This window comes from Bufo bufo, chromosome 6, assembly GCF_905171765.1.
Source record: "Bufo bufo chromosome 6, aBufBuf1.1, whole genome shotgun sequence".
NCBI classification, from domain to species: Eukaryota; Metazoa; Chordata; class Amphibia; order Anura; family Bufonidae; genus Bufo; species Bufo bufo.
In genome coordinates this window covers 164519607-164580554 of record NC_053394.1, presented here as the reverse complement: position 1 = coordinate 164580554, position 60948 = coordinate 164519607, and the positions used below count along the sequence as shown (strand labels likewise).

The window sequence follows — 60948 nt, the reverse complement described above, 5'->3', positions numbered from 1 at the left end:
CTTACATTTCAATGACAGGGCCAGGCAGTGTGAATGTGATCACACCTAGCCCTGTCAAAGTGCAGAGGGTGCGGTAGTTGCAGAGAGCGGAGCCTCTAGGTGTAATGCTCTTAGAGGCTCATTGGCATGTATTAACATCATTGGCATACTTATTGCCCGTAAATAAGTCTCTGTGCACCACAAGGATCTCCTCAATGAGAAGGAGCACCCAGAGCTGCATCAAAAGCATCTCATCCGGCCCACTAGTACCCGGCTCTGTACAGGTAAGACCCCCCCAAAACAGATGGGCCTCTCTTCTATTTAAAGGAGTCTGGTTTGACTGATGAGATATTAACTCTCCTCCAGAAAGAAGAAACATTTTAAATTATGCAAAGAAAGCAATTTCTCATCATATGGGTATGGTGCAGCTATTAGCCGCAGCACGATACAAGCATTGTGAACAAAGATCCTCCCACTGATTGACAGCTTCCTCACCATGCACAATAATAGGGAGAAAGCTGTCAATCAGTGGCAGGAGGACAGGGAGAGACGTCTCCTGACTATATCAGACTCCTGCCTCCCAGCGCTGGCATCGGACTGTACACGACACCACTGAAATCAGCATGTCTGCCTCGGACAGGTTCTCAGAAGACAGACAGAACGTGAATGTGCAGGAAGGTTTGTAAACTGCAGAGGAGAACGAATAGGTACACAAAGAGTTAAGGGGACAGGGGGAGCTTTATTAAAAAGAACACATTCTATAAAAGTGACAGAAGACCGTATGTACAAAGAAAGGTGAATTCTCAGCGTAATCCACTCTGTGAGCTTCCTGCTCCGGGGTGCTCCGGGCTGTGGCGATTCTGGAAGGAAACAAAAGTCCAGTTAGTCAAGAACTTCAAGGAAAGAGCGGTAAAGAACTTCTCCTAGAAGACGTCACAGTATATTGCTAAGATGTGCCATTACTTCCTGATCCCAAGTGCCAGGACCCTCAGAATAAAGGCATTAAGCGAAGCTGCTGCACCTTCTAACTACAGAATAGTCCCATTTACTGGAGCACATCAGGGGCGCCATTATGGGGGAGAACTGCCAAATGTGGGATTATCCCATGAATCCAGTTCTTATAGAGAATCCTCAAAGACTATTAAATGCCGTTTTAATTTACTTTGAAACCTTCAAACACCCCAAAAATAAAAAGAAACAGCCTATTCATATGTTTTTCCTTCTCTGTGCCCCTCAGCACCACGGCTAATCTTTGCTATTGTAGGTGGGCTACCGGGCAGCGTCACATGACCCATTTGTGTTTTCTGCCCACAACTCTCAAAGCCCCTTGCATGCACACAATATGTCTTGCAACCCTCTGCTCCACGATACCACCAGTCAGTCTCCTCCCCACCCTGGCAGCTGTAAATACTGTCCTCAGTAAGTTCCTAGTCAGACTCCTCCTCCTCTGGCAACTGCCAGTCTTCTCAGCTTCTCTGTATGTTGCTGTGCCCAGACTCTGCTCCATCCACAGCAAGCAGGGTAGAAGCATTTGTGTAGAATCCAGAAGAGAGAGTGACTGAGCATGCGTGTCCACCAGCACACGGCTCATTATACGGACATGCACATTTTGAACATCAGGTGGAGCCATGTATATAAGTAAATATATTCACTTTAAAAGAGGGAACCGAACAACTCAGGGGAATCGACCTGTCATAACTAGATGACTAATTATCTAACACAGACAAGTACAGGACATGTTCTATCTTTGTTGTGTGGCCGCAGAGAGGACATTGAAATGAATGGGTCCACATTGATCCACCAAAAACACGGATCGGATATGGACCAAACATATGAGCAAATGCATGAGGCCTAAATGGAAATACGGTAAATTTTTTCATGATTCCTACAATAATATTTACTGGCGTCTCTGCGGCCCCATCGATCAGAATGTAATGTCATATCGCTAGGACACAGCCAGATCTGTGACCGTTAAACCCCATTCCCTTGAATTACACGGCACCTCCTTGTGGAAATTCATCAAGTACATGATGTGTGAACTCTGCATACTATTAAAGGGGCTTTCTCGCAAAAAAAAACTTATCTAGAGGACAAGTATCTGACTGGTATGGGGCCCTGTGGGTGGATCCCCACCAATCATGAGAACAGGACTCTGGGGTCCCCCATACAAACGGAGCACCAGGTCGACCATGCAGCTGCCGCTTCATTAACGCTCTAAGAGACTGCGGAAGATAGAGTACAGGACTCAGCTACCTCTGTAAGTCCCACAGAACGGAGTGGCAGCAACATATGCTCAACCTGCCACTCCATTTATATAGGGGACCGATACCACGGGCCGATACCTCATGGCCGTGCGGTCTCAGCACCGATCAGGTACTTATCCCCTATCCTTTGCATAAGATATAAGTTTGTATTGTGGGAAAACTGTTGCAACACAGAAGACAAGTGCAACTAAGAGGGGGTAGACTAACAAGAAACCAGAGGAGAAGAAAGCAAACCACAAGGACTACGGCCATGAGCAAGTCCCAACCCCTCTAGGACAGTAATGTTGTTGTTTTTTTTTGTGTATTTTTTTTTTTAAAATCAGATAATTTTTATTGATTCCATAAGAGAGTACAACACAAATGTACAGAATACATTATATAATAAAATTGATTTGCAACAATAATTGAGATTCCACATATGTCTTATTGTATCTTAGTTGTTAACTGGCATGTATACTTATTATTTTAACTCTTAACTACCCCCTTTCTCCCACCTCCCTACCGCCCAACCCTCCATTCTGGCATCAGCTGCTTCTTCTACCCGAGTTAGCACCCATGCACATTTGTGCCTGCCAAGGGTTCCCATAGTTTTCTCAAATTTGCTGGGACAGCTCCTGTGACGAATACCACGCCTCGTGCCCGCTTGACGTCACCTACGTCGAGCTCACGAGACGCAGTATGGTCACTTGTCACCAAAGCGTGATGTTACGCCCTCCAGAGGAGCAGGTAAGGTCAAGCTTCGTACAGTTTACACAGACACCTGCTGTCCACGCGGGCACAGAGAGGCAACAAGCTGAGAGGGACTTTACACTGCCGCAGGGAAAACAGCGCCTTCTCAGCCCGGGAAATCTGCCACCAGCTTCTCATTTAATACAAGCCCGGTCCGCTAACGGGATTATATAGGGCGAGAAACCAACCCGCGGTAGCTTATAACTAGGCCAAAACATGGACGTGGGGATTCGTGATCGAGATACAAGATAGCACAAGAATAAATTATATATTTAATCGCCTTAAGGGCACACTAGAAGAAACACAATATACACAGAGAATATATACAGTAGTCTGAGGTTACAGATACAGGTGATATGGGTACAACAGGGTTAAGCAGAACAAAAGTCAGTTACTGGGTAAGATGAAAGCTCCTTTGGGTTATAATTAGGTATGTCCCGATACCAGTATCGGTATCGATACCGGACATTTGCACGAGATACCACGGCCGATACCTCATGGCCGTGGCAGTGGCGGGTCCCGTGTCCCAGATGATCAGCGATGGGGGCTGTGACGGCGGGTCCCATGTTGTCTTCTGGGCGGCGGCACTGCTCCCCAGCCGATCAGCGTGGGGACGGCAGCGTGTCCCAGCTGATCGGCGTGGGGCAGGACTTCTGTGCGGCGCCTCCCAAGTCCCATGTGGTTGCCTAGCAATGGGAGGAAGGTAAAGCAACTTCCTCCAAGTACTCTGGTGCATCCACATGGGAAGAATTACAGCAGGCCAGGTGGGTATGGTGCATGAAATGGAGGAGAAATTCAGTTAATTTCTCTCCATTTCATGTTAAAACAGACAAACCGTGAATAATAAAATAAGGTGGGGCGGGGGGGGGGGAAGATGGGCATATAATAGTGCTCCCCAACCAGTGTGCCTCCAACTGTTGCAAAACTACTCCTCCCAGCATGCCCGCACAGCCAAAGGCTGTCCAGGCATGCTGGGAGTTGTAGTTTTGCAACAGCTGGAGGCACATTCGTTGGGAAACACTGTTATATGCCCATTTATTAATTTATTAACCCTTGTACAAAGGAAAAGTAAAGCAGTTGTCCATAGCAACCAAACTCCAGCTTTAATTTTTTTCATTGCCATCAGCAACTGCGCTGCTGTTTCTTTGTACAAGGTTTGATAAATCTCCCCTATGACTAAATTGAATTAAAATGTGCTGTACATTACTACTACCAAAAAGGTGAAGAAAGTTATTTATTGCATCCTCTCAGTGCACAGAGCCGCCAGCAAAATGTCAGCAGTGTGGAAGCATTTTAGAATGCAAGATATCGAGAGGAGGTGCAAAAGTTAACTCATATAATACTAGCGATCTTATAAAACACCTAAAAATAAAACATAAAAATGAGCATGGAGAATTTGCTGCTGTTTCTACCAGCAGTGGTCGGCGTCCAACACTGGAGGAAACCCTAGCAAGACGAGAAAAAGTTTCAAGAGATAACCCAAGAGCTCTACAAATAACAGAGGCGCTTACTCAGTTTATTATTCTTGATGATCAACCACTGTCAATAGTGGATAACATGGGTTTTCGAAGATTTGTTAATGTTTTAGAGCCAAAGTACGAGATTCCCAGTCGCCACTATGTCACTGATGTAATCCTACCACAAATACATGACACCGTTAAAAAGCATGTTGCAGGTGAAGAAGAATGCCATCCGCTTCACCGCTGACATATGGAGCTGCCGTGCGAGTCCAGTGTCGCAGTGGATAGATGATGAATAGAGATGAGCGAACTTCTGTTTTAAGTTCGGCGTCTAAAGTTCGGCTTCCGGTTAGTGGAGGATCCCGATATGGATTCCGAATTCCGTTGTGGTCCGTGGTAGCGGAATCAATAATGGCCATTCGCTCATCTCTAATGATGAATTCTCTCTAAAACAAGTTATGCTCCATGCGAAGGCATTTTAAGGCTCTCACACTGGTCAAGCAATAGCAAACATCCTTCAGGAAATGCTTGAGACTTGGGCAATTCCTAAAAGTTCTGTTCATGTTGTGGTCCGTGACGGTGCCAAAAAGAAGATAAAAGGCATGGATGAAGCTGGACTTTGCAGTATTTCCTGTGTGGCACATACACCGCAGCTGGCTGTCTCAGAGGGCCTGTTAGCACAGCGCAGCATTGCTGATGCTCTGGGAATTGGGCGCAAAATCAGGGTGGATTTGATTTAAATCACTAGTCAGTAAGGCTTGATTTAAATCATAGTTTTCTACATAAAGACTAATTCTTGCTGGTATAACTTATAATATGCAAGTAGATGAAGATTTTTAGAATAACAACTTTTCATATTAGTTTGATTAGGTTGATTCTGCATTTATAGGTTTGTAGAAGTTAGGATTAAGGTATTTTTCTCAACTCTGTTCAGGTTATAACATTTTTGCTGTGAAGAAGAGGCATGTGATCTCTGCTGAGTCAAATTCAGTTTTGAGAACTGCAAAAGTAAACCAAGCATCTGTGATAATATCTTGTATGCAGAGAAACTGCCCAATAATCTTACAAAAACCTCTGGAAGAGCATGACATTGTGAATGGATTCATGGAATTTATTTACCCAAAAAATTAAACATATACAGCCTTATTCTACATAATTAAAAAAACGAATCTTTATTTCATGACGGAATAACCTTTGGATGGTAATATATTTTCCTCAAAAAGCATTTTATATAAAAAATAAAAAAAATCTGATTTAAATTAAAAAAAAAAAGTCTGCCAGTACCCCCGGCTCAGATCCATGATGGTCAGGTACTGGGCCCCGGCCAACTGATCGAGCAGGTCATCGATGAGTGGCATTGGGTACGCATCGGTGACTGAGACAGCGTTGAGTCCCCTGTAGTCCACACAGAACCGGGAGGTCCGGTCCTTCTTTGGGACGAGGACCACAGGTGAAGCCCGAGCACTGTTGCCAGGATGACCCCCAGCTTCAGCATCTCGTCAATCTCCTGGTGCATGTGCTGCTGCACCTCCAAGGAAACCAGATATGCTGAACACCGGATTTGGGGGTGATCTCTGGTGTCCACGTGATGGACGGCCAACTCAGTCCTTCCGGGCTTGTTGCTGAACAACTCCCGGAAGGGGTGAAGGATGGCCCACAGCTGGGACCATTGGTTCTTCAAGAGCCATTGGCCCACCTCTACATCCTCGATGGACCCACCCGCCGTCACCTGGGCGAGCATGTCCAGAACGTTTTCCTCCTCCCCCTCTTCTGGGAGGTTGCAGACAGGGAGGGCACATGCCTCCCTCATGATGTGCCTTCATCATGTTCACATGGAAGGCCTTCTGCCTTGCTCGGGCGTGGTCCAGGGTGACCAGGTATGTCACGGCATGGAGGCGCTGATGCACGAGGTATGGGCCTTCCTAGGCCGCCTGAAGTTTGTCCTGGAGGTACGGGGACCAGTACCCATACTTTTTAACCCACCTGGTAGGTCCTCTCACAAGCGTTCTGGTCGGACCATCGCTTCTGGTCGGCCTGGGCCCGCTCCATACTATCATGCACCAGCTGTGACAAGGCCTGCATCTTGTCCCGTAAGCGCATGACATACTCGATGACACACTCCAGGGGTGGCTACATCTCCCTCCCTGGCCTCTTTCACCAGAGCCAGGGGTCCCCGCACACGTCGCTCGTACAGGAGCTCGAAGGGGGAGAACCCCGTAGAGACCTGTGGGACCTCTCGGTAGGCAAACAGTAGATGTGGGAGGTACCACTCCCAGTCATTCCCGTGGGAGTCGACCAACATCTTAAGCATCTGCTTTAAGGTGCCATTAAACCGGTCGCACAGGACGTTGGTCTGTGGGTGGTACGGGCTGGTCACCAGATGTTGCACCTGTGTTTGCGACATGAACTGGGTCCCCCGGTCGGTGAGCATTTTCTGGGGAAAGACCACTCTTAAGAAAATCTCCAGCAAGGTGGTGGCCACCTTGTCGGCCCGAATGGATGACAAGGCTACCACCTTCGGGTATCGGGTGGCATAATCTACTACCGTCAATATGAAGAGTTTCCCTGAGCTGCTGGGAATGGACAGCGGTCCAATCAGATCCACAGCCACCCTCCTGAAAGGCTCTTCAATTATGGGCAGCGTTACCAGTGGGGCTTTGGGGCGCCGGCGGCCTTCCCCACACGCTGGCAGGAGGGTGACACATGAACGGCAGTAGGCAACCACATCGGCCCCTATCTTTGGCAAGTAGAAATGTTGGGCTAATCTGGCCTTTGTCTTAGCAACCCCTAGGTGTCCAGCCATCGGAATCTCATGCGCAACCCGCAACAACTCTGTCCTGAACTGATGGGGTACCACTAGCTGTCAGTCCCTAGGCCACCCCTCTGGCGAGGTCCGAGTCCGAGGGGGGCTGTTCCGCTTGCTCCTTGAGAGCGTTCAGGCTGGCGTCAGACACTAATGCTGCCTGAAACTCCTGACTGAACGTTGCCAGAATAGAAGAGACTGCCATGTCCCCTGTTAGGTCCCGGGACCTGTCTCCTGGTCTCCATCTGACTCGGCAGCCACTAGAGCCCCAGCACTCCCACTGCGTGTGATAGCAGCTATGGCCGCTGCCACCGCTGGTAGTGCCTGCTTCCCCTCGGCTTCCGACCAAGTCGCCAGTCCAGACAGACTAACCTGGCCCTCTGACATCCCAGTGGCAGAGAGACCCAGCACTGAGGCTTCACCTGGCAGCCCTACTTCTCCTAGGACAGCCCTGACCTAATTTGCATCATCCTCCCCCGCAGCTGTCTGCCCCTGCTTGTCCCCTCAGTAGCCACACCTAAGGACAACAGGTTCCAGCAGGCTAGCTGGCCACACCCTGGGGCCTCAGTACAGCTGGCAGGAATGATCCCCTCCCCACTGAGGGGAGAGGTACATATTACATCCCCCACCCCCACTTCCCCATCAACAGGCATGTTATGAACATTCACAGTATCATCAGGGGTGGACATTAAATCACATTCTGGGGAATCGGACCTCGGGGTGTCAGCGGCCACGTACTTAGACACAAGCCGCCCCAGGTCCGTCCCCAGCAAAACACTGGCGGGGATATTTGCGGATACCCCAACTGCCTTACTCCTTGACTGGCGCCCTAGTCCAAGTAAACCTTGGCGACAGGCAGCGCCGGTTCTACTCCTCCAATCCCGGAGACAGTAAGGGATCTCCCGGGCAGTAAATCATGGGGTGCCACCAGTTCAGGCCGTACCAGTGTCATCTCAGTGCCGGTGTCTCTAAGTCCTATGGCCATGGCCTGGCCCACGGTGACCGGTTGAACATTGTCAAGGGACCCCCCACCCACACAACACAGTAGACGGTTTCCGGGTTGATGACTGGGACGGGTCCCTCGGGCGCTGGGGAGACGTGGCCTTGAAGTGTCCTAGCTGTTTACACAGGTGGCAAAGTCGATGTTCCCCCACCGACCTGGAAAGTGAAGCCAGGGCCGGTGCCCACTTGGGCCTAGGGGCAGGGGTAGCAGGTGCAGCGTGCGTCTTACCCCCTCTCCAGCTGACAGGTTTCCTGGCCTCTGAAGTCCTGTTCTTGTATTCGTCAGCCAGGGCTGCGGTTGCAGAGGCCCCCTTGGCTTCCGGTCGCGGAGGTACTGCTGTAGGTCCTCCGGGCAATTCCACAAGAACTGCTCTGTGGCGATGAGCTCCTTCAGCTGCTGGACGGTGGGAGCTCCAATCCTGTGGTCCATTGGTCGACCGCTCTCAGCAGGGCCCGCATGTGATCGGCCCAGCTCTGGGTAGAACCCCGCTGCAAATTCCTGAGCTTTTTCCGGTACGACTCAAGGGTTAAATTGTACTGCCAGACCAGAGTCTGATGTCCGCATAGCTCAGGATGGCCTCGCTGGGCAGGTACCCGACGTTACCAAAGCGTGACGTTACACCCTCCAGAGGAGCAGGTAAGGTCAGTTTGGTACAGTTTACATCGACACCTCCTGTCCTTGCGGGCACAGAGAGGCAACAAGCTGATAGAGCCTTTACACTTCCGCAGTGAAATAGCGCATTCTAAGCCCGGGAAATCTGGCACCAGCTTATCGTTTAATATAAGCCCGGTCCACTAATGGGATTATATAGGGTGAGAAACCAACCAGCGGTAGCTTATAACTAGGCCGAAACACGGACGTGGGGATTCGTGATCGAGATACAAGATAGCACGCGATTAAATTATATATTTAATCACCTTAAGGGCACACTAAATATAACAATATACACAGAGAATATATACAGTGGTCTGAGGTTACAGATACAGGTGATATAGGTACAACAGGGCTAAGCAGAGCAAAAGTCAGTTACCGGGTAAGATGAAAGTTCCTTTGGGTTATAATGGTGGAATAGTCCCTGGCTGCAGTCAGGTGAATCAAATGAGAATCAGGGCTGCCAATAAATGATAATCCATATTCCTCACTTTTCTGGAAAATTGCCTTTTCATATACAATCATGGTGTTGACCTTGCACCTAAATTCCCCGATTGAGGGAGGCTCAGCCTGTATCCAGTGCTGAACCATCAGCTTCCTAGCCACACACAGTAGTCTGCCTATAGCCAGTTTGAACACGTGTTCAGTACCCAATTCTGATACATGGCCTAAGATACACACTTTCGGGTCTTGTGGAATATTTATGGAGTATGCTTTTTGTATGATAGCGGTCACCTCTCTCCAGTATACAGTCAGGACCGCGCTTTTCCATAGCATGTGTATCAAGTCTGCAGGTTCTATATCACACCGAGGACACTTAACATCTAATCTGTGACCAATTCGGTGTAAAAACACTGGCGTCTGGTACACTCTGGATAATAAATAATTGTGAAAGCTTTCCACTTTCACTCAAAGATGACACAGGCACCGCCAGTAAGACCTCAGCCCATTGCTCTTTCGTGAGTTCACCCACATCTGTCTCCCATTTATGCATTCTAATCAGTGGGTGAGATTCTAGGTATTTATCTAGTAGCAAATCGATATGTTAGAGATATCATCCCCCTTCTTTCCCCTCCCGAAACAATCAGATGCAACGCTGCGTCTCTTTGTGCCATTACGCTACTATTCTTAATCATCGTATTATATGCAGATATTGATAAAAGTGCCTGTGAGGGATGCCATATATTCCTTGAATACTGGTGAAGGATCTGAACACTCCACCCTCCAGGAGGTGACCCATTCTTATCACCCCTCTGTCCTTCCACTCCTCAAATCCTGACAATGATTTGAATTCAGATAATACTGGATTTTGCCATATTGGGGTATATTCCGTAATTCCTCTCAACTGTTTAATCTTTTGCCACACTGAATACATTGCGAGTCTTATAGGAATTTCTGATGGCACCGTTTTCACTTCCAGTCCCTCCAGTAGCATCATTGGGTCTCTACCTTTCAGGTGGTTTTTATATATCGGAGGTTTCTAATTCTAGCCATCCTTTGAAGTGTTAGCCTTGAGCTGCAAGGTAGTACACCCAGGGATTAGGAACCGCTAGGCCTCCCTCCGTTTTATAGTATTGTAGTGTCTCGAGCTTTATTCTAGCCTGTCCCCCTACGCCATATTATATCTCTAAATATCGAGTCAATCCTTTTGAACCTGTCCATTGGCAGCCAGACTGGGGCACTGTGTAGAATGTACAAAAGCTGAGACATCAAAACCATCTTGAGTAGGTTCGTTCTACCCACTACTGATAGATGTCATTTGCACCAAGCCTTGCCTTTATTACGAAAGTTCGTTAACAGGGGGGTAAGATTTAATTCCTCAAAATCTTTAATTCTAGGGGATATTTTAATACCCAGATATCTGAACTCTTCTACACATGGGATATTTTTATCTAGTACCACCTGCGATCTTGGCTGACCATCTATAAGCATTTGTGCAGACTTCTGCCAATCAATTGTTAAGCCCGATAGTTGGGCAAACCTGCCAATGAGAGACATTACAGCCAGCAGAGACATGAATGTATCTCCTATGAACAGCAGTGTGTCATCTGCATACATCGCCACTTTATTTTGTACTGCTCCATAGCAAAATCCCCGTATCGCAGGAGACAATGGTTCTATCGCCAGTGCAAACAGCAGCGGCGACAAAGGGCATCCCTGTCTTGTACCACGCTGCAATTGAAATCCCTTAGACATACCCCCGTTTGCCCTAATCTTGCTTTGGGACTAGAAGTAGAGTACTTTGACCCAAGATATGAATCTTTGCCCGAACCCCATATATTGAAGCGTACACCACAGATACTTGCCATTCCACACTGTCAAAGGCCTTGGCTGTGTCTAAATAGAAAACTGCCCTATCCCCCATATTGTCAGACGGAACCTGTAGACTCGTGAATACTCTGCATATGGGTACATATGCATGTTTGCCAGCCCCATATCAATCCTAGAAAGGAGACATATACGTGGAAGAGCAGCAAGAGGGTGCATTTCCCTCCATTTATCTGTTAGGCCCACCTCCCTCAGTAATCTACCAGAGCGGGTTTCCATTCCAGTTGACACTCCGCACTTGTCTAGTTCTTCGTTAATTACATTATTAAAATCCCCAACTCTAAAGCCTGGAAAGTCAGGATATTCCGCCATAAACTCCAGCACCATTCTCAGCGGCAAAGTCGCAAAGTGGACACATATGAACCTCCCCTCTACATCCACAAATTCCCGTATACATTCAAAGCGTATATTCTTATTAACAAGTACACTCACTTCCCTGGAATATGCGGAGAAGACCGAGTGCACAGAATAGCCAACCCAAGATTTTTGGAGAAATTGCACTTTTGATTTGGTCATACGTGTTTCCTGTAGGCAGCAGATGGCGGGCTGGCATCTCGATAAATACCTAACTATGCCATGTCTTTTGTTAGCCTCTACTATTCCCACTAATCACTTTAGTCATGGACGCCATTACATTCGTTTACATAAGTGTTTACCAGCTGTCCACATTTTCCCATCCCAAAACAGCCTTTTCTTCCATATAAGCATGCTGATACCAGAATGCCCCCCCCCCCCCTCCGTGAAAACAAAATGTATTTTAGATTTTCCAATAATACTTTCAAAACATAGGCTAACCATAAAAACCTAGCCCAACAATCTCTACTGCAAGCTTCAGTCCCGTACATAGGTGCGTTAAAAGCTCGCATCGGTACATATACAACGGCACTACTCACGCTCCTGCAATGGGACGTCCCCATCACATGACTGGGAAGTCCCTTTTAGGTCCACAGTAGGAACGTTAATCTCAACGATGGAATTATACTGAGTTTACTCACTCGGTGGATATTTCAGGTGTCCAAGTTCTGATTTCTGAGCTGCCGTTCATTCCTGTCTAGCCACTGTAGTGCAGCATCCGGGTCTTCGATAAACAGCGCAGATCCTAAGGAGACTACCCTCAGCTTGGCTGGAAACATCATGGAGTATTGTATTTGTAATCCACGGAGTAGTCTTTTTATTTCCACAAAGCGGGCTCTTCTTCTGTACTTCAGATGAATAATCTGGGAATATGGAGACCTGTACACCGTTTATCGTGAGCTCCAAGTGGTCCCTGAATCGCTGTAGTATAGTGCCTCTATCTTTATAGTAGCTAGGATTGGGCGAGGTGGGCGTCCAGAAGGCAACGGTCTTGTAGGGACGCGATGTGCTCTCTCCACCGCATATAAGGACGATAGGCCTTGGTCTTTGAACTTTTCAGCTATCCACTTTTCAATAAATTCGGTAGCATTCATGCCCTCCGCTTTTTCTGGCACCCCAACAAGCCTGATATTATTCCGGCGTGACCGATTTTCAAGGTCATCTGTTTTAGCATATAATGCAGCGATATCTTTGGCTGTTACTTTGGCTGCTTTTTGGAGCGGTTTGACTCCATCTTCCATTTCTGACACCCTTCGCTCTACCTCAGTAGTGCGTTCTGCCACTTTGTGCAGATCATGACGTATGATAGAAAGGTCCTCTTTAAGGCTACCAAATTGTATATTCAGACTTTTAAGGGCAGCCATTACATCTTTCAAATTGGGTTCTGCTGTCTCCTCCTCCTGACCTTGTGCTTTTGCACTATATTGCTGCTTATAGTGCAGGGGTCCCAGCTATCCAGTCTGCTGATCTTCTGATGAGCTCTCCTTCCCTTCTGACCCAGATTGAGCCCTCTCCGAATCTCCCCACCTCTCCTTCAAGCTCTTTCGAGGTTTATGTGCATACTTCTCCAGGCGCGCTGCTATCTCCTGGCGCGCTGTAGCAGGCGCGCTCTCCTCCTCGTCGGCGCCATATTGGATCCGTGCCTCCTGCTCCGGTTTCATCTGAGGTTTTGCCCTTTCTCGGCATTCTGCTGGCCTCTGATTAAGGAGTGCACCTCTGTGGAGCTAGATGTCCCCTTGGGGGCAACTTGGACAGCGGTGGTTTGCTGTGGACAGGCTGGATGTCAGGATCCTAGCAGGAGCTCCGGGACGCACGTCTTACACCATGCTCTGTCAGGCCCCACCCCAGGACAGTAATGTTTAACTAGTGACTTGACAGACATATGCGACAGTCATGAGTCTGCTGTGTGGCCTCGGCCCCCAAATTGCAACTGTCTCCCCCAGGTTATGATCTGACTGCTCTGCCCAACCACATCCCTCCTACCTTTTTCTTCTTCTTGTCCTTCTTCTTCCTCCTCCTTTCTGGATCATCTTCTCTTTGTTTCTTCTTCTTTTTCCTGTGGTCGGAGTCTGAAGGGGTTTCTGCAGCAGATATGGGAACAGTGAGATGAGGAGACACACACACCATGTGTAACACACACTCATTGTACTGCATTATACGGACCTGGAGGAGCCGGCTCCTGTGTTCTGCTTTGCTTGTGCTTCTTATTCTTTTTCTTTGGAGGCTGTATGTGCATCAGACGACAGTGTTCTGGAAGCTGGAGAAGCGAGAAGAGAGAACTTCAGACACCTGGAAGGTGGTGTATTACATATACTTGGGTCAGAGCATGATAGAAGCCTCAGACCTACGTGTAGGACACTGCTACACAGCAGTGGTTCCCAAAGTGGGTTCAGTGGCAAGGTCTCTGGAGTACTACCAGCTCGATTCATTTCTATGGGAGTGTCAGAGATAGCCGAGCACTGTACTTAACTATCTCCAGAACTTTCATAGAAATGCCTGACCGGCCACTGTGTTCATTTCAGGGGGCTGCAGGGTGTACAGGGTCCCTGTTCTTGTGAACGGTGGGGGTCCCAGCGGTAGAACCCCCATCGATCTAATAGTTATCCACTAACCTGTGGAAAGGGGATAATTTTATGTAACCTGAACACCCCTTTAATTTTGGGGATGGCTGGAGGGGTCAGGCATTTGACTGGACAGCGTTTTAGGGAGTATGGCCTATACAAAGCAGCAAGACATATGTCCATAATAAATTTGGACTCTTTTTTTTGGATCAGGGTGGACAGGTTGTCCATACGGATGACATGTATGTGGCCAATCACGCCCCCGACAGAGGTGATCTCATTGGACAACATGACTGACATGGTCTTGTGCCATGTATTCTATATGGAGAATCCTCCAGTGGGGTCACCAGTTGGTTTGGGAATCATTGCTGTAGACTATGGGCATCTCAATGGCATGTGACAGGAAAAGTCTCACAGCTGGTATCTTGGTCAGCACACACACTTCCTCTATGAAGGGCATAGCTCACCGGGCCTGCGTGTAGTCTGAATCCAGTTAGTAGTGCACCAGTCAGAGGAGTGAAAGAATTCCCACAGATGGGTGGCTTTTCAATTAACGATCGTAGACTGCTATTATCCTGAGAGCCAGGGGTATCGATCATACCTACACAGGGGGTGAGAAATTCAAAGTCCCAAAATTACTTACAGCATTGGACATCATAAAGCACAGGTCATTTTCTGAGCCCACTAGCCTCCCCACCAGCAATGCGCAATTGGCCACCTAGGACCCAGCAGTAGGGGGGCAGAATCGTCCCCAGAGCGTTTTGCGCAGTCAAGGGTTACAGAAGTGGTCTGACAGCTGTGGTGCATAGAACAGGCCAACTTCCTGCTAAGAGGACAGGAGCACAGAGGGTTAAATTCTGGCTGCCTACAGCTTAGAGAGGACCTGCCACCTCTCCGGACAAGTCTGTTTAGCAACTACTTGCATTCATCGAGAAATAACAATTCTGGAGCATCTATGTTGTCCCACTCTTCTACTATTCCTACTAGAAGGTTATGAATGAATTTTCAGCAGTTTGCAATAAAGGTCCAACTGGGTTTTACCAGTTGGAGGATGTCCCTGCATAGTCTGACACTATCCAACCAGTGCTGCCAGAGGATGCAGGGACACATTCCCAACTGGTAACCACCCAGCTGGACCTATATTATAAACTCCTAGCAATTCATTCCTAGACTTATATTAGGAATAATAGAAGAATGGCACAACATTCATAGATGCTTCAGAAGTATTATTACGAGTTATGCAAGTAGTTACTAAAAAAGCCCTGGGTCAGAAGAGGCGACAGGTCCAAAGTAATGAAGACAGATTCAGCCATCATTGAAATCAATGAGTCTGTAAGCGCCCTCTAGTGGTGGCTGCAGGCGGGCAATATTTTAGCATTTAAAATTAACTCATCACCTTGCACACACAGTCCTATCTGTGGACAGCATGGCATAGAGTAGGAAGAGATTGATATTTTTGTGGGAAAAGATTCAGTATCAGGGCTCATTCAGACGTCCGTAAGCGTTTTGCGGTCCCTCCGCAAAACGCGGATGCCGGCCATGTGCATTCCGCACTTTGCGGACCGGACCTATGATAGAAATGCCTATTTCTTGTCCGTGATTGGGGACAAGAATAGGACATGTTCTATCTTTTTTGCGGAGGCACGGAACAGATGGATGGATACAGACAACACACGGTGTGCTGTCTGTATCTTTTGCGGCCCCATTGAAATTAACGGGTCCGCACCAGTTCCACAAAATTGCAGAATGGATGCAGACCCTTTCTTACGGTTGTCTGAATGAGCCCTACCCTAACTTGTATTGATCCCAGCTCGTTCCGGGCTTAGGAGTCCAGTGGGCGGTCTTGTCAGGTTGACCGCTGTCTCTGTATACACAGTCTGCGTGACCACGCTCTCTTGTCCTCACAGCACAGGCAGTGTAAGATGCTCCCACCTCTCTGTACAACCTCTGCTATCTCTATCAATGAGAGAAGGGAGGGGGAAGAGTATAGGACACATAATATCTAATATCTGGCCCAGCGCAGACCATCATACAGAAAGCATGCATGGCACGCCCGACATGTCTCTAGAATACGGAAGGAGATCACTTTTGGGTGAATTCCATTATAAATAGGATCAGCCTCAGAAGTCCCTATGCAAGAGCAGGTCCCATCAAAGAAAAGCAGAAAAACCCTTTGGTAGGAATGGCAGAAAAATGTAAGAAAACACCTTCCTCTGATGGCAGCGAGTCAGGGGCCACCCGTGTAATCCATGGCAGAGATTCTCCTCCCTGGCTAATAGAGGGGGTCTGAGCGGGGTTCCTCCCTCTACCACGTTTATTTGCCCGTCTTCACCTCTTACCTGGGAGGTCCGGAAGGAAGTTGCTGAGTTTCTCTTTGACTTTCTTGCCACAGAATTTCCCAAATGAATGTTCCAGATTATAATGTAGAATAAGATTAACGCTGCCGGTGAGGTCGGAGAGCCCTGGAAAGAGACAAGGGCCACGTGTAAGAAGCCAGTTCAGATCGGAGCCCCCCCACACCCACGGGGGGCAGCAGTATGCCAGGGAAGCCCCGACACCCACCATGGGGGCACCGCTAGACCTCAGAACACTAATAGATCAGGGATAAACCAACTAGCAACTTCCAACCACCTTGGACACACCACCACCTGGGATGCCCCAATATGACAGTTGCCAAGGAAGCCCCCTGCCACCCTGGAGACAACCATACCCAACAGGTCAGTGACCCCTCCCCATTCTGTGCCATTTTCCAGTTCAGCAGTGTTTTCAGTGTGACGGATGACATCGTCAGTGCCACTAGGACCCAGGAGCTGACAGCTGGTCACCGGGCACACAGCAGGGGCAGTACCCACCTGGCATCTCTCTAAGCAGATAGAAGGGACCAGACGACCGCCGGGCTCCATCTTCCCCAGCAGGAACTGTGGACAGTGACGGCGGCGGCGGCAGGGGAGGGCCGGGGACGGAAGAGTTGGGCGCTCCAGACACTGGATGAGGTTTACCTGCCCCGAACCCAACTGTACCCCCAGAGACAACCGCCGGAACCCCCGGTGCCGAGGGAAGTGATGGTGGCGGATCTGTAGGAACGAACAGACCGGGGAAGCCCTCCATCATCTTGCACGAATGTTTGGCCAATCAAATGAGGCCTCTTTCCGACCACTGACCAATAGGAACATTATACCAAAACCCGCCTCCGGGGCGAGCAGGTCCTGCCGAAGCCTTCGCAACATCCGGTGGGCTGGGCCGGCCTGCGCTCCAGCCAATCATAGTCGGAGCCTGCATTTCTCAGCGCATAGGTCCATTCTAGGCAGGAGGCCAAAGCCTCTCCACAGGCGCAGCCTCTGATTGGCCGGACGTAATCTGTAGTCCATGGGTAGTTCTGCGTCTGATTGGCTGCTGTTATATATCGCGCTGTGATTGGTCGGCGGCTTCCTGCTGCTCCAGGCTCCTTTGGCAGAGTGATCGCAATCTTTCAGTCAGTATGGCGGTGATCGCTCCGCTGCTCGCTCTGGTGTATGGGGCGCCAGCGCTATGGCGTTGGGTGTCGCAGCCTTATTACCTGCTGTCTGCATTGCTGTCTGCTTCCTTCCTCCTGATCCGGAAGGTGCCCCCTATGTGCTCTGCGCTGCCGTCTCAGCGGGAGGATGGCAATCCCTGTGACTTTGACTGGGTGAGGATACTGCAGGTGTTCAAGGGCACTGGCTTGTGGCCACCTGTGCATGGCTCTGGGGTTGGTTGGCACTCATAGCTGTGTGCCCATCTCCTTCACCAGCTGTTGGCGTCATTTTTCTGTAACCAGGATCACATGGTTTAATGTACAGTCCTAATAATTGGGTGTGCCCTCCCCCCAGTTCCTGGCATGACCATAAAACCTCCTAATGCGGAGGGCAGAGCCCTCTGACGACTTTGTGCATCATGTTAAAGTAGTGTGATGGTCATGTATGAGCTGCGACCTAGCTCTTCATGTATGTTGTGGTCCGTTATTACATGGGCTTGATGGGTCTTCTGGGGTGTTAGTGGTAACCCATTAGCGTGTTGGCGGATCCCTACCTATGAGCCTAGCATGTTCTTCTGCCCACACGGTGATTGCTGTTGTAATAGGACAAGTTTGATGGGATAGGAAGGAGTTAAATGTTGGTACTGGCCAGTTTGTATGCTTTCCTTTGCATTTATGGTCTTGTCCAACTGGTTGCACAGACTCCATACTGGAAGCCCCCACCTAGAATAAGTAAAAAGACCTGGGGGGATTTATCACGCCCTGCACTCCAGGATTCTGGCTTTAGAAAGTCACAGAATAGGTGCCCAAAATAGTATGTAGAGTCGGTTCATTGGTGGCACAGTGGCCAACAGTCCCTCCCCTCCTCCTCACGGCACCCGCTGTGTACATTTGTATTAAGGGGTTAATTTTAAGCTCCCCTGTGGTACTGAAGATGTGGGTACCTTCTGTACATTAAAGGTAAATGTTACTCCAGTCTGAATATCTACATAAGTGGTTTAGCTGTGTGAAGTTCTTTCTCTTATGCACCGACTTGCTGAGCTTGTTCCTATGCAGAAATATAGGTAAAAGTAAGCAGAATTGCAGTGTAAAGCATGGGGGAGAGTGAGCAGTAGAATACGGATTGTAGTCTCAAAATGAACAGCTTGGCAATGCTACAGCCCTTATGGCAGGGATTGGACCATTTTATGCTTAAAATCATTTTTCATTTTCTTCCAGAGGGAAGTGGAGATCTTAATGTTCCTCAGCGCCATAGTCATGATGAAGAACAGGCGGAGTAGTAAGTCTTAGAACTTTCAATATTAAAGAGCATGTGTCAGCATGATCAACCCTAGTAAACCATACTGCCTGGGTAGGGTTGATTATGCTGAGTACAAGGATCTTTCTTTAATTTTTATGCTAATTAGGTTCTCGGAGTACCGAGGGGTGGGCCTAGTTCCTCAGAGTAGCTCTTCACCTCCACCTTTCACCCATTGGCACTCTTTCCCCCCCACGCATGCGCCAGCAAGAATACAGTTGGCATGCCCCAATAGTACTCTTGCTGGCCGGGCATCAGAACAGTGAGGATGCCTGGCCCTGTCAATCAGTGGGTGAAAGGCAAAGGTGAATCGGTGCTCCGAGCAGCTAGGCCCGGCCTGCTGTGCTCCGAGCATCTGATTAGCATAAAAATATGCATTTCCCAAAAAAGTATACATCAGATTGCTGCAAGAGAGGGGTCATTGGACTGTGCATGATCAACCCTACCAGGAAGTATGCCTATTTTGGTAGGGTTGATCATGCTGACTGATTCATTTGTGGCAGATAAATCACAGGTGTCTTGTGCCACATGGAGCCCTAGCCTAAATGGAGGGAGTACAATAATTCTTGTGGCTCCAACATAAAAATGGGCGTCATCTCCTGCACCATGCTGATCACATGGGCAGTACCCAGGCTATGATGTGTGGGGCAACGGCTCCCCTATTAACCCCTCTGTGTGCTGGTCATACCTGACCAGTGGAATAGGTAAAGGGCAGTGATCCGTGCCCATACAGTATGTGTTTCCCTGGTGGCAGCTGATTGGGCAGCATTGTAACCGTCTTAACCCATTTATTGCTTTCAGTTACCATTGAGCAACATATCGGGAATATCTTCATGTTCAGTAAAGTTGCCAACACAATTCTGTTCTTCCGCTTGGATATTCGAATGGGCCTATTGTATGTCACCCTGTGCCTAGGTGAGTATCGTAGTCCTTCTAACAGGCTACACTCAGGAATCTTAAAGGGGTTTTCCGAGTATCTGATCAGTGGGGGTCCGACACAGGACCTCTGCTGATCAGCTGTTTAAGAAGTCACCGGCGCTGCTGCCTTCTCCGTGCTTACCCAGTACAGCGCCGTACATTGTAATAGTGGCTGTGCTTGGTATCGCACTGAGCCCCATTCACTTCAGTAGGGCTGAGCGCTATACAACGTACGGCACTGTGCGTGGTAAGCACGGACAAGGCAGGAGTGCCGGTGACTTATTAAACAGCTGATAATTAAGATTTCTCCCTTTCTTCTCCCCAGTCTTCCTCATGACGTGTAAGCCTCCTCTCTATATGGGCCCGGAACACATCAAGTATTTCAGCGACAAAACAATTGAGGTAAATTATTCAGGGTTGTCCGGAGAGACTGGCATAGTACCCCATAAATATCGCTCTGACGGGCTAAAGGGTCGACCTGGGTATAAGCAATGGCCGCAGGATTGATGTTGGAGTTTTATTGTATCTACCTTTTTCATGTATTTATCACCATCCAGTACTACGATCATATATCCCTCTAATCCTGGGTTAAAGGAGAGCTCTTCTAGGGGGCTGTAGGAAAAAGAATCAGCTGTACTGTAGGAGCTATGGCACTAGAACTACACAGCGCCATCTATTGTGCAGTGGACAGAGCTGGTAACTGCAACGCTGCTCTGCTCCTATTCACTTCAGTGGGAGCGGCCCTGAAGTGACCAGCTCTTCCCACCGCACAACGGATGCAGCTGTGTAGTTCTTGTCCCGGAACTACTGCTGAATGGGTGGATCTGTGGTGGTGGGAGATATTAATGGCCTGCCCTGGGGCTATCATTTGTAATGGAAAGGGGTTCCCCAGGAATAATTCTTTTTTCTGTAAACAGAAGATTCATACCTACCTGCTGCTTCCCACATGTCCATGTTCCGGTCCCCACGCTGTGTTTACATCCGTCACAGCGTGGACATGGTCACATGTTCCACTGCAGCCAATGACTAGCTTCAGTGGCGACGTGTTGCTTGTGGCATCCTGTATGTTGATTTCACTCCCTATATGTACAATCGCACTGAAAGGTGTTGTCCCGCCATTACATAGAATATTCATTTGATGGCTCACATATAAGGAAGTAGATTTACCACTTACATGTGGTTATGAAAAGTGAAGAGTTAGGACATTTACTTGTGTGCCGCCTCCTGGTGTTCAAAGTGTATAGTAATGTGCACATCCATCTACAGTGCTGGTGGTCAGGCATGCTCAGTCAGCCTCTCCATGTGTTCAATGCAGAACAATTCATAGAGATGGTATTCTGCAGTGACCACAGGGCAGAAACCTATTCCTATGAGCTGTTCTGCAGCAAATAGATGCTTGACCAGCAGCATTTAGCACAGTAGCTGGACGTGCATATTGCTATACGCTTTGAACACCAGGTGGTGCCCTACTATGTAAGAAAATGTCCTAAATCTTCACTAGATGGTTTTTAGAACATTGTGTAAATGTGAAGTATGCAGGGTGGATAAAAATCAATGATTTCTTTTATCATTTAAATTGAATTTTTTTTATTTAACCCCTTAAGGACTCGGCCCTATTTCACCTTACGGACTTGGCCATTTTTTGCAAATCTGACCAGTGTCACTTTAAAACGCTTTGACTTATCCAGGCCATTCTGAGATAGTTTTTTCGTCACATATTGTACTTCATGACACTGGTAAAATGAAGTCAAAAAAATTCTTTTTTATTTATAAAAAAAATACCAAATTTACCAAAAAAATTGTTCAATTTCTCTACTTCTATAATACATAGTAATACCTCCAAAAATAGTTATTACTTTACATTCCCCATATGTCTACTTCATGTTTGGATCATTTTGGAAATGATATTTTATTTTTTGGGGATGTTACAAGGCTTAGAAGTTTAGAAGCAAATCTTGAAATTCTTTCAGAAATTTTCAAAAACCCAATTTTTAGGGACCAGTTCAGGTCTGAAGTCGCTTTGCGAGGCTTACATAATAGAAACCACCCAAAAATGACCCCATTCTATAAACTACACCCCTCAAGGTATTCAAAACTGATTTTACAAACTTTGTTTACCCTTTAGGTGTTCCACAAGAATTAATGGAAACACTTTTTTGGCAGATTTTCCATTTTAATAATTTTTTTCCAGTTACAAAGCAAGGGTTAACAGCCAAACCAAACTTAATATTTATGGCCCTGATTCTGTAGTTTACAGAAACACCCCATATGTGGTTATAAACTGCTGTACGGGCACACGGCAGGGCGCAGAAGGAAAGGAACGCCATACGGTTTTTGGAAGGCAGATTTTGCTGGACAGTTTTTTTGACACCATGTCCCATTTGAAGCCCCCCTGATGCACCCCTAGAGTAGAAACTCCAAAAAAGTGGCCCCATTTTAGACACTACGGGATAGGGTGGCAGTATTGTTGGTACTAGTTTAGGGTACATATGATTTTTGATATAACAAAATAGCAAAGACAGGTACACTCTGCGGTTTTACTAAACCCTCAAACTGATTTTAAAATTGAGAGATTAGTCAACATGTCCTACGGTGTAGAACATGTCTAAGCCCGGGCACCACGCCAAGGTTTCTCAAGTAGCCCGGGACCTAACACTCTCCTAACTGGGCCATATGGGCAATACCAGGAGCCAGTGGGCAAATTACAGGAGCATGAGGCCGACTCACAAACAACTCGCCAGTTACCTCCAGCATGTAACCATGCTAGCAGTGGGAGGAGGGAGGAGTCTGCGAGTCCCACTCAAGACTGGCTGATATGGCCCAGGCCTCACAGGTGCACCTAAATGTGACCTGTAGATGGAAAACAGGCACATTTAAATTGGAGTTTATAAACCTCCACGAATCTCTATATATACAAACTGAAAAGACTAGCGTGGTATTAGCATTAGGTGCTCAAACCTTAAGGACCGTACCGGTACGTCATGTGTCCCTAAGGGGTTAAATCAGTTTTTTTGTTTTGCTTTTTTTATTAATTTTTTTTTTAATTATAAAATGCTTTTTGAGGAAAATATATTACCATTCAAAGGTTATTCCATCATGAAATAAAGAATAGTTTTTTAATTATGTAGAATAAGGCTGTATATGTTTAATTTTTTGGGTAAATAAATTCCATGAATCCATTCACAATGTCATGCTCTTCCAGAGGTTTTTGTAAGATTATTGGGCAGTTTCTCTGCCTACAAGATATTATCACAGATGCTTGGTTTACTTTTGCAGTTCTCAAAACTGAATTTGACTCAGCAGAGATCACATGCCTCTTCTTCACAGCAAAAATGTTATAACATGAACAGAGTTGAGAAAAAGACCTTAATCCTAACATCTACAAACCTATGAATACAGAATCAACCTAATCAAACTAATATGAAAAGTTGTTGTTCTAAAAATCTTCATCTACTTGCATATTATAAGTTATACCAGCAAGAATTAGTCTTTATGTAGAAAACTATGATTTAAATCAAGCCTTACTGACTAGTGATTTAAATCAAATCCACCCTGGAAGTATGCTTCATTATTTATGGCTAATCCCTTTGGTTCAAATGCTGGAACTGCAGAACATCCATGACCATGGTATTGCATGTACATATACAATGTCATATCGTCCCTTTAGAAGCAGTGCGTATGTTGGTACATAGCCCCAACCTTAAGTGCAACCCCAGTGAAAAATAGAGCTATACCAGTGCTCAAACGTGTATGGGCAGTCAGTGGGTGCAGCCGTTCCATGTTGGGGTGGATTTACACTGCCCGAGCTAAAGCCGCTTGTCAGGATGGAAGTGTTCCTTCCCAACAGTCGGCTGCTCGTTCAGTGGAGGTGAAGCGTTACATTTGCAGTGATCTCCTTTACAGTATGAGGAGGAGGGGCTGCTATTGCAATCTCTTGTCCTCATAGAGCTGCAAAGTTTCTGGGCAGCAGATCTGTTTAAACCGCACGATCCGCTGCCTAAGAACGATAATTTAGGTGTCTGCATGAAGACAGGATCCCCCAATGAATGCCCGTTCATTGGGTGATCGGCGGCACCTTTACACGGGCAGATTGTCGGGAATGATAATCTGCCTGATCATTGCACCTTGTAAATCCACTTTAAGACTTAAGCCTCATTCACACGTCAGTGATTGTGGGCCAAAACTAGGACTGGAGCCTCCACAGAGAAGGTAGAAGGGAAGATCTGCTCTAAGTGCCTTTACATGCTAGAAACGATGTATTTTACCCCTCCTGTGACCTCCTCCATGCACAGTGACGTTTGGCATTGTCCCCAGATTTGCCTCATGCATTGTCTGAACACTTTTTCTGTAGGAGGAGATACAGTCTGATCGACGCGTTTCATGGATTGTGGAATATTTTGCGAACTGGTCATCTGAATGTCAGTCATTTGCTCCCATTTATGCAGAGCTGTCTCTAAAGTATGTTATTTTTTTCCACTTTATCACACTAACACCCAGATGTGCCGTCCATGGCTTCCCCTGACTTGATGTTTCTCATTTCCATGTACAGATATAACTGTGCCGGCCTGAAATTTGGTAAAGTGGATATAGGCCGATATCCGGATGTCAGTACTAGGTAAGAATTGCCGTAACCAGAACTACTGTGCAGGCGAGGCTTCGGCATCTTACTGTGGTAGCCCCCGTTCTGCCTAGTTTCGGCTCTCCTCACCACCCTCCAAGTGGGGCTAGGGGTTGCTCTTGGTGTTCCTGAAGTGCTGTAACCCGCCATTAATGATTTACATTTCACAGGTACAATGTCAGCACCTCTCCTCTGTCCAAGCAGCTCCCCACACTCATCCTGTTTCAAGGGGGAAAGGAGGTATTGCGACGACCACAGGTAGATAAGAAAGGACGTGCGGTGTCTTGGAGCTTCACTCAGGTAATCTCCTCCTGTGTGGTAGCACTGGCTTGTGGTAGTGTAATCTTGCCTATCTAGTCTCAGCAGTAAAATACATTTGGTTATAACTCCTACTAGGGATCGACCGATTATCGGTTTGGCCGATATCGGCTGATATTGAGTATTTTGAACGTTATCGGCATCAATTTTGCCGATATACCGATAACGTATGGGGAACACAGAACGTGCTGCTGACAGCGCTCTGTGTTCCCTCAGCAGCACAGGGGAGAAGGAAGCAGTGTCTCCTCCCCCTGTGCTGCTGCTGCCGCTGCCGCCAATGAGGGGATAGAACATAAGAGGAGGGGAGGGGCTGTGGCCGCTGCGCCACCAATGAAGATAAGCCTTTCATTCATTCATATATACAGGAGGCGGGAGCTGGCTGCAGAATCACATAGCCGGCTCCCGACCTCTATGAGCAATAGCTGCGGTCCGCGGTAGTTAACTCCTCAGGTGCCGCGGATCGCAGCTACCGCTGATAGAGGTCGGGAGCCGGCTATGTGATTCTGCAGCCAGCTCCCGCCTCCTGTATATGAATGATCGAGAGACTTATCTTCATTGGTGGCGCAGTGCGCCCCCCCCAAGCCCCCCAGTATTAATCATTGGTGGCGCAGTGCGCCCCCCACCCCCATCCCAATCCCGGCCAATAGTAAAAACATTGTTGGCGCAGTGCGCCCCCACCCAGTATTAATCATTGGTGGCAGTGGCCACAGGATCCCCTCTCCCCTGCTCCTCCGATCGGAGCCCCAGCTGTGTAAGCCTGGGGCTCCGATCGGTTACCATGGCAGCCAGGACGCTATTGAAGCCCTGGCTGCCATGTTCAGCTCCATGCTGCTGTGTGCACTATGCACAGAGCAGCAGGGACAGTGTGAGATCCTATCCTACTGTTCTAGTCCCTAAGGGGGTTAAAAGTTAGTAAAAAAAAAAACACAAAAATATTAAGTATAAATGAAAAAGATTTATAAAAAAAAATACACATTAACAATAAACAAAAAAAATACACATTAACAATAAACATATTAATTTTCAGCAGATTTGTGTAGGAATTTTTTTTTTTTTTCTCAAAAATGAAAATTCCCAGAATATCGGTATAAATTATCGGCTATCGGCCTGAAAGTTCACAAATTATCCGTATCGGCCCTAAAAAATCAATATCGGTCGATCCCTAACTCCTACCTGTGCTTTGTCGTGGAAAAGATTTGCTGTGCCTTGGAGCTTTACTTGGATAACATCATTCTCGGTCATCGCTCCAGTCACACTTGTGCTATGTGTCTGATCTCAGCAGTACATTACTTTCAGTTATTACAACTCCTCACGTGTTCTGGTTGGGTTACAGGGGAATGTGATTGTACTGCAGAGCAACCTCCCAAAGCCTTAGTAAGATGCCCAGTGCCACCATGGGCAGACACAGCTGTAGAATTTGGTCTGTCCACTGGACCACCACAATCACGAAAACAGGGGTCCTACAGCCCCTATTTGAATAGAGCAGCAGTCAAGCATGCACCACACTACTCATTCAAGCTGTATGGGACTTCCGGAGATGGATAGCGGAGTACAGTGCCATAGACGGAGGGGTGGTAGCATGGGGGGTCAGGACCCCTGTTCTAAGTGGGATCCAGCAGTCAGATCAATCTAGCCATTATCCACTAGTGGATAGGGGATGGCTTATTAACAATACACCTTGTCTCATGTAATTGGTATCTATCAAAATTTGGCTGCAGGTTGGTCCAAATCCATGGACCCTGCCCAGCCATTCCCCAGTGTAAGTGATGGGAAATGCCCTTTTAGTTTAAAAAGAACCTGAAGTATTTTTTATTTATTTTTGGGTGTGGTGTCTATGGTCCTTTATATACAGGGAACCCTGGCACAGTACAGGTTGTGCAGTCAGTGTGACAGGTATGTGAATTAAAGGGGTATTCCAGGTATGTGAAGTTGTGCCCTATCCATAGGATAGGGGATAACTATTAGATCGGTGGGGGTCCTACTGCTGAGACCTCCATCGATCATGAGAACAGGGACCTCGTACCCCATTGAGCCCCCTAAAGTGAACAGAGTGGCCGGTCAGGCATACCTCTGTTCATTGGTATATGAGTTCTGGAGATAGCCGAGCCCTGAACTCCCATATAAATGAATGGAGAGGCTGTGTGTATGCCCGGCCAGTCACTCATTTCAGGGGGGCTGCAGGGGGTACGGCACCCCTGATCTCGTAATGGGTGGGAGTTCCAGTGGATCTAATAGCTATCCCCTATCCCAGGGATCAGCAACCTTCGGCACTCCAGCTGTTGTGAAACTATAACTCCCAACATGCTCCTTTCACTTCTGTGGGAGCTCAGCCAAGTAAGTGTGCATGATGGGAGATGTAGTTTCACAACACCTGGAGTGCCGGATGCTCTATGGATAGAGCATGACTCCACCTAAGCTTAATATCCCTCTAGGACAGTGGAGAGTCAATGCAGATGGTGGCTGTTGCTTTAATGGGCTCTATGTAAAGCCTCACAGTGGCCACTGCAGGAACATAGTTTCCCACATGAGAGCAGTGAAGGTGGTGTCTTGTGTCTATGAACCCGTAGTAGGGTCTGTAAAAATTTTTAATTATTTTTTGCTTTGTATATCAGGAAAATGTTATCAGAGAGTTCAACCTGAATGAGCTGTACCAGAAAGCAAAGAAAACCTATAAGAACCAAGATGAGACAGAAGCTGAGGAGAACACTCCAATAGAGAGCAAAAAGGACCAGTAATCAGAGGGGCTCCTGCTTGAACCTTCATCATGTAAATAGAATAGAACTACCACTCCATCATGATTCTGAGGTCTCCCTTCATCCGCAGTCAAGGTGTTTTTTTTAATGAATATATAATATAAGAAGAAGGTAATAGAGGACTGTGGTGTCCCATATGGCCCATTCCCTCCTCCGCTGTTACACTAATTCCGCTAGGTCTTCCCAACATCTTCAAGGTTCAACACTCTCTCTCTCTCTCTCCTGGCTGGCATATGTTGGATCGAAAGACTCTTCTGGTCATCACTTCATGGACATTGCTGATTTATTAATGGGTTAACCTACAATAAATGTTTCCTCTTTAACCCATGGGAAGTCTCTCTAGGTTTTCTTGAATGGGTCTGCTTTCTCTAGAAGTATCGCATTCACTTAAATAAGTGGCACTGCTTTCTCGCCCAGTTTCCTTGGGGGACACAGAAGACCTTGGGTATAGCTCATCTCCCTAGGAGGCGTGACACTAAGTGAAGACTGTTAAGCCCCTCCTCCACAGCTATACCCTCAGCCTGGAGAGAGAGACTGCCAGTTTTTGCTTAGTGTCCAAGGAGGCAAGACACTCCCTGCTCTGCAGGGCTGCTTTCTCCTTGTTTCAATTTTAGTTTTTTACTTTTTATTTTATTTTTGTTCCAGATCATCAGGGATAACAGAGACGCACTAGACCTCTCTGTTCTCCCGGGGTTGAGCTGCGCCAGTGCCGGTCACCCGCACTGCTGCCTCCCCCACAGAAGGCAAGGTGGATCAGGGCAGCCTCGCTCCCCTACATCCCGCCAGCGCAAGGGTCGCCCGCACGCCAAGTCCCTCTCCCAGCGTCCTGCCACTACGGTGCCAGTAGCTGAAGGGGCGACCCTGCTGGAACGGACCGAGGGTGAAGACGACTATGGTGAGAGAGAGGCTTCTCCAGCCCTACGTCCCCCGTCCCCCCCCGGTCTCCTGCGTGCCTGACCCTATACTGGGCCTATGGACCCTTCTGCCCATGCTAGACCTGGGCTGTCGCAGGGCGACATTCTGCTCCCTCTCTCCTGGCCTCCAGGACATTGGCACCCTTCTCCCTACAAGAAGAATGCCTAGGGAGCTGCGGAGGTCCGCAACTAGCTGCCCCTGATGGAGGGGTTATGCAGGCGTCCACCCTCACAGACCCGGTCTCAGGGTCCCCCTCCCTCTTACCGGCCACTACTTCAGGGCCAGAGGGCCCGCGCCTTGCTGCCACTGACCCTCCCTACTCTCACGGACACCGTTCCAGGGGAAAGGAGGTTGTAGCTGCCGGCCATATGGAGCGCTGTTCTAGGCAGGTGCCCGCTCCAGGGGTGAAATGGCTGCCGGGTGCAGGGTCCTCACTTCCGGACAGCTGGGTGGGCACCGCGGCCTGCAAAATGAGCGCTTCAACAGCCCCGGCCGACCGTCGGAACAAAACTTGTGTTCCACTTCAAGGCCGCGATCCCGCTCTATCCGGGTCCCCGGCTCGCGGGGTGGGCACCCGCGGCCGGTATGTGCCGCTCCGTAGGCCCGGCTGGTACTTTAAGTACTGTGCGGCCCCGGTCATCCGGGCGCCGCTAAAAATTTAGGCCCCGGCTCTTACGGCCCGCGGGGTGGGCACCCGCGGCCGGTATGTGCCGCTCCGTAGGCCGGCCGGTACTTTAAATACTGTGCGGCCCCGGTCAGCCGGGCGCCGCTAAAAATTTAGGCCCCAGCTTCACGCTACTAGGCCGCAAATTCAGGCCTCTGTTGGAGGGGGCTGGAACTTCTCCAGGCGCGAATTCTTCCCGCCTGGAGGTTCCCCCGCCCCCAGAGGATCGCAGTGCCGCCCCCCAGGCCGGATCCCTGTTAACCCTTTGGGTACAGGCCGGCTTCCGATGGGCCTGTATGGGTGGATCTGTGCCCTGTAGGTGGCCCCCCCCTTTTATTTTATTTTTTTCTGCCTCAGTGAGGCTGTGTGTTAAAAAAAAAAAAAAAAAAAAAGAAAGTTTTTATTATATATATGACTTGTGGGCTGCGCAGGACGCTGCAGCCTCATCTCAGAGTGCTGCCTGTATACATGCCCCCCTTCCATAGGCGGCATGGTGTCGCGCTCCCCGGCTGCGGCGCTGCCAGGGTCTTTTTTCCCCTTCTAGGTGGTTTTCTTGCCCTTTCCGCGCTACGGCGCTGGTCAAGTGCATGCCTTTTCTGTAGGCAACATTCGTCACCCTCTCCAGTTATGGTGCCTGCCATGTGCAGGACCCCCCTCCTGGGCGGGATACTGCACTCTCCCTAACTGCTGGTTGGCCTTGTGCATGATCCCCCTTTCATTGGCGGCCTACTGCAGTTTCTCCGGATACAATGCTGGCCATGTGCACGACCCCCTTCCATAGGTGGAACACGGCACTCTCACTGGGTTCGCTGCTGGCCATGTGCGTGCCCCCCTTCCATAGGTGGAACACGGCACTCTCACTGGATTCGCTGCCTGCCATAGGCATGACTCCCTTCTGTGGACGGCATTCGGCACTCTCACTGGATTCACTGTCAGCCATGTGCATGACCACCTTACTTAGGCGGTATGATGTACTCTCATTGGATTCACTGCCGGCCTTGGGTATGCCTCCTTCCCGGGTGGCGGCATACATACACTCCCTCGGTCGGTGGTTGTTCTCTCGCCGGTACATTGTTGGCCATGTGCATGACCCCTATACATAGCGGGGTGCTTGCACTCTCTCTGGATCCGCGGCCGGCCATATGCATGACCCCTCTTCTGTGGGCGGTGTACGCACTCTCACTGGATTCGCTGCCGGCCATGGGCATGCCTCCTTCGGTGGCATACACACTTTCTCACCGACTGCTCGCATTCTCCCTGGATGCGATGCTGGACATGTGCATGACCCCCCCCCCCCCCCCTTCCTTTTCTGGGCGGCATACTACACTCTCACCAGATACGTTGCTGGCCTTGAGCATGGCCTCTAACATGGGTGGAACGCTTGCGCTTCCATTGGATACGGTGCTGGCCTTGTGCGTGACCACCCCTCATTCCATGGGTGGAATTTTGCACGCTCACAAGATTCAAGGCTGTCCTTGTATGTGCTGTACTGGACTTGCACATGTTCCCCTTCATTGGCGGAGTAGTTACACTCTCACGAAATTTCGGGTTGGGTGAATTGTTGCACACTCACTTAATGCTAAGATAGCCCTGTGCATGCCCCCCTTTTTCACTAGGTGGACCTCCTGCGTTCCTGCTGGATACTGTGTGGCCATGTGCATGGCGCCTTTCTGGGCGAAGTATGGTATGCCCTACTTCTCTGACGTAGGTACGGCCTTGGGCATCACCCCCTTTTTGGGGCAGGCCTTTGCATTCTTGCCCACTGCAGTTTGCCAGGTACATTTCCCCCCTTTTTCGGGGCGGTCAGTTTGCGTTCCATCGCATACCATACTAGTCTTGTGCATAACTCCTTTCAGTTTGCACTCCCGTAGATACTGTGGCACTCTGTGGCTGGCCCTCTTCGCTGAGTGATATATTTTTGCAGTGAGCGGACGTTCTTGTGCGTTGTTTCCTTCTCGTCCCGTAGGTGGGTTGGCCTTCTCACTGCTTACGGGGCTACTCGTACGTATGCCTCCTTTCCTCCTGCGACATACTTTTTCTCTTGGGATACGATGATTGCCGCAAGCCTTGCACTATTCTCTAAGGAGATCATTCTGTCCATTTGTGTAAGCCTAAGGTGTTGTCCAATAAACAACAAATGAATACCTTATATTTAAGTAGACGGGCTCTACTGTTCGCTACTGCACAGAGCTGGGTGGTACTCATTCATTTCGTTGGCCCATTTGTCCTTCCGCGGCATTGTTTCCCTGTGCTAGTGGTCGCATGGTCGAGAGCGCTGTCTGCAGCGCCCTTCGCTTTTTATGTTGGCTCTGGCGGGACTACGGTCCCCTCGCCTAATACCATTTCCTCCTCTTCGGGTGCAGTGTGGTATGATTCTTTCCGGATTGGCGCCCTCGGTGCTTCAGTCTGATCTGCTACCAGGTTCGGGCCGCTATTCTTGGGAAGGTCACCCAACTTCTCTTGGGTGCTCGCTTATACAGGTCTGGGGGACCTCCACCTTGGGTTCTTCAGGGTATTCGCCTTCTGCGAGGCGGTGAACCGGGCGTCTCTGTGTAGCGGTGTTCTGCTTTTGAGCTGTCCTATGGCCTCTCTGTTGCCCACTCCCCCTTTCGGTTGGAGGGTGTTATACCGGCCTCTGTCTCGCCTGCCTTTTCTCGCCGGCTCTGTTTGGCTCCCACTCGGTACAGATCATTCCGATGTGGCGTCTGTTCCGGCCACGCTTCAGAGGCTGTTCCTTCACTGCCCTTCCCTCTGGGGAAAGCATGGTTGTTCATGTGGATGGTTCTGGTGTTCCTTTTGAGTCTCCCTTGTCCACAATGGCTGTACTAGCTGTGTGCCTAGTTACCGGGTCTACCGTTTTCTGTCCTCCCGCTGGGTGCAGATTGCGTTTTTTTTTTTTTCCATTTTAGGCAATGTTTCTGCTTTGGATTCACCTTCTCGGTAACTTGGGAGGACTACCATTTGGTCAGGATTGTCTTTTAAATCTCCCACACCGGAACTGTAGTCCGTCTTCCTGTGGTGGCTACATTGGCTTCGGCTTTAGCCTGTCTTGTCCTGGCGGTTGCTGGGCGGACCCTTCGGTTCCTGTCCGTTTGTCCTTCTGCTTCCCCACTCTGGGGGGATACGGGACAACCTTGCTCGGGGGCCGACGGGACCAGTTCTACCGACTGTTCTACCCGTGTTACGGGTCTGCGCCTGATCATTGGGTTTTCACCCGCTTGCCCAGGCAACTCTAGTGGGCTCGCTAGTGTTCGCTTCTAGCCGAGTTTTTCGTCCAGGATCTGTGGTAGGACTTAGGGTTTTACCTGGGGTTCTGTGGGAAGCTGGGCGTTCCCCCACTCTGCCTTTCTCCATGGTTCTGTCTTTCTCCAGTCCGGCCTGGACCTGGGGCTGGGACTCTGTTGCTTGAAGTATCAAGTGTCATTCCTGTCCTTCCTCTTTCAGCGTTCCCAGGCCCTCTGGGCCTGTCAGGAACTTCTTCCATGGAGCGGCTCTTGGGTTCCTTTGTACTGTCCTCCGGTACCGTCCTGGGAACTACATACTAGGCTCTTGGCGCTCCAATTTTTCCTTGGAGCCGTTACAGAAGTTCCCTCTACTAACAGTTGGGTTTCTGTAGCCATCGTGTCTCTGATGGGTGCCTGAGTGGCGGCCCTTCTTGTTCCGAGCCTTCTGTCTTCCCCCAGGACAGGGCTGTTCTCCATTCCGTCTCTTCCTTCCTTCTGAAGATGGTGTTTGTCTTTCATTTCATTGAGGCAGTCGTCCTCCCCTTCCCACCCCAGGGAACGTTGGAGATCTCCGACTCTTGTCGACATTCGGTCTCTTGTGTTTCCAGGAGGTCCGTGCAAAGGGTTGACGGCCTCCAGGGTGGCTTTCCTCCGCTTTCTCAGAGTGGCTCTTGTTGTGGTTGCCGCACCAAGGGCAGGGTTCTGCTTTTGGTGTCACCATTCATTTGGCCAGAGTTGTCGGTTTTTTCCTGGGCCGGAGGCATTAGGCTTCGGCCATGCATTTGTGCAAGGCGGTCACTGGTCTTCCTTGCACACCTTACCGAGTTCTACAGGGTGCATACTCGGGCTTCGGCGTATGCTGTTTCGGGCCGCCTGGTCTGCAGGCGGCGGGTTTTTTGATGCCTTCGGGTGCTTCGCCTTGGTGCTGTGGTCCCTCCCCCTTTGGACTGCTTTTGAACGTCCCAAGGTCTTCTGTGTCCCCCAAGGAAACTGGGCGAGAAAACGAGATTTTTGTATAACTTACCAGTAAAATCTCTTTCTCGCTCTTTCCTTGGGGGACACAGCACCCACCCATTCTTTGTTCTTCTCTGACTGTTTCCGAGTTTGTTTACCCTTTGGGTAGTTGGCTTGTTGGTTCCAATTTTTGGACTTTGCCTTTTCTCACTACTTGGACACGCAACTGGCAGTCTCTCTCTCCAGGCTGAGGGTATAGCTGTGGAGGAGGGGCTTAACAGTCTTCACTTAGTGTCACGCCTCCTAGGGAGATGAGCTATACCCAAGGTCTTCTGTGTCCCCCAAGGAAAGAGCGAGAAAGAGATTTTACTGGTAAGTTATACAAAAATCTCGTTTTTCTGTTTGCCCTATGACAGCACTTCTGGAGATACCAACTCCATTTACCCTGGCCAGGAAAAATAAACATCATGGGCATCACCGCGTCCGAAAACACCAGTACTATCAAAATATTTTTTCAAAACTGCAAATGGCGTAACAGGAAAAAAAAGGTCAAAATGGCCGATTCGCCATTTTTTTTCATCGCTTCTCTTACCCCCCAAAAAAGTTCAGAAATCTACAGATCGTCCTGCAAAAAAGAGCCCCCACACAGCTCAGTAGACCTAAATTAATTTTTACAGTATTTAGACGTAATAAAAAACTATGCTTATGTGGTATCGTTGTAATCTTATTGACCCAGAGAATGAAGGGCACAGGTCAGTTTTGCTGCAAAGAGAATGCCGTAGGGACAAAACCCATAAAACGGTGGAGGAATTGTGTTTTGTTTTTCCAATTTTACCCCATTTGGAATTTTGTTTCCCAGTACATTGTATGCTATATTTAATGGTGGCATTAGAAAGTACAACTTCTCCCACAAAAAACAAACCCTCATATGGATGCGTGAATGGAAAAATAAGTTATGGCTACAGGAAGATGGGGGAACAAAAAAGGAAAAACTGCCGATATCCAAGGGGTTAATTTGCTGTGTTTTTTTTTTTTTTTTGTTTTAATCTGTTTTTATTAATTAAAACATTTCTTTTGAAAACATGTACAAAACAAGTGCACTTGGATCACTTGATACAAGTTATTCGGATTCAAATAAAAAATCATACTTAGTCATAGAGTAAACCATGAGTACTACAATCAACAGCAAATAACCCCCCCTCCCGAGACAGATAGCATAACTGCCTGTGGCTAATATATCTACACCCCCTGTTAAAATGTCAGGTTTCTGTGATGTAAAAAATGAGACCAAGATAAATCATTTCAGAACTTTTTCCACCTTTTAATGTGACCTATAAACTGTACAACTCAATTGAAAAACAAACAAATCTTTTAGGTGGAGAGAAGAAAACAAAAAAAACTAAAATAATGTGGTTGCATTAATGTGTGCACACCCTCTTATAACTGGGGATGTAGCTGTGTTCAGAATTAAGCAATCACATTCAAAATCATGTTAAATAGGAGTCAGCATACACCTGCCATCATTTTAAAGTGCCTCTGATTCACCCCAAATAAAGTTCAGCTGCTCTAGTTGGTCTTTCCTGAAATTTTCTTAGTCACATCCTACAGCAAAAGCCATGGTCCACAGAGAGCTTCCAAAGCATCAGAGGGATATCATTGTTAAAAGGTATCAGTCAGGAGAAGGGTACAAAAGTCTTTCCAAGGCATTAGATATACCGTGGAACACAGTCATCAAGTGGAGAAAATTTAGCACAACAGTGACATTACCAAGGACTAGATGTCCCTCCTAAAATGGATGAAAAGACGAGAAGAAAACTGGTCTGGGAGGCTACCAAGAGGCCTACAGCAACATTAAAGGAGCTGCAGGAATATCTGGCAAGTACTGGCTGTGTGGTACATGTGAGAACAATCTCCTGTATTCTTCATATGTCTGGGCTATGGGGTAGAGTGACAAGACGAAAGCCTTTTCTTACGAAGAAAAACATCCAAGCCAGGCTACATTTTGCAAAAGCATGTGGGAAAAGGTGTTCTGGTCTGATTAAACCAAGGTTGAACTTTTTGGCCATAATGCCAAAAGATATGTTTGGCCCAAAAACAACACTGCACATCACCAAAAGAACACCATACCCACAGTTAAGCATGGAGGTGGCAGCATCATGCTTTGGGGCTGTTTTTCTTCAGCTGGAACTGGGGCCTTAGTTAAGCTAGAGGGAATTATGAACAGTTCCAAATACCAGTTAATATTGGCACAAAACCATCAGGCTTCTGCTAGAAAGCTGAACATGAAGAGGAACTTCATCTTTCAGCATGATGACGACCCAAAGCATACAGTGGGGCAAAAAAGTATTGTCAGCCACTAATTGTGCAAGTTCTCCCACCTAAAAAGATGAGAGGCCTGTAATTTTCATCATAGGTACACTTCAACTATGAGAGACAGAATGGGGGGAAAGAATACAGGAAATCACATTGTAGGATTTCTAATGAATTAATTGGTAAATTCCTCTGTAAAATAAGTATTTGGTCACCTACAAACAAGCTAGATTTCTGGTTCTCAAAGACCTGCAACTTCTTCTTTAAGAGGCTCCTCTGTCCTCCACTCGTTACCTTCATTAATGGCACCTGTTTGAACTTGTTATCAGTATAAAAAACACCTGTCCACAATCTCAAACAGTCACACTCCAAACTCCACTATGGCCAAGACCAAAGAGCTGTCGAAGGACACCAGAAACAAAATTGTAGACCTGCACCAGGCTGGGAAGACTGAATCTGCAATAGGCAAGCAGCTTGGTGTGAAGAAATCAACTATCGGAGCAATTATTAGAAAATGGAAGATATACAAGACCACTGATAATCTCCCTTAATCTGGGGCTCCACGCAAGATCTCACCCCGTGGGGTCAAAATGATCGCAAGAACGGTGAGCAAAAATCCCAGAACCACACTGGGACCTAGTGAATGACCTGCAGAGAGCTGGGACCAAAGTAACAAAGGCTACCATCAGTAACACACTAAGCCGCCAGGGTCTCAAATCCTGCAGTGCCAGAAGTGTCCCCCAGCTTAAGCCAGTACATGTCCGGGCCCGTCTGAAGATTGCTAGAGAGCATTTGGATGATCCAGAAGAGGATTGGAAGAATGTCATATGGTCAGATCAAACCAAAGTAGAACTTTTTGGTAAAAACTCAACTTGTGTTTGGCGGAGAAAGAATGCTGAGTTGCATCCAAAGAACACCATACCTACTGTGAAGCATGGGGGTGGTAACATCATGCTTTGGGGCTGTTTTTCTGCAAAGGGACCAGGACGACTGATCCGTGTAAAGGAAAGAATGAATGGGGCCATGTATCGTGAGATTTTGAGTGAAAACCTCCTTCCATCAGCAAGGGCATTGAAGATGAAACGTGGCTGGGTCTTTCAGCATGACAATCATCCCAAATACACCGCCTGGGCAATGAAGGAGTGGCTTCATAAGAAGCATTTCAAGGTCCTGGAATGGCCTAGCCAGTCCCCCTATCTCAACCCTATAAAAAACCTTTGGAGGGAGTTGAAAGTCTGTGTTGCCCAGCGACAGTCCCAAAATATCACTGCTCTAGAGGAGATATGCATAGAGGAATGGGCCAAAATACCAGCAACAGTGTGTGAAAACCTTGTGAAGACTTACAGAAAATATTTGACCTGTCATTGCCAACAAAGGGTATATAACAAAGTATTGAGATGAACTTTTGTTATTGACCAAATACTTATTTTCCACCAAAATTTGTTTGATTTTTAACAAATTTATTTGCAATGTGATTTTTCTGGATTATTATTTTTTTTTCCTCTCATGTCTCTCATAGTTGAGGTATACATATGATGAAAATTACAGGCCTCTCTCATCTTTTTAAGTTGGAGAACTTGAACAATTGGTGGCTGACTAAATACTTTTTTGCCCCACTGTACATCCAAATCAACAAAGGAATGGCTTCACCAGAAGAAGATTAAAGTTTTGGAATGGCCCAGACCTGAATCCGATTGAAAATCTGTGGGGTGATCTAAAGAGGGCTGTGCACAGGAGATGCCCTCACAATCTGACAGATTTGGAGTGTTTTTGCAAAGAAGAGTGGGCAAATCTTGTCAAGTCAAAATGTGCCATGCTGATAGACTCATACCCAAAAAGACTGAGTGCTGTAATAAAATCAAAAGGTACTTCAACAAAGTATTAGTTTAAGGGTGTGCACACTTATGCAACAATATTATTTTATTTTTATATTTTTTCTTCTCTCTACCTAAAAGATTTCAGTTTGTTTTTTCAATTGAGTTGTACAGTTTATAGGTCACATTAACTTTACAACACAGAAACTTGATATTTTAACAGGGGTGTGTAGACTTTTTATATCCACTGTATATAGCAGCAGGGAAAAATAACATACATTTCTTTATCAGTTAATGAAAAAACACGGGCGGTGGCACATCCCAGGGGCAGCGGCAGCATTCTATCAATAGCTTTTATCCACCTAATCTTTTGAGCATTGTTATCCCATAATGCGTATTATTCCTCTATTAAGAGCCAGCCAAGGACTACATACTCCGGATCTGTCAGAGACCCCAAATACTCTCAAATTCTGAAATATAATTTCATTTAAGATACACCCCCATTTCCAATTGAATCACTATGTTCAGCCTAGCAATAAACTCTGCTATGGCTGGGGGAAGCGGCTGAATCCATTTTGCTGCCAGTGTTTTATGTGCCTGGTATAGCATTCTGTTAATACCTGTAATAATCGGCGGCTGTAAGCTGTCCGCTTCAAAGATACCAAGCAGACACATTTTGGGATCAGGGGAAAAGTTTGCGCTGTATATCCTATTTCCCCTGTCGTCCTCGGCAGCACATGAAGGGTTAACTGAGTCCTATTCTCGCCCCAGGACCGCCCACCTAGATAAAAAACAAGATAATTAATCAATTAGCAGTCCCATAGGTCCCTATAAAGCACTCCCTCTTTCAAACCTCCAATGTGTTTTTTTCATGTCCTGATTCTGGACAGGTTTCTAGCCCACCTCATCTGGAGCCCTCATGCCTGGGGGGTGTCCCAGGCTTAGGCTCAGAGTCCAGCTAGCCATGGGGGTGCCTTGGCGCTGCTCTGTGGAGTCGTTCCTCTCCTGTGACGGGTTCGGGTGTGCAGCGATGCCTGCATTATGCCGCTCCAGCGCTTCTCTCTCTGATGGCAATGGCGGTGCCTGCAGCTCCAAGTGGAACGCATCGTGGAACACAGCGTCGGCTGCTGAGTGTGACGTCATCAGCGGGCGCCCGCCCCCCGGGATTCCGGCGGCAAATTCAAATCTGGTACTCTATTTAAGGTGGTATAGTCCATGCTCTCACTGCCCTTGTGCCTTGGCAGTCGAGCTCTAATATTTTTAAGGTACCCCTGATCCAGGCTCTGGTTATAACTGATTACAGCCAGTTTTTTTTTTCCTGGCTTTATATTTTATGATATCCTATTTCTTTATATATTCTGTTCCCCTTCCAGATGTCCAGCCATTCCAGTAAAGGAGGAAAAAGAGCCAGGAAGCACAGGCACAGGCTGTGCCAATCCTGCGACCAGCCTCTCCCTGATGACCACCAGGACGATTATTGTGGGAGCTGTGGATTAGAGGCGTTTTCCCATTCCCTGGAATCCTCACCCAGGCGTGTGAAGAGACATAAGAAGCAGCCCTTATGTATTACATGTATCAAACCGCTTCCTAAGGGTTATACGTCAAACATTTGCGCAGCTTGTACTCAGCCGGAGCTTGTCTCCGAAGATAATACAAAAAATTAATTTCCTTACTCGAAACCTTTCTGTCTCAATCTAAGAGACAGAAGACGCATAAGAGGAAACGGGCTGATCCTAGCCCTTCTACGTCTCCCGAGAGGTCTTCTCGCTCGGAAGGGGAATTGTCCTCTGGTTCTAGCTCAGATCTAGAACCAGCCACAGAAGAGAACTTCTTATTCAGGAAGGAGGATATTAATCGTCTCATCAAGGATGTGAAACATATAATTGAATCCAAGACGGAGACGCGTACCGACCAAGATGAGGGGAGCCTGTTTTACTTTCCTAAAAAGAAAGCACGGGTCTTTCCCAGTCATCCGGTGCTTGAATCCATCATCCAGAAGGAATGGAAACATCCATTAAGGAAGATGGATTCAGGAAGAAGAGCTAGGGCTATGTACAAGATAGACCCTGCTGAATGTGAGAAATGGGGGGCACCTTCCAAGGTCGATCCTGCAGTGGCCAGACTAGCGAAGAGGTCCTTTTTTCCGTCGGACGACTCTACGTTGTTAAGGGATCCCATGGATAAGAAGGCAGATAATCTCCTAAAGCGGCTTCATTCTTATATAGCCTCCCTGAAGAAGGCGTCCATGGCCGCAGTACCTGTAGCCCGTGCCCTGAGGGTATGGTTGAGTCAACTAGGAAGGGATATTGAGGATGGCGTTGAGAGAGAAGAATTGCTTCAGCAGCTTCCTTCTTTGAAGATCGCGGCGGAATTCCTATGTGACTTCCCCGTGGATACCCTGAAAGGCTTAGCCAAAAATATGGCTCTCTCCAACTCTATCAGGAGATCAATCTGGTTGAAATTATGGTCGGGTGATGTTCCCTCCAAGAACAACCTTTGTTCGCTTCCTTTTGAACCAGGGCGTCTGTTCGGCTCTCAACTAGACACTTTATTGGAAACCAATAAGGAAGATAAAGCACTGGAATTTCCTCTTGCCAGGCGCAGATTTCAACCCAGAAGCTTTCGGCCCTTCAGAAGGCAGCGCTTTCAAAGATCCGATTTTCGCGGGCGTTCGGACAGGAGAGGATCTGACCGAAGATATTTTGCCAGAACATCGGATAAGGGTAGGAAGAAACCAGAGGATAAACCCACCAAAGAGGACTTCTGACGCCAGAAGCAAAGTGGTAGGAGGTCGGCTTACTCGATTCTACACAGCATGGCAGGGAATCTCCTCAGACACTTGGGCCTTGAGGATTGTAAGAGAAGGATACTCACTGGAGTTTATCCGCCGTCCAAGAGACCGTTTTCTCTTAAATCAAAGAGAAGACCCTCGGGTCATAGACCTCGTAAGGGAATTCATTCAAAAGGGTGCTCTGGAACCTGTACCAAGACATCAAGAAGGAACAGGAGTATATTCCAGAGTATTTCCAGTCCCCAAGCCAGAGGGAAAGTGGCGCCTAATCATAGACCTCCGCTACTTGAATCAGTTCATCACAAAGGTTCATTTCAAGATGGAAAACATAAGGTCTATCACGTCTCTGCTTCAAGAAGGTCACTTCTTGGCATCCATCGACTTGAGAGACGCTTATCTGCATGTCCCAATAGAGAACACGTCCAGACGCTTTCTGAGGATTGCAATTACCCTGGGAGGAAAAGTAAAGCACCTCCAATTCAAAGCCCTGCCCTTCGACCTCTCATCAGCACCCAGGATTTTTACGAAATTAGCCGTAATCGCTGTTGCAAGTTTACGCCTACAAGCCTTACAGGTGTTTCCGTACCTGGACGACTGGCTTGTAGTGGCACCCACCAGGGACTTACTGAATTCCCATCTCCTGAAAGTCATCGAGTTGCTTCAGTCTCTGGGCTTCTTGATCAATTGGGACAAATCCGACATCCAGCCAGCAACATCCAAGATGTTTCTAGGCTTCAGGATAGACACTTGCACCATGACCCTGTATCTCCCGACCTCCAGGATAAACTCTGTGTCATCAGCAATAAAGATCTTAATTGCGGGCCAAAGACCTACAGTCCACAGGGTGATGAAAACCCTGGGTCATATGACATCAGTAATAGATGCAGTTCCATGGGCTCAGGCCCACATACGGGAATTACAGCAGGACTTGCTTCAAGTCTGGAAGTACAACCACAATCTCTCAGCCCGTGTCAGGTTGAGACATTCCACAATCTCGGAGCTGAAATGGTGGTTAAGAGGAAGGAATCTATCCAGGGGAAAATCCTTCCAGCTAACACCTACGGTGACTGTTACGACAGATGCCTCTTCCCGGGGCTGGGGAGCCCATCTTGGAAGCAGTTGGGTTCAAGGTTCTTGGTCCTGCACAGAACGACAGCTGTCCTCGAACTTCAGAGAGTTGAAGGCAATCAAGCTGGCATTACAACACTTTCGGGCAGATTTGAAGAACCAATCAGTCCTAATTCAGACGGACAATCTCCCTGCAGTTTTTTACATAAACAAGCAGGGAGGCACCCGGAGCCTTCTACTCCTTGCATTATGCAGGAAGATCTTCGCATGGGCAGAGAGGCACTTACAGAATCTAAGGGCGGTACACATCAAAGGCTCGTTGAATACTCAGGCGGATCTTCTCAGTCGGAGGAAGATCAGACAAACCGAGTGGGAGCTGAACCAGAAATACTTCCTGCAAATTACAGCCAGATGGGGTACTCAGTCTATAGATCTGATGGCCTCCATGGAAAACAGCAAACTGCCCAAGTTCTGTTCCCTGAACGGATTCCAGAATCCAGCAGCAGTAGACGCCTTTTCTATAACTTGGAAGGACCAGTATGTTTATATCTTTCCCCCGGTACCCCTCATCTTAAGAGTCCTGCAGAAGATCCTATTAGAGAAACCTCAAGTGATCTTAATTGCTCCTTTTTGGCCACGCAGGCCATGGTTCCCACTTCTACTCCAGTTATCCAGAGGAGTCTACTGGAAGCTTCCATCTTATCCCGACTTACTAGTTCAGAACGGCCTGTTTCATCAACATCTGAACAAACTTCATCTCACAGCTTGGAGACTGAGAGGTCCAGACTAGAAGAAAAAGGGCTGTCTGTCCCTGTCATCAATACTCTACTCTCCTCCCGGAAAGCCTCTACAAATATCAAGTATGAAAAGATATGGAGGAAATTTTCATCCTGGATGTCAGAGAATGAATGTTCAGATATTACAGTCCCTGTTATCCTCCAGTTCCTGCAAGATGGATTCCAGAAGGGTCTTACTCCGAACACTTTGAAAGTGCACATGACAGCCATTAATGCCATGACAGAAAGCAGATTCGGACATCATCCCTTAACCGTTTCTTCAAGGCCATTAAGAAGCTTAGACCGGTGGTGAGACACCCTATGCCTGTTTGGGATCTGTCATTAGTCCTCAGAAGATTGACCGAAACTCCCTTTGAGCCCTTAATAGACGCAGAACTTAATTGGCTCTCCTGTAAAGTTCTCTTTCTTATTGCCATCACTTCAGCTAAGAGACTCTGGGAATTGCAAGCACTTTCGGTTAAAACACCGTATTTAAGAATCCTGCCGAATGGAGTTCTGCTGCGCACCCTACCTTCCTTTGTGCCAAAAGTTCCTTCTTCTGCTAACATCAACCGAGAAGCATTTCTACCAGTCTTTTTTCCAGATCCCTCAGATGAAGAACAAGCTCGCTGGCACACCTTGGATGTCAAGAGGGCAGTTGAGATCTACCTTCGAAGGACCGAGAATTTTAGATTAGATGAAAATCTGTTTTTGTTATACTCTGGTCCTAATAAAGGTCACAAGGCATCTAAGAGTTCCCTGGCAAGATGGATCAAGTCTGTCATCTTGGAGGCATACACCATAGAAGGCATCTCTCCTCCTTCTCCGATTAGAGCCCACTCAACTAGGGCCACAGCAACATCTTGGGCTGAACAAGCGCATGTCTCCCTAGAAGAGATCTGTAGAGCAGCATCGTGGTCTACGCCATCTACCTTCATGAAGCACTACCGGCTGGACATAGAAAATAAGAGCTCAGCCTTTGGCACTGCGGTGTTGAGTGCAGCAGTTCAGTAATTCCCTCCCTTTAGAATCTATGCATATCCCTTCATGTGCTGCCGAGGACGACAGGGGAAAGTGAAAATTATTACCTGGAATTTTGCTTTCCATGAGTCCGAAGGCAGCACATACATACCCTCCCTAATAAATCCTTTTGTTTTGCATTTTGCCTGAATCTATTTTTTATACACATTGGAGGTTTGAAAGAGGGAGTGCTTTATAGGGACCTATGGGACTGCTAATTGATTAATTATCTTGTTTTTTATCTAGGTGGGCGGTCCTGGGGCGAGAATAGGACTCAGTTAACCCTTCATGTGCTGCCTTCGGACTCATGGAAAGCAAAATTCCAGGTAATAATTTTCACTTTATTAATTGTACAACATCATGCCAGTATACTCTTAGACTATCACAGCTCCACAGCATATGTAGTAAGTCAGCCCCTGCCTCCCCACACTTCGGACAACAGGAGTCAGTTCTATACCCAATTTTAAAGAGGAATGTCTGGGTTTTATATACTCTGTCAGGGATGCCCAACCTGCGGCCCTCCAGCTGTTGCAAAACTACAGCTCCCAGCATGCCCGGACAGTCTACAGCTATCAGCCTATAGCAGGGCATGATGGGAGTTGTAGTTTTACAACAGCTGGAGGGCCACAGGTTGAGCATCCCTGCTTCTATGTAACATAAACAGCTGTGATAGCCTAGCTGCTTTACTAGGAGATAAATTTGGGATTAATGCAAGCGTGTCTTCCCACTGGGTGTCAGTAATCGTTCCCACATCTTTTTCCCATGTGGTTTAATCTGAAACGGGAATTTTCCCCTCCCACGACAGCACCTCTGAGAGATGGCTCCGCCTCCATGGACAGGAAACTGTAGCATAAAAAAGGTGGAGCCACTCTCCCACCTCCAGTGAGGTTTCCTGTCCCTGGAGCAGGAGACTTGTAGTTTTTTCTTCTAGGGACCCATGACCAGGAAATCCTAGGAAAGCCTAGAGCAGTGATGGCGAACCTATGGCACGGGTGCCAGAGGCGGCACTCAGAGCCCTCTCTGTGGGCACCCGCACTGTGAAAAAAGTCTATGGTGTACCAATATGCCTTAGACTTTTCCTGCCATTCATCGGCGCAGGGCGCAGTATGAACAGCACAGGCAGGGCACTGAATGTAGGCAGGCTTTAATAGCTAAATGATAAAGTACATGGAATATATACTATATTGAACTATAGCAGGGGTACTCAACTGGCGGACCGCGGTCCAAATACGGACCGCGGCCGCCAGTTGTCCGGACCCCGGCCATCCTTCAGAGCGCTGCTCCTCTCCTGCACACTGTGCCGTGCAGGAGGAGGAGCTTACCGGCGCACTTCCACCTGTCCCACAGCGCAGTGAGACAGGGCTTCCTCCACATGTAAGCGCTCCTCCTCCTGCACACTCTGGCAGCTCTGCTCAATACAGCGGCGGGGCACAGGAGATGATCGTTCTCAGCAGCGCAGGAGGAGTCTCTCCCTCCCCCCTGTGCTGCTGCTGTCCCCGCCGCTGCCAATAAGAAGAGGCAGGAGGAGGAGGGGAGGGGCTGTGGCCACTGCGCCACCAATGAAGAAAACTGACCTGTAATACAAATACAGGAGGCGGGTGCTGGAATCAAATAGCCGGCACCCGACCTCTGTGACAGGGAGCTGCGATCAGCTGCAGTTGAGTTAACCCTTCAGGTGCGGTACCTGAGGGGTTAATTGTAGCTGATCGCAGCCCCCTGTCACAGAGGTCGGGTGCCGGCTATTTGATTCCGGCACCCGCCTCCTGTATTTGTATAAGAAACATTGGTGGCGCAGTGCGCCCCCCCCCCCCTTCCCCATTATAATAAACATTGGTGGCTCAGTGGGAAGTGCCAATGAGGGTTAAAAATAATAAAAGAAAATTAACTCACCTCCTCCAGTTGATCGCGTAACTGCCGGTCTCCAGTTCTTACTTCTTTCTTCAGGACCTGTGGTGACGTCACTGAGCTCATCACATGGCCCATTACCATGGTGATGGATCATGTGATGAGCTCAGTGATGTCACCACAGGTCCTGAAGAAAGAAGTAAGAACTGGAGACCGGCAGTTACGCGATCAACTGGAGGAGGTGAGTAAATTATTTTTTAACCCTCATTGGCACTGCCCACTGCGCCACCAATGTTTATTATATTGGGGGGGGCGCACTGCGCCACCAATGTTTATTGTGATGGGGGCGCACTGCGCCACCAATGTTTATTATTTTGAGGGGGGGCGCACTGCGCCACCAATGTTTATTATATTGGGGGGCACACTGCGCCACCAATGTTTATTATATTGGGGGGCACACTGCGCCACCAATGTTTATTATATTGGGGGGCACACTGCGCCACCAATGTTTATTATACTGGGGTGATGGGGGGGCGTACTGCGCCACCAATGTTTATTATACTGTGGTGATGGGGGGCACACTGCGCCACCAATGTTTATTATACTGGGGTGATGGGGGGGCGCACTGCGCCACCAATGTTTATTATTTTGAGGGGGGGCGCACTGCGCCACCAATGTTTATTATATTGAGGGGGGGCGCACTGCGCCACCAATGTTTATTATATTGAGGGGGGGCGCACTGCGCCACCAATGTTTATTATTTTGAGGGGGGCGCACTGCGCCACCAATGTTTATTATATTGAGGGGGCCGCCAGACGAAAAAGTCGGACATGTAGTACTTTTAGTCTGGCGGCCTCTCACCGTGCTGCGCCGTAACTCTGCCCCCATCCCCATTATAGTCGATGGGCACAGAGCAGCGGCACGGCGAAGTAGTGGCAAGATGGATCTGACAGGGTGAGCAGCCTGTCGGATCCATCCTGCTGCAAGTGTGAAAGTACCCTTACTAATGAGCGCTTCCATCATGGAACGCCCATTAGTACAGCCTTTACCTCCACCGCTACTTGTGCTAGTAAAAAAAAAAATATATTACGGTAATTACGGTACCTCCACCTCCATTTGCTCACGCTGTGGAGAACACTCCCTGCTGACTAGAAGCTCAGGACAGGACCTACAAGACGCCATCACGTTGGAGCACCGGTCCTGAGCTTGCAGTCAGCAGCGAATGTTCACCGCAGCCAGGTGAATGCAAATTATAATTTTTTTTTTGCAAAAGCAGAGAAAGGGGGCACTAATGGGGGCAATACTTTTACTGGGGGCACTAATGGGGACATTATTCTTACTGGGGCACTAATGTGGCCATTACTAATTCTGGGACTTACCCGGGGCGCTCCACTATAACGTCAGAGCGCCCCACGCGCATGTATCACATGATCGCATGGCATCTTTACTGTTGGCGTTCAGCTCGGACCTTCACCTGACTGCAGACCCTGGTATGTGGACCTTTAATAAAACTAGTTGAGTACCCCTGAACTATAGTATTCAGGTTAAATTGCCGTGTTGGCACTTTACGATAAATAAGTGGGTTTTGGGTTGCAGTTTCGGCACTCGGCCTCTAAAAGGTTCGACATCACTGGCCTAGAGGGTCATGTGGTCTTACCAGCCCAAGAGACTGAGGGCCGGGTCCTTCTCTTTTGGAGGATCAATGGGATGGTCCGGGCTGTTCCTCGATCTTCAGGGCTATTACACGGGTCCCTCAGAGGAGTGAGACCGCGTGGGGGCCGCAGACAGGATGGCGGCAGCTGGAGGAACATGCCAGAGGGCAGTGTTCCGAGGCACGCACGTGGAGGCTGCATACTGACCGCAGGAGCAGTGGAGCGCTCCGGAAACCGGAAGTCGCAGGAATGACGTCACAGGTAAGATGTGCATTCCACAGGCCAAGTTCTGGTCAGATGACCGGAAATAAAAAGCAACATGGGAAGATCGGTGTTCTCAGAGCTAGGGGCACCATAGGCTGCTATCCCTTTAACCTCTCTGGGAGATCGGATTGCTTCTTTTTCAGCAAGTAGAGCTCAGCGCCGGATTAGCTACTGGTGAGGACCTAACTGCGATGGTTTCTGGCACAGTCGGCTCCCGGGTAACATGTGGAACTCTCTAATGAGAGGTGCTGTCCTCCCTACCATTCGAGGATATGGGTTTCTTAAAAGACCCATTAGATATAACAATAGATTCTTTTCTTAAGAATACATGGGAGGCATCTACCGCATCATTTAGACCTAACATAGCAGCAACAGTTACTGCCAGATATTTGGCTGGACAGGCTAGAGGGGCAGATAAGGGATAAATGCCCTAGAGATCAGAATCTGACTTCTTTGCCGACTTTACAGAAGGCGGCGGATTTTTTATCTGACGCTTCGGTTGAGGCGGTCAGATTGTCGGCCAGATCCGCTTCTATTTCGAACTCTGCCCGTAGAACCTTATGGCTTAAGAACTGGAGAGGAGGAGACATGGCTTCCAAACAACGTCTATGCAGTATTCCCTGCCAGGGGCAGTTCCTGTTTGGCCCAGAACTCAATGCCCTCCTAGAAAAGGCAGCAGACAGGAAAAAGAAATTGCCACAGGTGACCTCCTTCTCACAATTTAAGTCTTATAGGTGTCACTTTCGTAATTCCTCTAGGTTTCAGGGAAAGAGGCAGTCGGGGGACAGAGATCAGTTTCCTAGGGCCAGAGGTGCAGGGAGTAAGGGCTTCATGTTCGGGAACACCTCCTCTCAGAAAGATAAACTGTCCAAGAAATGACGTCAGGCTGCAGGTAGGAGGAAGGCTAAGATACTTTCTCTCTGCCTGGGAAGAGATTGCAGGAAGTTGGGTCAGAAATATTGTAGCAAAGGGCTTAAAATTACAGTTCAGAGGACATTATCCACAAAGGTTTGTGGTCACAAGAGAGTCCCCATAATTGTCAGCAGAAGTGGACCTGCTAATACACAAAGAAGTGTTGATACCGGTACCAGAAGCGGAGTGGGGGAAGGGCTTCTACTCTACGCTTTTCCTAGTAAAAAAACCCGATGGTTCCTTTCGGACAATTATAAATTTGAGACAACTGAACAAGTCTCTAGTTGCAAAAAGATTCAAAATGGAGACCATAAAGTCTGCAATTCACCTAGTCTTTCCGGGATGTTTCATGGCAGTATTGGATTTGAAGGATGCGTACCTGCATATCCCGATGCATCCTTCCTTCCAGATATTCCTACGAGTAGCAGTAGTAGGGAACGGAAGGACCAGACATCTCCAGTTTCAGGCTATGCCCTTCGGGTTGTCAAGTGCACCAAGGACTTTCACCAAAGTATTGGCGGAGGTAGCCTCATTTATTCGCAAGGAGAACATTCTTTTCCTGCCCTATCTAGACGATTTCCTGATAATCGCGAATACCAGGGAGAAGTGTCAGAATTCTATTGAGCGGGTGATTCAGATTCTGGAAGGTCTAGGATGGATAATAAATTTAAAGAAATCCAGATTAGAACCCAGCACAAGTCCAGATATTTTTAGGTTTACAGCTGGACTCCTTGCAACAGAGGACTTTTCTTCCATTGGAAAAGATAGAGAAAGTGCGGAGCGAAGTTCTAAAAGTTCAGGAAAATCCACGTATGTCTGTCCGGAAGGCAATGTCTCTACTGGGATTAATGACAGCTTGTATTCCAGCAGTGCAATGGGCGCAATTTCATTCAAGACAGCTTCAAGGAGAAATCTTGGAGATAAGATGGGAAGGGATAACCTTGGACTCCCAGATGATGCTCGGCAGGAGGACTCTTATCTCCCTCAACTGGTGGTTGGAGGTAAAGAACTTAAACCAGGGTATCCCGTGGAATTACCCAGACCCTGTAGTAATCACGACCGATGCCAGCCCATGGTACAGGGCCCAGTAGTGCACCCGGAGGTGGAGTCCTTACATCTTACGGCATGGAGATTGAAAGGGCGCATTTAGTCGATGAAGGGTTTTCTGAAACTCAAATTTCTACCCTACTTAAAAGCAGGAAAAAAGTGACCAACACTAATTATGCCAGGATTTGGAGAGGTGTTTCCTATCCTTTGCAGGCCTAGGGACCAATGTTTGGCCAGAATTTTTTTTACTAGACAGGTGTTAGAATTTTTGCAGCGAGGGCTATCTTTAGGTTTAGCTAAAAGCACACTGAAGGTTCAGGTTTCGGCCCTCTCCGGATTAAGCGGTAGGAGCTTAGCTATGGATCCCCGGATAGTCAGGTTTTTCAAAGCAGTGGATAGGGTTGCTCCAGTTAAGGGACCTAGATTTCCCCCTTGGGACTTGAATTTAGTGTTGAAAGCATTGACCAGTCATCCATTTGAGCCTATCGGGGATAGTTCTATCAAAATGCTTACCCTGAAATTGGTTATCCTGGTAGCTCTCACTTCAGCGCAAAGAATTAGTGAGATTCAGGCCCTGTCTATTAATCCCCCGTTTATGACAATACGTGAGGATAGAGTAGTGATGAGGCCGGACCCTAAATTTATTCCTAAAGTCCCTTCCAAAACAAATAGATTACAGGAGATAGTTATCCCAGTTTTCTTTCCAGAACCAAAGAATGAAGATGAAGAAAAATGGCATCTTCTGGATGTAAAAAGGTGTCTGATCCAGTACCTGGAAAAGACCAAGGACTGGAGAAAATCTTCATCATTATTGGTCTTGTACGCAGGGGCTAGGAAAGGTAATGCTGCCTCAAAGAGTACCATTGACAGGTGGATTCGAGAGCTAATTTCCTTAGCATACTCTCGGTGTCTACCTCCTGGGCAGAAAGGGCCAGTGTGTCAATTGATCAGATCTGCAGGGCTGCCACTTGGGCTTCTCCCTCTACCTTCTATAGGCACTATAGGCTTCAGCTCAACTCTATCTCTGACCTCCTCTTTGGCAGAAAGGTGCTAGAGGCTGTTACCCACCCTTGATTTCTATGTAATCTCTCTCAGTGGTGCTGTCGTGGGGAAGGGGTGAAAATGATGATTACACTTACCGGTAATCGGATTTTCCTGACCCCACGACAGCACCCGTCTAATTCCCTCCCTAAGGTGGTGGTACTGTGTGGAATGCACGTGGTGAGACGCAAAAAAAAATATAAAAAAAGTAAGCTGTATTAACCAAAAGGGGAGTCCCTCGCATGCTCTGTAAACTCACTGAGGTGGGAGAGTGGCTCCACCTTTTTTATGCTACAGGTTTCCTGTCCATGGAGGCGGAGCCATCTCTCAGTGGTGCTGTCGTGGGGTCGGGAAAATCTGATTACCGGTAAGGCCTCATGCACACGGCCGTGTTCCATGGCTGAGAGCGGTCCGTGGTAACCCGGCCGGGATTCCTACTGACAGCAGGAGCGCACGGCGTCATTGGTTGCTATGACTCCGTGCGCTTCATGCCGCCGCTGCTGTACAGTGATACACTGGTATGATTTATACTAGTGTATCACTGTACAGCAGCGGCGGCATGAAGCGCACGGCGTCATAGCAACCAATGACGCCGTGCGCTCCTGCTGTCAGCAGGAATCCCGGCCGGGTTACCACGGACTGCTCTTGGCCGTGGAACACGGCCGTGTGCATGAGGCCTAAGTGTAATCATCATTTTCTTCAAGTTGCCACCACAACATCGAGCATCTGATTAGTCGTGTACTGTAGTGAGGAAAGTTTAGATTGCGCATCCAATGCGTGCCTCAGCTGCAAATATTTATAGAAGTGCATGGAGGGGAGGCCAAACACAGCTGCTGGAACTGCTTTAGAAGTCCCTGGGAGTATAACTGCCCAATATTCCAAATCCCTTTCCTTCCCCATTGCATGAACCCCTTTAATTGAGATAATTCAGATAGAAGAGGATTATTCCAGATGGGAGAAATATTCAACAATCCTGAGATACCCAAGATCTCTCTAGCTTTAGTCCCCATCTTCCTCATAAGCTCCAAAATTGGAGCAGATTTAAACCTAAGGTCTACATCCCCCTCCAGGACTGCTAATGGCGAATAACAACCCACGGCCCATGCATCTAGCCTACCTCCTCTCCCCATTCCCCCCGCCATATTCCATCCCTTTAAGTGTTGCAGCTGAGCTGAAAGAAAATATAATAAGGGGTTAGGTAACGCCAAACCACCCGCATCCTTGGCCCTCTGCAAAGTTTCATATTTAATTCTACTTCTCTTATCCTTCCACAACAGGAACCAAAATATTTGCAGTATTTTATAAAAATAATGTGCAGGGATCCATACTGGAGAGTTATGGAGCATATACAAGAGTTGCGGCATCAGCACCATTTTAATCAGGTTACCCCTACCCACTAGGGATATGGGCAATTTATGCCATAAAGCAGCCTTAGTTCTAAATTTAATTAGTAAAGGCAATATATTATCAGGTATGTAATTATGTGGATTTATGGAGATGTCTACTCCTAGATTTCTGAATAAGGATACTACCCTGAGTTTAGTATGAGCAAGACAGAGACTCTCCGGGATCGGGGACAATGGGAGTATCACCGACTTATTCCAATTAATAAAAAAAACAGACTGCCAAACTCATAGATGAGTGAGATAATAGGGTCAATGGAGGAAACCAGGTCACCTACATATAGCAGCATATCATCCGCATACAGCGACACACGCTCCTCCAAATCCCCCCTTATAAAGCCCCGGAAAACCAGTGTAGCTCTTAGAAGGCAAGCCAACGGTTATATCGCTATAGCAAATAAGAGAGGCAACAGTGGGCAGCCCTGCCTTGTCCCCCTTTCTAGTGCCAGCGCCGGAGAAATCCTTCCATTTACTCTAATCCTAGCTCTAGGTTGGTTATACAACAGCTGCACCCATCTTATGAAACCTGGGCCGAATCCCATTTTAGACAATACTGCCCAAAGGTAATCCCACTCAACGCTATCAAAAGCCTTGGCAGCATCGAGTGAGATCACAGCCCTACAGCTCCCCCCCCCCCCCCCCCCTATCCAACTGGAGATTCAGAAACAGGCGTCTAAGATTTAGGAATGTGGATTTTCCAGGCATGAAGCCAGATTGGTCTTCATGGATAATAGTACTGATAAACATGTAATAATCTATTGGCTAGAACCTTGGCCAATACTTTTACGTCTGCTGTTAACAGTGAAATAGGACGATAAGAGTCCACCTGTGTAGGATCCTTGCCTGGTTTTGGAAGCACTACCACAATCGCCTCTCTCATCGAGCTAGGTAAAATACCTGCCCGATATGAGTCCATAAAAACATTACGCAGGTGCTGAAGAAGAAGCTCCTAGTGTTTCTTGTAAAATTCCACCGGCAAGCCACCCCCCCAGGTGCCTTTTCATTAGGAAAAGATCTCAACGCCAGCTGAAGTTCCTCCATCCGGATATCGCCATCTAGCAACTCCCTATCCTCCATAGATAAAATGGCCAAGGAAATATCCATTAGATACCTCTCTCTATCTATCGGACCAACTAAGTTTACACCGATAGACATCCTTGAAGTGAGCATGGAATACCCTCAAAATATCTTTATCCTCATTAATGAGGTTCCTATGTATATCCCTAATGGAGGCTACATAAGAGGGACCAGATTGTGCTTTAATAACCGTGGTTAATAAATGACCAGCACTCTCACCTTCCATAAAGTACCTCCAAGTCCTAAAAAAACGTTTATTCCTGGCTGTTTCTATTAGATGTTCCTTCAACAGCACTTGAGCCTCCTTCCAATTAGCTGCATTTTCCTGCGTTGGATTTAATATATATTTAGATTCAGTAGCCAAAACTCTATTAGACAACTCTACAGAGAGCCCTACTTTTGGTCTTGTGGACGCTAATGCTCTTAATATAAACACCTCTTATATAAGCCTTCATTGTATCCCATATTATTGGTATAGTGGCAGTTCTAATATTGGTGTTAAAAAATTCTCCCAGTGCATTAGGAATAGTACCGCCAGTATTCACTAGCTGAAGCCAGAATGGATTCAAACGCCAAATAGGTCTTGCATTTTGCCCCAAGTTTCCTAACTTTAATTGCGCCAGGATGGGAGAGTGGTCAGACACTCCAAGGAAGGTAAAAGATCTCTTGTACAAATTCCAATAAGGACAAGGAACCAAGGACCAGGTCAATTCTAGATAGGGAATTATGTGAAGAAGAGTCTTCCCGATGCTTGGCCCTCCATAGATCACACATATCCACCTCTGATAGCAATCTAGCCAATGCTGAGGGTGAGGGGCCTAGTACATTAGCATTTGGAGAGAACCTATCCAAAGACTTGTCCATGTGCATATTAAAGTCTCCAACCATTAGTACAGGGACACCTGGAAACTTGGCTGTAAACATTAGTATTTTTGTCATGACCTCGCTGGAGTACCACCAGAATCAACCTAAAATGAAAAATAGAGAAGTCTACACTTATATATCTTCCATTCTTGTCAATGCACGGGTCTCTAGCTTCAAAGGGAACAGATCTATGTATTAGAATACTAACAGCACGCGCATGAGTAGAATAAGTAGAATGAAATGTTTGCAGAGCATGGAAGATCGCATGACGCTTCAAAGTCTGGCCCATTCCCCTCACATTCCAGGCAATGTTCCTAAGGGTACCCATCATCAAACCAAATCCAGAAAAGTAGGCGCCTGCTGCCGCTCACCACCTTGGGTCCACCGTGTTGCATAATAATAAGCATACATTCTGTCTCAACTTCACCCCATACCCGCCCCCTACATAAACGCAAACATAAGTTAGACATATCCGTCAACTGTGAGGGAACTGGGGTACAAAAAATACCCAAACCTGTAATGTAAAAGCAGATCACTATTATGAACAATGTAACTATCTCAGTAGAACTACTCGGCTATAAGCCCGGCCTCCCTAAATATTTTAACCTGCTACAGTGCAGGACAACCCCACACCATTCAAAATAAGAATGGAGGGGGAGACCCCAGACGAGAGGACACCCCCCACCTCCCTTCCCCCCCGCATATAACAAAATAACAAACTGAACTCAGCAACAGTATACAGTTAGGAACAGAAGTATTTGAACACCCTGCGATTTTGCAAGTTCGCCCACTTAGAAATCATGGAGGGGTCTGAAATTCACATTGTAGGTGCATTCCCACTCTGAGAGACAGAATAAAAAATAAAAATTAAGGAAATCACATTGTATGATTTTTAAAGAATTTATTTGTCTTGCACTGCTGAACATAAGTATTTGAACACCTGAGAAAATCAGTGTTAATATTTGGTACAGGAGCCTTTGTTTGCAATTACAGAGGTCAAACATTTCCTGTAGTTCTTGACCAGGTTTGCACACACTGCAACAGGGATTTTGGTCCACTCCTCCACACAGATCTCCTCCTAGATCTGTCAGGTTTTGGGGCTGTCGCTGAGCAACATGGAGTTTCAGCTCCCTCCAAATTGGATTTAGGTTTGGAGACTGGCTAGGACACTCCAGAACCTTGATATTTTTCTTACGGAGAAACTCTTTGGTTATCCTGGCTGTGTGCTTCGTGTCGTTGCCATGTTTGAATACCCAGCCACAACCCATCTTCAATGCTCTGACTGAGGGAAGGAGGTTGTTGCTCAAAATCTCACAATAAATGGCCCCATTGATCATCTCCTTAATACAGTGCAGTCGTCCTGTCCCCTTCGCAGAAAAGCACACCCAAAGCATGATGTTACCACCCCCATGCGTCACAGTACGGATGGTGTTCTTGGGATGCAACTCATCCTTCTTTTTCCTCCAAACACGACGAGTGAAGTTTAGACCAAAAAGTACTACTTTGGTCTCATCTGACCACATGACTTTCTCCCATACCTCCTTTGGATCATCCAGATGGTCATTGGCAAATTTCAGACGGGCCTGGACATGTGATGACTTGAGCAGCGGAACCTTCCGTGCAATGTATGATTTGAAACCATGACGGCATAGTGTTCTACCGACAGTGACCTTTGAAACTGTGGTCCCAGCTCTTTTCATGTCATTGACCAGCTCCTCCCTTGTAGTTCTGGGCTGATTCCTCACCTTTCTTATCATCAGTGATACCCCATGAGGTGAGATCTTGCATAGAGCTCCAGTCCGAGGGAGACTGACAGTCGTCTTTAGCCTCCTTCATTTTCTAACAATTGCTCCAACAGTTGATCTATTTTCACCAAGCTGCTTGGCAATTGCCCCGTTGCCCTTTCCAGCCTTGTGGAGGTCCACAGTTTTGTCTCTGGTGTCTTTTGACAGCTCTTTAGTCTTGCCCATGGTAGTAGCTGGCATCTGACTGACTGTGGGGTGGACAGGTGTCTTTAAAGAGCTCAGATAGGTGCTACTAAGTTAGCTTAATGAGTGAAGTAGAGGTGGACTTTTTAAAGGGACAGTAACAGATCTTTGAGAGCCAGAATTCTTGCTGTTTCTCAGGTGTTCAAATACTTATGTTCAGCAGTGCAAGATAAATACATTCTTTAAAAATCATACAATGTGATTTCCTGAATTTTTTTAATTTTATTTGTTCTCTTAGAGTGGGAATGCACCTACAATGTGAATTTCAGACCCCTCCATGATTTCTAAGTGGGAGAACTTTCAAAATCGTAGGGTGTTCAAATACTTCTGTTCCTCACTGTATATTCCAAAGGAAGACTATAGGGCTCCATAGTCCTCACTGAATTAGACATCCGGCAGTTACTTTTAAGGATACGCAATATTTTCAGGTGTTGCCACGTAGGTCTTCCTTATACATATCCGCCTCCGGAGTATCAAACATATGCGTCTTCTCTTTCGCCACCACTCTTAGTCTAGCAGGATAGATCATTGAGTAGGGAAGTTGTAAAACTCTCAATCTTTTCTTGACGTCTAGGAAGCATGCTCTCCTCTTTTGGACTTCTGCAGAGAAGTCAGGGAACAGCGAGATACGATTTCCATTTATAGTAAGATCCGCACAGTCTCTTGCTCCTCTTAAGATGGCATCACGATCTCTAAAATGCAAGATTTTAACCAGAATAGGCCTCTGCGGCGCCCCTGGTGGTGGTAGGCGGAATGGTACACGATGAGCGCGCTCAATAGCAAAAAGCGGAGATAGCTTATCTCTCCCAATTTTGTCAGCAAGCCATTTCTCAAAGAACGACACAGCAACCGCTCCTTCTGTACGTTCAGGCACCCCAATTATTCGGACATTATTGCGTCGTAACCTGTTTTCAAGGTAATCTGATTTAGATATGAGCTGTGTGACATTATGTATTAAACGCTGCAAATCCCTTTTTGCTGGCAGCATTTGATCCTCCATAGCACTGACACGGCCCTCCATTTCGCCAACACGCTCCTTTATTTTTCTCATATCTTGTCGTATGAGCAGAATGTCCTCTTTGAGACTCCCCATGTGCATGTTTAATGAGGTGAGCACCATGTTACTCTGTGCCACCGCGGCATATACTTCTTTAATGGTGGGCTCTGCCTCCAGGGATATCCCACTGTCCTGTGCTGCACTAACCTCCCTCACCACCTCCGACATCAGGCCAGGAGCATTGGTTCCAGATGCGCCCAGGGAGTCCACCTCTTTAATAGCCTCCGTCTCCAGTGTGGTTGCTTGCGGAGCCGACGAGCGGGCGAATTTCTCCAGCCGTGCCGCTATATCTGAGAGCTTTGCAGCGTGCGCGGCGCCATTTTGTTTTACCAGAGTAGCAGCGCCACACTCCTTTCCATCCTTCTCCTTGGCCTTCTGATGGGTCATATTGCCGCAAAAAGATGATAGACCTCAGGGGGAACACGTCCACTCGCCGGTAGCGCAGAGTGACCGCTACCGTAGCAGGTATTGAGGATGTATGCAGGAGAATTAGCCGGGAGCTCTGAGCCACACGTCTGCTCACATACCTGGTCAGGCCACGCCCACCCTTTTGGGGTGTGTATGACTTTTTGATCACTTTCCTCCATGACGGCATACCATGGGAGATGACCCGCCTCCATCCAGGTAGGGACAGGAAGAATAAATTTTACCCTCCTCCGGCTCCTCCTCAGTGTCTTCCTGTCCCTCCAGGTGGGAGACGGGTTATTCCTCATGGCAGTTGCTATGGGTCCTCATCTGTGAAGGCAGGCAGAGGCGGCTGTATTTATTTCTTCTATGCCTTAACCACATGAGGGAAGCAGGCAGCACTCGTTCCCTATTTGGGTTTCTGAGGTGCTGGGGAGTCTGTTGGTAGGGGACCCTGCTCCTTACCTCCCGCTCTGCGCGCCGAGCGTGGAGGTCCATGTGCTGACCGGACACTCAGTGAGTTCCTCCGGTCTTGTGAGCGCTCCTCATCGCAACCCGATACTTTCGGCACTTGCGATGATGTCACAGGATGTTGGATGCGTTCCAGCAAGAACTTCCAGCATGCGTGACACACGTAGAGGGGGCGGAGCTTAATTTGGCGCGCGGATCAAGGCAGAGATCGCCCTCTGATCTGAGGTCTGCAGGTAAGAGATATTTAAAGGGGACGGATGTTCAGAGGCCGGACAGTATGTCTGAACTGGGAAAAATCCAGATGGAGACCTCTCTGGGGCCTACGGTTGTAAGTTATTTCCACTTGGGGGGATGCTGTATATTTTTACTTATGCTAACGCCCTTGTTACCTCTGTCACTCTCTCTCCCTGTGTGCCTGCAGAGTGATGAGGATGGTGCTCAGAGAGCTAAAAATAGGAAGTGTGTGATATGTTTGGTAAAATTACCAGATACATGTAATAAGAAACTCTGCAAAAAATGTACTGCCAATATGGCAAAAGACTTGGTTCCCTCTATCAGAGAAGAATTGAGGGATGTAATCAGAGAGGAGATGAGTTCTGCCCTATCTGAAAATCCTATAGCCATCCCTGGTCCCACTACCTCAAAGCGTAGGGAACCTAAAATGGTTTGCTCTAATTCCTCGTCCTGAGATTCAGAGCAAGACAGAGTTAGAGAGTCTTTACTCTATTGATTCCTCTGGATCTGATGCGGAATTTAAACGTTTTCTTTTTTCCTCTGAGGATACAAAATAATTAATTAAAGCTGTCAGGGCGACCATGGACCTCTCAGATGAGAAAGTCCATAGGTCAGTCCAAGAAGAGACTTCCCTTTAGTGAAGAGGATGAAGTCTTGTTAACCTCTTGCCCAAAAGTAGATGTGTCCCTTTCCAAATTGGTTAAAAGGTCTAATGCCCTTCCCTTTGAGGACATGGGGTCCCTAAAAGACTCCATGGATAAAGTGGATTCAGGTCTGAAGAAAAACTGGGAGTCGGCCGCTGCCCTTTTCAAACCAAATCCCGCCGCCACATCCGTCGTCAGGTCCCTTAAAAGATGGTTACAGCAGTTGGAATCCCTTATGAAAGAAGGTTCCCCTTATGACTCATTAAAAGACTCTTTCCCTCTTTTACTGAAGACAGTGGATTTCTTGTCAGATTCCACTGCGGAGTCGGTTAGGATGGCGGCAAGAACCACAGGGTTAGCGGTTGCGGCTAGAAGGGCGCTAAGGTTAAAATCTTGGATAAGTGACATCAGTTCTAAGATGAAACTATGTAGTCTGCCCTTTCACGGTAACCTGATGTTTGGGCAGGATTTGGAAAGTATTTTAGAGAAGGCGTCGGATTCTAAAAAATCCTTTCCCCTTGAAACAAATAAAAGGAAATTTCCCTTTTGGAAAGTTAAAAAAGGAAGTTCCTTCTAGTCCAAAAGATCTGATAGAGAAGTACAGTGGTCCAGAGGGAAAGGTCAGAAGATTGGGAGAGGCAGAGGGTTCTTGTTTAATCCCAAAAATTCTGAAACTTCCAAGCAATGACGCCAGGCTTCAGGTGGAAGACTAAAGCTCTTTACAAAAGAATGGGAAGAAATTACCATGAACCCTTGGGTTCTAAATATTATATCAAAAGGTTACGATATTTCTTTTCGTCTTCCTCCACCCATAAACGTTTTCAAAGTAACCCCAATTCAAAATCGGTTCTTCTACAAGAAAAACTAGAAGAAGGTATCTTGAATCTGTTGGCTCAAAAGGCTATTATCCCGATTCTTCCCCTTAAGCAAAAGTCAGGTTATTATTCAACATACTTTTTGGTGAAAAAACAAAACAAATGGGGGATTCTGTCTGATAATAAACTTGAAGAGCCTGAACAGATTCATAAAATACGAGAAATTCAAAATGGAATCCATAAAATCCACCATAAGCCTGTTGAAATAAGGAGACTTTTTGGCTTCAATAGATTTGAAAGATGTGTATTACCACATTCCGGTATGCGAGAGAGCTAAAAAATTCCTTCGTAAAGCAGTTTTTCTGGAGAAGGATCTACAGAATTTTCAGTTCCGAGTCCTCCTGTTTGGGATCACCTCTGCTCCAATGGTGTTTACAAAAGTAATGAAAGAAGTAGTGGCTTAATTGAGAAGAATTCAGCGTGTACAATCAGGGAAGCTATGAAACTGCTGGGAACGCTAACATCATGCATCCCAGCGGTAAAATGGGCCCAGTTCCACACTCGGATACTCCAGCAGTGGTTGCTAGGGAGTTGGGACAGAAGTCAGGACTCGTTAGAGCAAACGATTCAAATTTCATTATGAGTAAATCAGTCTCTGCAGTGGTAGCTAAATCTAGATCATCTGAGGAAAGGGGTTTCCTGGAATCCCAGGCACCTGCAGGTTATCACAACAGATGCAAGCCTTTGGGGATGGAGAGCTCATTGCTCTCATCTCTCAAGGACAATGGTCCGAGGATCAGAGGACTCTCTCTTCAAACCAGAGGGAATTTTCCACGGTTTGGGAAGCCCTGAAGGCGCTATGCCAGAATATAGAGGGGAAGGACATTCAAGTAAGATCAAACAACACGACGGTGGTAGCTTATCTAAACCGTCAAGGGGGAACAAGAAGTGTAGGTCTAAGTCTGATGGCAGAAAAAATATTTTCCTGGGCAAAAGCTCATTTAAAGTCCCTGTCTGCAGTACACCTAAAAGGATCCCTAAATACAAAAGCGGATTTCTTAAGCAGGGTTTCGCTGAGGTCAACGGAATGGAGCCTAGAAAAAAAGGTTTTTCTCCAGATTGCAGATTTATGGGGTACTCCCCAGGTGGATCTGTTTGCCTCAGCAGAAAACACAAAGCTCAAGAAGTTATTTTCCCTAAACCCCTTCGACGGGAACATAGGGGTAGATGCGCTGTCCCAAAAATGGGACTTTCAGTTGGCATATGCCTTTCCTCCCCTTCTGCTAGTTCCCAGGGTGCTAAAAAAGATCCGTCTAAACCAGGGATGGCCAACCTGAGGCTCTCAAGCTGTTGCAAAACTACAACTCCCATCATGCCCGGACAGTCTACAGCTATCAGCCTACAGCAGGGCATGGTGGGAGTTGTAGTTTTAAGTAGTAATATGTAGAGGATACGGTTGGCACTGCTGTAGGTGTGGGATTTAATTTGGTGCTGCACTGATCGAATGTGAGTAGTGGTGGTGCTCAGCATAAAAAACATGTAGTATTTGCAACAAAGGAGAGAAAAGAAAAAAAGAATGCAGCACTCACCAAAAAATACTCTTTGCAGCTTTATTCACATAAAAAGGTCAGCGTCATGCGGGCAAAACACAGCTAGAAGGCAATAGCCGTTTCGCGTTTGTTGCGCCTTTTCAAGCCATCAGGGACTGAATCGGCGTGGTTAATAAATACTCCCACACCTTCGTCACTGATTAAATTAATGACACATGTATGAAGACCAATCAGAAGACAAGGCAAACAAAAAAACACCCACATAAACTACTAATACTATAAAAACACTGCTAGGTCGTTTTTATCATTTAACCACAGAGGGGCCATGGCTCCACTTTTTATAATTCAGGCTGCTTCTTTATGGAGTAAAATACGACCTCTATCACCACCCCGTATTAGGGGCTGCACAACTTCAATCCCTGCACATTTTAAAACATTACTATTACCTCCATGTATTTCATGTACGTGATTAATCAATCTAGTAGCCCCAATTCTTGTCACTATAGATCTCCTATGTTCTCTTAATCTGATGTACAAACATCTAATGGTTTTACCAATGTAGAACCTCCCACAGGGGCAAAAAATTGCATAAAATACAAATTGCATTTTGCAAG

General features: G+C 47.4%; 2 protein-coding genes across 2 annotated transcripts; one reads left to right on the top strand and one right to left on the bottom strand.

Annotated features, from left to right (window-relative positions):
- Positions 1–701: 701 nt before the first annotated feature.
- Positions 702–17399, bottom strand: MED19 (mediator complex subunit 19). Its single transcript, XM_040436388.1, has 6 exons — positions 16985–17399; positions 16472–16594; positions 14600–14733; positions 13735–13828; positions 13555–13652; positions 702–839 (listed from the first exon to the last, which is right to left on the bottom strand). The coding sequence occupies exons 1-6, from the start codon at positions 17241–17243 to the stop codon at positions 783–785; spliced, it is 765 nt and encodes a 254-aa protein (XP_040292322.1). The 5' UTR covers positions 17244–17399; the 3' UTR covers positions 702–782.
- A 133-nt stretch (positions 17400–17532) lies between these two features.
- On the top strand, positions 17533–27857 carry TMX2 (thioredoxin related transmembrane protein 2). The gene is made up of 8 exons (XM_040436387.1): positions 17533–17799; positions 18844–18904; positions 19724–19837; positions 20166–20242; positions 24192–24298; positions 24390–24455; positions 24629–24758; positions 27389–27857. The coding sequence occupies exons 1-8, from the start codon at positions 17611–17613 to the stop codon at positions 27509–27511; spliced, it is 867 nt and encodes a 288-aa protein (XP_040292321.1). The 5' UTR covers positions 17533–17610; the 3' UTR covers positions 27512–27857.
- The last annotated feature ends 33091 nt before the right edge of the window (positions 27858–60948 follow it).

Bases quoted from the DNA above. Each gene is read 5' to 3' on its own strand.
- TMX2 (XM_040436387.1), top strand. From the start codon at position 17,611: ATGGCGGTGATCGCTCCGCTGCTCGCTCTGGTGTATGGGGCGCCAGCG. The intron at 17,800-18,843 runs GTGAGGATACTG...ATTTTCTTCCAG, and splicing joins ATCCCTGTGACTTTGACTGG to AGGGAAGTGGAGATCTTAAT. The intron at 24,759-27,388 runs GTAATCTCCTCC...TTTGTATATCAG, and splicing joins TGTCTTGGAGCTTCACTCAG to GAAAATGTTATCAGAGAGTT.
- MED19 (XM_040436388.1), bottom strand. From the start codon at position 17,243: ATGATGGAGGGCTTCCCCGGTCTGTTCGTTCCTACAGATCCGCCACCA. The intron at 16,595-16,984 runs GTGGGTACTGCC...GTCTCTTTCCAG, and splicing joins TCTGCTTAGAGAGATGCCAG to GGCTCTCCGACCTCACCGGC. The intron at 14,734-16,471 runs GTAAGAGGTGAA...CCCCCTGTGTAG, and splicing joins CTTCCTTCCGGACCTCCCAG to GTATGATCGATACCCCTGGC.